This window comes from Lactuca saligna, chromosome 3 (genome assembly GCF_052625555.1).
Source record: "Lactuca saligna cultivar CGN05327 chromosome 3, ASM5262555v1, whole genome shotgun sequence".
NCBI classification, from domain to species: domain Eukaryota; kingdom Viridiplantae; phylum Streptophyta; class Magnoliopsida; order Asterales; family Asteraceae; genus Lactuca; species Lactuca saligna.
Genome location: NC_136419.1, coordinates 106,563,039 through 106,614,359, shown reverse-complemented (window position 1 = coordinate 106,614,359; position 51,321 = coordinate 106,563,039). Strand labels below are relative to the sequence as shown.

Here is a 51,321-nt window from a genome sequence, read left to right as displayed (position 1 = left end):
ATTGGGAGCCTGCCTCTACTGACAAGAGTTGACTCAATATGCTTTAAGAGCAAGTTTGACTCGCAAGGTTAATAGGCCAGAATAGTCAAACTTTCGGGTTTGGCCTTTATTAGCAGATTTAGATCAAAACCACTAGTATATATAGTCTTTGAATTTCTATAATCTAATTGTATTATACTTAAGCATTTACAACATAATTGATAAAATCTCTCTCTCTCTCTCTCTCTCTCTCTCTCTCTCTCTCCCTCTCTCTCGTATTCTTAATGGATGTAGTTGATCATCCTAATCGTGTGAACCATGTAAATTGATTATGTATTTGTTGTCGTTTTCATTATTACTCTATGTGAAATTGTTTATCAAGTTGTTGAAGTACTTAAACCCTAACATACATCTACAATACATGACAAATAACTATACATCCCGATATATGAACAGTAAGAATACATCCCCAATATGATGTTGGATTAGGTGTCTAAGCATATAACTATAATTGATATAAACTTGAATTGATAGTAACACATTCCTTTTGTGCTACCCTCAAGACTAGCAACTAGGCAATATGATTTTGGAGAAAGAGGTTGATTTACTATTTGATTAATAAATTGAAATAAATGATTTGTTAATATATTATGAAAATAATATATTAATTAGAAATACTAATATTTAATTAGAAAATAATTAGAATTAATTTGAGGATAAAATGAATTAATTAAAAGTGCAAGGACTGAAGCGCAATTGTTTAATAGTTGAGCAAGAGGCAATATAGAACCCTCCATAAGGTATGGATGGTTTTCATATGCCTTAGGGTTTCTAAAATAGTCTTTGGTGGATAAACAGGAAAGTGGATAATTACTTGGTTTAAGATTATCTTGGATTAGGATTTATCTAGGGTTTCCTAACTGCACTTTATAAACAACCTAAACCCTACAATTTCTGGTCACGCATTCCTTTGAAGAGCAAGCCAAAAATTTGACCATCTCTCCTCCTTCTCAATCATATTCCATTGCTAGTGTTGGTGTGAACCACTAGATGCGTGACATTTGTGACGCTTGCTCTCAAGGCTTCAACAACACAATGATTTGTATTGCTATTACTATATAGCAATCAAGGTATGATTCTTCTAACCCTAATTATGTATTTCGAAAATATGATAGCATGTTAGGGTTTTCTGTTTTGTTTTTCAAGTTGTATATACAATTAGAGAAAACATAGATCCCCAATTAGGGTTGCATGCACACAATGGAATTATATGTTTTGCAAAATACCCATCAGTGGTATCAGAGTGTAGGTTTAGTTTTCTATTGAATTGATATAATGGTTGAACTTGAAAAAGAAGAAGTAAGCATAATAGTCATTATGTTCCGCCCACATGATGTTGTGTGGTTCCACCATGGTGTGTTGACTTGCAAAATCGTCCAAACACAACGTGGTGATTGTTCACCACGATGCTTTGGACAGTTAGATCCACAAAATTATGTTTTAAAGATATCTCATGAATTGATTAGGATAATTACCTTTAATAAAGTTTTAATTATATAAAACTGAAATTTTTTAAAAAGTAATTTGATATCCTTATGTTAAATTCATGATTGATTTATTTTTTAATCTAATTAATTTAATATAAATTAAAAATTTTAAAATATAACCTTAGTATTTTTGAAAAGTTTTTAAAAAAATACACCCTTATACTATATGTAACATTAAAAGTATAATATTACTATAAATATAAGAATAAGTCAGTTGAACCGCTAATATGCCTCATTCACGAAGCTGATCTATAAGGAGTTAAAGGAAGCAACCTATAAAATGACTGCCATTAGGTATCAACTCTTACCCATCGCTCCCTTGATTGGTGGAGGGTCACTAGCCGCGATAGGACAACATAATCCTCATTAATAAGTATAATGAATTATAAAGTAACTAAACATATTTTTATAAAAATTCTCAATCTTAGTTACTTTATGAAAAATGTGAAATTGTATGTTAACCCATGAAATTACACATTGCACTTTATGAGTCGTTAGTGGAGCGCGTATGGTTAACCAATACACTAATAAGGACGAATAAAGAGTGGCAATGGGTGTCTCGAAAATTATCATTGATTAATGGAGCCCGTGTGGCTAACCGACACATTAAAAATGAGATGATAAATGACATCGAGAGTACCAAGTTAATTTGCATGGTTATTCACATCTTGTTTGTGATCCTCGATATCCCAGTCACAAATGGAAGAGCATAATCAAGATTAAACATACCATTGAAAAGTTCAACGATTCTAAAAAATATCTAGGAATTTCATTTAAAAACCAAATTCGTTAAACTTTTGTTTTTCGATGGTGAAATTGGTAAATCATCATTTGCCTACCTTTATGTAATATACAATTACATTATGGCATCCCTTTCTAAGTTTTAAATTGTTTTGTTGGATCCTAGCCTTGATATTTCATTTTAGGTGTTATATTAAGGAATATTCTTATCTAACTAAAACTATCATTTCTACTCTTGCAGATGTCTACTCCAACTGATGCTTCTGGGTCCTCCTCCCCCTCCAACAACACCAACTTTTCTCTATTGAACATCTGCTCGAAGGTGCAATTGGATGGCACCAACTACAATGATTAGATGCACAACATCAAAATGACCCTTTGCTTCACAGACAAGGAATATGTCCTTGAAAAACCTTTGGATGAGATCGACAAAATGAAGGCCACTCCTGAAGAAATGGTAGCATACAGAAAACACTATAATGATGCCACAAAAGTTGCATGCATCATGGTGGTGACAATGACTCTAGAATTGCAAAGGCATTATAAGGATTACTGGCCGTACGAGATGAACAAGGACCTTATGGAGAAATACCATAAGCGAGCTCGTCAAAAAAAGTACGAGGTGGAAAAGTCCCTCGTTGCAAACAAGATGAATGATGGAGAGTCTATGAGGAACCACGTTTCGAGAATGCAACGATACGTGGATAGGCTAATCAAACTTAATGTGAATTTTGATGAAGAGTTGGAAATCGACATAGTATTGATGCCAAGTTGTTATGATCAGTTCATATTGACCTATCATTTGAAAAACACCAATGAAACTACTTTGTCACAATTACACATCTTGACCCATGAGACTAGCAGCAGCGTCTCTACGCATCTTTCTTACAAAAACATGATGACCTTCTTTCACATATCTCCTTATCTATTTACATTTTTCTTTAACAAATAAAAATATCTCCAATGGTCATACTCTACAACAACTAGCAATCGGGAATGCATTGGGCAACCCACGCTATTTGTTATTTGCATTATATACATTTGTTGATTTGGATTAGAAGCAGTCATTGAAGTTAAAGTATTAGAGCTGAAGTGGTATATAGAAGAAATTTTATCTTGAACACAAAAATGATTGAGATACCAACGTAATCTCAAATAAACTATAATATGTTCTTATGGATTCAAAGGACATCCACTTAGACTCTAATATCAATTTAGAGTGCAAGAATATGTACACAGACAAGGTTCAAAAACTCAAACCTTGAATTAACTTAATATCAATGTCTGCTGTTAATATTAAAAGTCTAGTCAAGTCTGGTAAACCAATCTTCTCTTGAAGAATAAGTTCAACAAAGATTCAAGTACGTAAAAAGGAGTATGAACAATGTAAATAGATTTTAAGAACAATGAGAATGATAAGAGAGAATGATTTGACTTGAAAGATACTTAGTATTGACGTGAAAGAGAATTTTCCCCTTTTTGTTCTCATTACATTGCATGGAGATTACGTCTCCTTAAATAGATAAGGAGTGATAAAATGACAAGCCAGAAAGACTGCATGGATTATGTAAAGCTGCAAAGTCAAAAAATTGACAAACATGATATTCTCGATCTTGTCATATGAACTTTACAATAAAACAAGGACAAAAAAGACAAGAAACATTAAATACAAATACAAAATCAAAATATCACTGAATACAAGGAGTTTCTTGGACAAGTCTTCATTTCAGAATTGGCTTCATTTCGGAACTCACCATACTTCGAAATATACTAAACTTTGGATTGGATTGACTTTGGATTGCTAAAGGTTCAAATTTCATGTATCAATAATCGCCCCTAAGTGACCTTGGCAATCACACAACTCTCCAACAACTAGCAATGAGGGACGCGCTGGACAACCCATGATATTTCTGTTGGACTAGTGTCTAAGTCCATAACTATAATTAGTATATACTTGACCTGACCCGGCATGGTCCATTTGGATTGCATGGCATCATGCATTTGGATAGACGGAAATGAGAGAAATAACACTTAAGGTTTATTAATATATTATAAGCTCTAATATATTAATAAGATTATTTAATTAGTATCGATCAAGAATTAATCTAGAATTAATTAAGTGATCAAAAGAAGACTAATTAAATATATGGGTTGATTGTGTGAATCATCCATACTTATATAGTGGGCTAATGCTCCACGGATTATCAAGTTGGGCTAAAACCCATAGGATGCTCCATGGTGTATTTGAACCCATGGATCCAAGGAAATTGAAAGCCATGACAATTAGGGTTTACCCTAATTGTGACTAACTATATAATGATCTTATGATTGAAAAAATCGGACACTAAGAGAAACAAGTGAGGGCAAAGCGATTTTAGAAGTGTTCTACTTTTCTCTCAGGTTATTCCAAGTGTTCATGATGAGGTGTTACACTTGGGGCACTAGGCTCTTGAGCTTCATGGAATCAAGCACCAAACAAGAGGTATGTAATTCTACTAGAATATATATCATGCTAGTTAGAACAATACCTTGGAAAATTGATATTTGTATGTATAATAGAGAAAACATAGATCCAAGGTATTTAGGGTTTCATGTACACCATAGGAGTGTTAGAATGCTCAAAACCCAATAGTAGTATCAAAGCCTAGGCTTGTTTTCACTTATACTTGATGTAAATTGGCTGAAAATCGAATTTTGGTCCTGTTTGCACAGCAGACTAGCCAAGTCCATGAAGGGACTCGACGATTCGAAGTGTAAACTCATCCAACTCGTCGAGTTGGTTCGTGCACTCGACGAGTTGGAACCCCAAACAACATATCTTTGAGTTTTGGTGCTGGAATTGGTCTAGAATCATTACCTTTGACCATTTTTACTCATAAAACCTATTTTTTTAAGTGGTAATGATTATGCTAAACCAATTTCAATGTTATAATTAAAGTTTTAAGTTTTATATGTGTTTATGTAATTCTTGAAAATTGTTGATTATGAATGTTCATGCTTATGAGTTTTGGTAGATCATAGGAATTATGTGCAAATTGTTTGTTAGTATAATTCTTGATCTCAATGAAATTGTATGGAGTCCATAACTTGTCCTCAAATTATGGATTACCACGAGTTTTATGTTTCCTTGATTTATGAGTTAGTATAGATTAATGGAAAAAAATTGTGTTTTAGTTGTTTTCAATCCAAATTAATCTAGAGTTAGTTCTTAAAATATGTTTTTGTAACTTGTCTTCAAGTGATATGAAAAGTCATATTTATGAATCTTAAAACTCATAAAAGTGTCATAGGTTACATAAAAATGAGGAGTCTTTTTCATTAAATAGTATTATGACTACATAACTTGTCCTCAAGTTATGGATGTTAAAGAGTCACTTCTTTAAAAGATATCATTAAAGAATAAAGAGTTACATAAAATTGAAGAGTTTTCATTTTAATGTATATTAAACTCATACGTTATGAATATGAAAGGTTTGAATAGTTTGGACTTCATTAAATTAATTAAAGTGTTTAATTAAAAGAGTTAATAATTCTATAAAGACATTGTTTAATTTTAATTAAATTAATAGTATAGTTTAATTAATAGATTAAACCACCAAGTGTTTTAAGTCTTTAAAATACACCGTTATACTATTATTATAATTTTAATTATATAGTATGTAAAAGATAAAGTCAATATTACCATTAGTAGGCCTTATTCACAAAGCTGGTCTATAAGGGGGGTATAAGGTTACTGCCTATAAAATGGCAGTTTAATGGGTGTCCATTCTCACTCATCCCTTCCTTGACTGGTAGATGGTCGTTAGCCGAACGGGTAGGAAATGACTATAATTCGCCCTTCATTAAAAGTATAATGATAAATACTAAGTAACTAAACACTTATAAATTCCCAATCTTAGTTACTTAGGAAAATGTGAAATAGGTGCTAACCCATGAAATTACACTTTGTACCTTACCAAGTCGTTAGTAGAGCATGTGTGGCTAACCGACATGCTAAAAAGGACTAGTAAGAGTGGCAAAGGGTAACTTGGATTTATTATAGATCGGTGGAGCGTGTATGGTTAACCGACACATCGATTAGGTGATAAAGTTGAGGGTACCAGGTCAATTTGCATGGTTATTCACACCTTATTTGTGATCTTTGGCATCCCAGTCACAAACTTGAGAGGGCACAATCGAGAGTCAAACATGCCATTGAAAGTTCAATGTATCTCAAAAGATGTAGGAGTTTCAAATCCAATTAAAACTTAATTATATTTCGTTTTCATGGTGGAAATTGATAAATCGTCATTTACCTACCTTCAACTATTTTATAACTTGGATTATGGCATCCCTCTTCCAGTTATAAATAGGTTGTTGGGTCCTAACCTTAATATTTCATATTGGGTGTTATATTAAGGATTTTAAATCAACTAACTTGAATTTCTCCCTTATAGATGTCTAGTTTAGATAACTATGGTCTTCCCAAATCTTTGAAAACAAGCTTCCTAATGAAGATGATATCCCAAAAGGCAATCAAGGTGAAAGACTAATCCCTTTATTGAGCACTAATGGGACTAGAAATCATACTTCATTTCCTTTACCGCCTTTGATAAATCTCCCTATCCCACAAGTTTCAAGACTTGAATAGTTCTAAGTCACTCAATCCCTATTGGAAATAAAAGTTTATACGTGCTTACATCTTGGAGAATAAGTCACATACTGGCAAGCCGGGAGAGTCGGGTGTCGAAGTCTCGAGGTAGCTGGCTATTGACTTGGTTCTTCAGTCACTCCCGGATGACAGATCACGACATGACCCTTAATGATCTTACCTATTTGCTTGATAATGCTAAATCAACAATGATTTGGAGCATTGGTAAAGAAAATTAGATTGGAAGATCTACTTCACAAACCTATTTGGACATTGACATTTGTGACATTGGAAGTCCAAATTTTTTTTCTCTTCCCAATGGAAAGGGATTAGCCATAGTCAACTCGATTGACCAAATGGTAAAGAGAAAGGCTAAGTCTGTGATAGTCCCGTGTACCATTTCCAAAGAGTCCATATGTTTCCTTTTTCCAATTGGAGTGGCATTGGTTGCGGAGCTGCCAAATTTACCTAAAGTCTCATAAGGATGGTAAAGTCAAAAGTTTGACTCTGCTTAAGGTAAAGTCCGTTATCTAACTCTATTAAGTCTCTTTTGGAGATTCTTAATACATGATGTAATGTAATTACATCTTGATGTTTTTGAAGAATCAAAGGAAGCTTAAAGAAAAGGTGTGTTGATTCTGGTCGCATGGTTCGATGGCCAAAATTTTGAGCCACTGCATAAGAGTTATGAGATATTGCTTAGGAATAGATAACAACAAAGTTTTCATATGAATTTGCATTGTAAGGATAAGTTTTTCTGCAAGTTTTAAAATAAAAGAAAAGGTTTTGATTTTATTTCTTTGAAGTATCCTTACAAAGGCATTGGTGAAAAATTGTTGTTTATATATTTCCATTATTAATCAATATTGGAAAATGAATTTGATTCTTTCATTTGTGGTAGTGTCATAATTTATCAAATAAGAAAAGATTCTCATCACCCAAGTTTCAGTTGGATAGAAACTTGGAATCATGCGACTTGTATTGTATGACGAATGAGAAATTTTCATCTTTGGGAAATTAAGACTAATTCCTTGTTCACATGTATATGTGAGTCAAGTGAAGGACAAAGGGATCGGATACACTTGGGTGTGCGCTGATCAAGTCCACCACAAAGGCTATTCATTATGATTTACTAAAGTTTAGTAAATATGGTTATGCTTACAAGTTTAAGTGTAATTTTGAAACATTGGAAAGGTTTCAGTGTATGACAGAACGGATAAGAAGAATCAAATAAGGAAGGAAGATAAAAAGTTTCTCCAATGTGAAGAGATGGGAAAGTACTTGAGTATCTTGTTTTATGATTATCTTAGTGATTATGAAACCATATCACAATTTATCCTCTAAGGCACCTTAGTTCAGTTGTTTAGCTAAGGAGAGGAATCATGAGTTGTTGAAATGGCTAAATCAAAAGATAAATCATACTTCATTCCAAAATCAAATCTTAAAGTCATACTCCAAGATTGGGCCTTGAGTGATATAATCTTTAGAAAGTTTATAACACTTGTCAAATGTAGAGTAAGATGTTTCTTATTCTTGTAAATTTGAGATTTGTAAGTTGTGATGTTTTGGATAAAACAAAGATCAATTAAGACCAATTGTGAGAAGTGTTTGACTTGATAAGAATCTACACTAACTCTTGAATATTTGTTTTGTCAAGGAATGGTTCTTGACAAAGAGAGTCTTATATGTCAAGAGGACAGTGGGAGTCTAAAAGATCTTAAAATAGTTTCAAGAACTAATCAAGAGTATTGTTAATCACTAGCCCACGACCTTCAGTTCGTATGTGTTTGGATTTGCCACTGACCTTATCATGTGATTATGGTTATGACAAATTCACATGGATAGGAACACTTACACCACGTAAAATCTAAGAGTCATAAGGTTTATCTCCCATTCATGAAAATGATGGTGAGGAAATGATTTCACTAAGTAGATTTTAATTAGATAGCAATTGTGAGAAATGGAAAAGGTCTAAACAATTGAGACTATGATTACGACATCCCTTTTCATGGTTCTGAAACTATTTAGACACACATGTGTGCTATTAAGGGAGAGAATTTTATACTTCATTCCAAATTTACAAGCTTAGATTGAGATTTTAATCAACTTTAGTCAAGGATATATATATGAATGTTATGTTGGAATGGTTCGACATAAGGAAATTCTATATACGTTGCATTCTCAAAATTCGATTATGATTACGACATACCTCTTCATAGTTTGAATTATGAGAACATGACAAATAAAAATTTATAGCATGAATCGTGTCCTATATGCTTCGGGTATAGGTTCGATTACATGTGCTATAATCCGTTCTAAATTTTCCAAATGCCTAGGGCATTAAGATGGAAAAAGGAATAGAATTGGAAATGACTAAAATGATTAAGCAAATTATCGAGGACAATCTGAGGTTTACCAAAGATTGGTTGCTCATGGACAATTAGAAGTATAGAGTAAGGACCGTATTGACATATTTTGAAAAGAGGCAACTCTTGTTCAAAAGGTGATGGTCAAAATGGGAATATGGAATTGTTTCCATAGGTAGAAGATTAAAAGAACTTAATGCAATGTTTTGAAACTTCATTTCCATGGAATTGCTATCCATTGGAAATACTTTTTAATGTTTGGTGCCAAGTCTTTGTGATTTTGTGCATAGTCATTACAAGGGGATATTTGCATATAAGTTTAGAATCTAACAGATTATAGTAAATGGCAAGAGTTTGGTGTTCTTACATTTACGATAAGGATTGGAATTGTGAAATAAGCATCATTGAAATGTTGTCAATCGATCTGTTTCACAAAGAGAGGACCATATGTAAACATAGTGTGCATACTTGGAGTATGGCATAGCTATTGTTTGGAAAAACATAGTGTGCATGATTGGAGCATGGCATGACTATTGTTTTATTTCAAGTATTAAGTTGATTAATCGAAACATGAATAATGAGTAATCAATATGGTGCTTAGATCAAAGGGTTTTTATTTACACTCAAGAGTTTGGGGCTATGTAGGATTAAGTATTTTTCTTATGTTTCACTTTGCATGTTTTGACTTCCAGAATAACTAGGTCGTTCTTCCTGAATGACTAAGTTATTCAAACTGTCCACAATCAGTCATATGTTGGAAGTAGATATGAATCAAGACTGTCATGAATTTGGATTGTATGATTTGTCTAATGTGCATTAGACATAGCAATGGTTGTTGCAACATTCATGAGTACTCATAAGGCCTGAGTATTGGATTCAACCCACACTCATTTGGATTCACTTCACGGATTTTATCACGAGTGAATCATGAGACGATAATATCTTATATTATTCAAACCTAGAGATATGAGTTGTTAACTATGAGTTGGTTATACATTGATTGCACGAAAATGCATCGGTAACTCGATGCCATAAAACGTGCCTTTGTGTATAATTCAACAAGTAGTTAGTACAAGCATATGACTCGAAGTTTATCCATTCCTTTTACCCTTAAAGGGATAAAAGTGATATATGTGGGCCCCTCGATGATTTAGTGATGACTAAATGTAAGTGCTCGGTCGGGCCTAGACTGATTTGATTTGTTCAATTAGTCAGTCGTCATAAATTGAAAATAGGGAAACAACAAATGGACAGAGAGAATGATTATAATCCATGTATCAGTCCATATGATATCTAGAATGGAGGAATATATGATCACTTATCTAATGGACGCGTCATTGATTTGTTCAGAGTTCGGAAGCAGCTTTTGAGAGCTACGATTGCTAGTCGGGTTATGAAGTTGTACTTGCAATAATAGTTTTAGACTTATCCAACTGGGAGACTGCTATATTAGTGTCTAAGTCCATAACTATAATTGGTATATACTTGATCCGACCCGGCATGGTCCATTTGGGTTGCATGGCATCATGCATTTGGATAGACTAAAATGAGAAAAATAACACTTAAGGTTTATTAATATATTATAAGTTCTATATATTAATAAGATTACTTAATTAGTATTGATCAAGAATTAATTAAGTGATCAAAAGAAGACTAATTAAATATATGGGTTGATTGTGTAAATCATCCATACTTATATAGTTGGCTAATGCTCCATGGATTATCAAGTTGGGCTAAAACCCATAGGATACTCCATGGTGTATTTAAACCCATGGATCCAAGGAAATGGAAAGCCATGACAATTAGGGTTTACCCTAATTGTAACTAACTATATAATGATATTATGATGGAAGAAATTAGCCACTAAGAGAAACAAGTGAGGGCAAACCGATTTTAGAAGTGTTCTACTTTTCTCTCAAGTTATTCCAAGTGTTCATGATGTTGTGTGAACCATTTGAGGTGTCACACTTGGGGCTCTAGGCTCTTGAGCTTCATGGAATCAAGCACCAAACAAGAGCTATGTAATTCTACTAGAATTTATATTATCTGTACTTTATATTATGCTAGTTATACAAATACCTTGGAAAATTGATATTTGCATGTATAATAGAGAAAACATAGATCCAAGGTATTTAGGGTTGCATGTACACCATAGGAGTGTTAGAATGCTCAAAACTCAACAATTTCTATTTGCATTGAGTATATTTTTTGATTTGTATTAGAAGCAGCCATTGAAGTTAAAGTATTAGAGCTAAAATGGTATATAGAAGAACTTTTATTCTAAAAACAGAAATGATTAAGATACCAAGGTAATCTCAAATAAATTATAATTTGTTCTTATGGATTCAAAGGACAACCGTTTAGGCTCTGATACCAATTGAGAGTGCAAGAATATGTGCGCAAACAAGGTCTGAAAACTCAAACCTTGAATTAACTCAAAATTAATGTCTATTGCTAATATTAAGAGTCTAGTCAAGTCTGGTAAACCAGTCTTGTCTTGAATAAAAAGTTCAACAAAGTATTCAAGTATGTAAAAATGAGTATGAACAATGTAAAGAGATTTTAAGAACAATGAGAATGATAAGAGAGAATGATTTGACTTGAAAGATTCTAGGTACCGGTGTGAAAAACAATATTACCCTTGTTGTTCTCGTTACATTGCATGAAAATTACATCTCCTTAAATAGATAAGTAGTGATAAAAGGATAAACTAGAAAGACTGTGTAGACTATGTAAAGCTGAAAAGTAAAAAAGACAACACACATTATTTTATCGATCTTTTCCTATGAACTTTACAATAAAATAAGGAATAAAAGACAAGAAACATTCAATGCAAATACAGACTCAGGATATTACTTAATACAAGGAGTTTCTTGGACAAATCTCAATTTCGGAATTGGCTTCATTTCGAAACTCATCACACTTTAGAATGCACTTCACTTTGGATTGGCTTGACTTCATATTGATAAAGCTTCACTTTTCATGTATAAACAAAACTCTTGGAATTAGACCCTATATGCATTTCTTCTTTAGTTGTGTTCTTAAGCATTTCCGCATCAGCAACATTCAACATATAGGTCAGATAAATTAGGATCACATCGAGATTCCTCATATGAAAGTTCTTAACGAACTGACCATGTTGATTGAGAAAGACAAAGAAGAACCAAATCATTTTCTTGCTTCATACGAATACGAAACCAATTCTTTTCAACTTGTCAATGTATGACTTTATTTTTAGAATGTGCGCAGACACATAATTTCCATCTTCAGGCTTACATGCCAAAAGTGCTTGAGTTGTTTCATATCTTTCAACTCGTGATGCTGGGTGAGTGACGGGAGGAAGAGGAGGTGGAAGATTTCAAGACGGAAGATGTTCGAGTCCACCAGCCAAAGAAGGCAAGACATTTCACCTTGATTAATATGTGGAAAGAGCATGTCAAGATGATTGAGGAAAAATATTTCTGAAAGAATGAGGAAGACCATCATTGTCTTGATTTGACATCTAATATTCGGAGAAGAGAGGACTCAAGTTAGTTGATTTTAATCCTAATTATTAACCTGAAATTTAAATTAAGGCTAGGATCCATATTTTCGATTTGAACTATGAAAATGGATGCCATAATAAAATTCTAGTCTATTTTAGGTAATAAGGCTTTTACCAATTTTAATCTTATGAAACTCCTAGATATTTTGAGATTCATTGAATCTTATCAATGGCAAGTTTAATCTTGGATTATGCTCTCAACTTTTGTGACTGGGATGCCAAAGATCACAAATGAGATGTGAACAACTGTGCAAACCCGCTTGAGAACCTCGAGGTCATTTATCATGTCAAATTGATGTGCTGGTAAATCACACATGCTCCATCAACAATGATAAGTTTCGATTTGTCCATCACTCAACTTTATAGTCCCAAATTAGTGTGTCGGTTAACCACATACGCTCCACTAACGACATATAAAGAGTGATGTGCATTTTCATGGTTTAGCATACATTTCACTTTTTTTTCTAAAGTATCTAGAGTGGGATTTTAAAGTGGGTTATAGTACTTTAAGGTATCATACTTTAAATGAGGTTATGTCCTATCAAATTCGTTCGACTAATGGCCCTCCAGCATACAAGGGAGTGGTGGGTAAGAGTGGACACACAATGACAATCATTTTATAGGTCGTATCCTTATAACCCCCCCCCCCCCCTAGAGTATATCTTCGTGAATGAGGTCTGCTATTGATTTGACTGACTTGTCTTAGACATATAATATATTAAACTTTTAATCATATATAGTATAACATGTATTTTAAAACTTTTTAAAATACTAGGGTTTAAAATTAATTTTCAAATTAAACTTTTAATAATTAATTAATTTTAAACAGTTAATGGTTTACCAATTATGCTTTTATTCAAATCATTGAGGATTTAAATAATTATGTTCAGTTAAACAATTAATAAAATAATTCAAATTTAAATCAATAGGAATTAATTAATTATCTTCAATTAAATAATTAATTAATAAATTCAAATTTAATTCTAATCCAATAACCCTTTTATTTTTCGAAAATAAAGGGATTAGGGTTACTAGGTTATTTAAATTTTGAAGGCATTTAAAGTTATAATTAAGGAAAATAGAAATCCTAAGGGAAACCCTAGCATTTTCGAAAGTAAGGGCGGATGCAATTACCAAATAAATTATAAAACTAAGGATCTGATACCACTGATGGATTTTTTAGGTTATAAAAAAATCACATGGTAGAAAAACACTTAAACCCTTAAGTTCAAATGCAACCTAGAAATGATCTATGTTTTTTTTATTGATAGTAATAACCTATCAACATCAAGAAAACCTAGAGAGGGGCTATGAAATCAAAATCAACATAAAGATTAGGGTTACATACCCTTCGGTTATTATAGCAAATAATCAAACCAAAATCCTCTTGGAGTTCCTTGGAAAGCAATCACCAACAGCTTGGATGCCTCTAATGGCTCAAACGGTGTGACCCTAAAACTAAAAGACTTGAGGAGAGTGTAAATTTTTTGTTCAAAACCCTCTTGGAAGAGAGAACCAAGGGGTCATATTTATAGTTTAGGTAACTTCAAGACCAAGTAAGATTTTAATAGATTTTAATTCCAATCCAAATCCTTTCATTATATGCATCTAGGAGGCTCTTAAAAACCCCATGGAGACTCCTAAAAACGTCCATCCCTTGGATGGTTCTAGAATTGCTTCTTTTGTTCAACTATTAAGCAATTATAATTCACCACTTACACCTTTAATTAATTTCAGTTAATCCCAAATTAATTCATATTAATTCTGATTAATAAATTATTAATTATAATTGATTTATTATTAATTTATTAACCATATGAATTAACAAATCAATTATTTAACAATTGATCTCATATTAATTTATTAATCACATAATAAATCAACAAATCAGTTGTCTATTTCCAATTAATATATTAATCACATAATATATTAAAAAAATTAGTTTCCCATATTTTCAATTAGTTTCTTAATCATATAATAATCTAATAAATCATCATATCTCTATAAATCTCATTCTTATCAGGTTATAATTATGAGGACAACCCAAAAAGGACTTTGTTTCTAATTATAAGAATATACCGATTTAATTACTGACTTAGACACCTTAATCCAACAGTAGGTGCTCTGCAATATCTGACGTTCATGAGACTAGACATCACCTATGTCGTGCAACAAGTCTGCTTGTTCATGCATGACCCGAGAGAGCCTCATTTATTAGCTCTAAAAATTGTATTTTGAGATATTCCATTGGTACTATTGATTATGGTCTACGGTTGTATGCATCCCCTTTATGGGGTCTCGCTGCTTATCAGATGCAAATTGGGGGCTTTCCCTCTACCAGATGTTCGACATCCGGCTATTGTGTCTTTCTTGGTCCGAATATTTTGTCATGGTCTTCTAAACGACATGTCATTATTTCTTGTTCCAGTGTCGAAGCAGAGTATCGTGGAGCTGCAAATGTTGTTGTGGAAACGAGTTGGTTACGAAACCTTCTTCGGGAATTGTTGTCCCCTCCTCTCACTGCTACTCTTCTATATTGTGACAACGTCAATGCGGTTTACATGTCTTCTAATTCAATGCAACATTAATGTACCGAACAAATCGAGATTAACATCCATTTTGTGCGTGACAAGGTTGCCTTGGGTCATGTTCGAGTTCTTGATGTCCCTTCCTCATTCCAATATGTTGACATTTTCACCAAGGGACTACAGCCTCCATTATTTCTTGATTTCATATCTATTTTGAACGTTCGTAAAGCTCTCATGTTCCGACTACAAGGGGCTATTAGCGTGTGTGTGTATATATATATATATATATATATATATATATATATATATATATATATATATATATATATATATATATATATATATATATATATATATATCATTGTATTTATTGAGAACGCATTGTATTTGTTATCCTTTATGTATTGTAGTCAACCCATTTATATATATAATACTAGATGAGGAATCCCGGTTTGCTGGGTATGGATTGTTAACAGTATACAAAATAAGAGATTATTAATCGATTGTTTTGGTTGGTATGCTTTGACATATTGGTTCGTTATGGGTTTTGTAAGATGTGTCATATTTTTTTTGTCAGTGTGGTTGATTTGAATAAGAATCGTAAGGGAATGATCGAAAATTTTGGACTTAACATGTGTGGTTCTATGTGGTGATGGGTCGGGAGATTTGTGAACAACTCACAAATTAATTTAAATTTTATTTTGTAGTTACCACTAAAAACACATACATTAAAAGTATAGACAACAAATGGCACATTTTGGCACATGGCTTAATAGAGAAATACAGGAAAGGGCAAGAAGATATCATTGGTGTAGGCGAGATTAAAAAAAACACACATCTTCAGCCCCAAATCTATGAACCAACTTATTCGGTTCAAGAGTATTCCTAAGTGAATTTCTCATTTTCATATTAGCCAAAAAATAATACAAAAACAAAAAACAAACCACAACTGCATAAAATAAGGGTATGGACATTAGCATAAGTGTCTTGTGTTCACAACATATCTTAAAATTAATTAAAATCTCTTAAGCACTTTCATATTAGGAACTATGTAATGAGTTTCCAATAGATTTAGACTTTGGTAGATAAAAACCTTTTTATCAAAGCATAATAAAGACCTCAATAACAACTCTTGTAACAATTAAAAAAGCCAGTCATTAAATGTTTGATAATTAAAATATTTTGTTGAGTAAACATGCCCCTATAACAATTTAATAAAAAAAACTTTCACCATTTTACCCTGTTAGCCAAAGTAAGTCATCTCAACATTTTTTTTACAGATGGGGTTAACTTAACACTGATAAGGCGTTGTTTTTACATTATGAGCATACATGGAATGAGGAAAACCTTCATTTTGCATACAAACTTGAGGCATAAGAGGATGGTTTTCACATTCAGAGTCCACAAAAGGTGTCCAATCATCATGAGGCCCATGCATTGCACATGTCAGATTTAACTGCAATAAAGAAATGGCAAAAAAAAAAGGTAGAAGAATCCATAAAAACGGGTATACCTTAATTGGAACTTATTAGGTGACAGTAAGATTCATAGGAAGAAAAAAAATAACAAATACATCGATAATATAACAATTCAGTACCAAACCATTTAAACAAACATTTTTTTTTTTATTTTTTTTATTTTATCTTCGAAAAAAGTTAAAAATGTCCATAAGTTGTTGATGTAAAAAAATGAAAAGAAATAAAAGTGTAGTATTGCAGAATCAATTCTAAACATACATTCCAAAATAATGAAGCGGGATTTGTTTCATAAATTAACATAAATACTCGATTAAAATAACAAAAAATTGCATTAAGCTCATTATAGGGTTGCAACTACCATACACTTCAAAAACAATAGGGAAGAATCGGTAGGTAATATCTTCTTCGAACTCAAAAAAAAAAAAAAAATTCAGAAAAGATAACAACTTTACTGAAAAATCATTCAAAATTATTCGAGTATTTATACATTGATGTTACATCGAAATTTGTTGCGATTTTTAAGTCAAAAGGGACACGAAAACTGGGAGAAGACGTCGAAAAAAAAAAGAACATCGATTTTAACAATGTTTCCCTTGTCGAAAACTAATTTTAGAATTAAATAGTTACCACACATAACTGTACACTTAAGGATTCAAAATGGAACATTTATTATATTAAAAATATGGGAGGTATTGAATTCTAGATTGTGCTAATGATGTTATACCAATTCCATGAAGAATGTCCGCTAGCTGAAATGATAGCATAGGAGATAGCACGATTTGTAAAGGAATATTCAAACTAATTATTTTTCTCTCAAGAATCATAATTACAAGATCCTAATTTTAACACATGGCAAGGATTTAGAATGTACCTAGAATAATGTTTTTGTGGGACCAAAATCAACTTATTTGATCCTACAAGATGTTTTTTCAAAAATTATGGGAAATTTTGGTAGTACAGGAGAACAATCATCGGATTTCCTAAATATTCCAAACCTGGAGCTGAAGTGGAATTCCATTCTTTGTGTTTTTTTTTTTCTTACTTATATCTTAGCATCGATCGACAAATTCGTCAACATCTTGTACATTTGATTCGAGTAGTCAATGCATTAAAAATGTAATTTTTTTCAATAAAAAAAATGTCAGAATGCATACCTGTCAGTCAGCCTCATCAATGGCAGCCCAACCCACATAAACAAAATTAAAAGATGAACCCTTTTCTTGTGCCTCGATCACATGCACTTTCTCTCAAAGTTGATTACTAATCCTTCTCTCTTCTAAATCGAAATCGCAGATTGGATTTGAAGATGATGATGATTGGTGACTGGTTCAGCTCGAGATGAAGGTGGATGATGTTGACAAAGAAGATGGCAGACGACCATCCCAGTTGCTGTGTTGACCTCGGAAAGATTACATACCATTTGTAAGATTTAGGTCTTTTTGGAAGCCTATCAATTGGGTGAACTGCCTTGGGAGAAGAAACCATGCCATATGCGATTTAAAGCTGATACTCCCAAATTACAGAGCGAAATGAAGCGGTGGTTCCCTTCTCTTCCTTAAATGGGTTTGGTAGTTACTTTGGGCAAGATGAAGGTGATATCTGACGTCGCAGAGATGGGGAAGGAGCAAAGGGCGACAGACATGAGGAAGAAAGTATTTACAGAAAAGAAAACTCAAAGGTTGAAGGTAGATGAACGCGGAGAGTGAGAACTGAAGATCGGGTGCATCATTCGATGAATTTTAGGGCTTATTGACCGATGACGACGGACGAAAGTTGAAGCGGACGGTCGATAAGCGGCGGTGAGCGACGGAGCTGGAGGGTGATGGTGATTTTTGATCGAAAGCGAAGCGGCTGAGCTAAAGTGAGGAAGAAACTGGAAGTGTTATCTGCTGTCGATGAAACCAATGACGCGTGTGTATATAGAAATTGGTGATTAGGCAAAGAAATGGTCAAGCAAAATGAAAATAACACGTGTCCACAAAAAAAAATACACATAATGGTAAAAAATGCCCCCTATAAAAACCAAAAACGATTGTAAACACATCCATAAAGAATGGACCAAAACTGCCAAAAACCAAAAAGGTTTACGTTTTCGTAAATATATACTAGGTGTAAATATATACTAGGTGTGAGACTCGTGTACTAAACGAGTTTATATATATATACGAAGACATAAATATTAAATATTTAAAAAAAATATATTAAATATCATGATGTAAACATTAAGTATTTTAAAGTAAAATTTTAAAATAAATACAATGATGAATAAATAAATAATTCAATTTATACTAATGAAACAAACTACGAAAAAATAATTATATTTTTGCCATATTTGTTGTTTAACCACACTTTTTTTTTTTTTTAGTTTTATCGATGAAATACAACAAAATATGATTATTTTTCCTATGTAAACTATTTTAGTCTAAAATGATAATCAACTTTTGAAGAAAATGCTAATTTTGAATTATGTTGATTGAACCAAACATATTAAAATTTAAAAATATAAAGAAATAAATTAATAACACAATAATTATTTTCTATAACCTAAAAGTTAGAATAGTTATCTTTTGTAGCTTTAATGTAAAAAACAAAAAAAAAAAAAATGTTTATAAAAGCTCTTTGTATAAATTGGACTAAATGGTAGATCATACTGATTCGATTCGATTATTTTGACGTGATTTGTTTTATTAAGGATATTATACTCTCAAGTTGTTTTTATATATATTATAACCTTTGTTAATGTTTATATAATATACGTTTTAACTTCCTTCAAACATTTTATAATAATAATAATAACAATAATAATAATTAATAATAATAATAATAATAATAATAATAATAATCCAAGTATTCGTTGACACATCGTGAAATATATTTTTTGCTTCCGTCCTGAATACAAGATTATCCAATATGTTACCCAAATATATAACTAATCACCTTCTCTTATTATGATATGATTGAGAATTAAACGTAGTACACAAGATGTAGAACAAAACAGGACTAAAGCCCATTTATTTTTGGAAATAGAGAAGAAACGTAACTAGTCCAAAACATGCTAAATATAAAACGCTTCGATCGATACATCAAGATCAGAACACCTTTCATTCAAGATACATCAGTAAGCATTAGGATTGGCATTGATATGGGCCTCCACCGCCTTAAAAGTTTTGTTAAAAGATTCTTTTGTAAGCTTGACCTGATCATTTGTGAACTTATTATCGCCTATGCATTTATTCACAATTGTATGTTTATACGTGCATCCCCCATCAGCCGAAGGTATAAACTTTATATGATGAGTGGCAGAGTCTGAAACACCCATCAAAACATCACCTTCGAAGATCGTGTAGCTTAGACTAAGGTTTTCATCGTCAATAGTATCAACCTTAGATTTTCCATTCGTAAATGGAAGACCTGCATTCGTAACGACAAAACTTTACTTACATATATGTTCAATCCTACAATGAAAAAAAAGGGTATCTTGATAGAATTTTGGTCTCCAAAAACTTCTTTTACTGATGACAATTGACAATGAATAAGGGAAAATAAAGAAACTACTAACCATCGGCAAAAGTGATATTGTTGACTGTTCCAGGGCCTCCATCACCTTTGATGATATCAACTGATTTATATGTTTCAGGATCGACCTTCGGTGCGATCTTGTTGAAGTCAAGGTAAGCCTTGAAAAGCTTAGGAGCAGCAACCGTGGATGGGATTTCAAGATCGATATTAAAGAGAGTCATTGTTGGCGCTTCAAAGTAAAATGTTTGACAACTTTTCTTTTGTGTTCAAGAAAATTGATGAGTTTGTACTGATGAAATGTTTATTTTCTTGCGATACGTATTTATAGGCTCTGAATCGAGTTTGGAAGCATGGAATTTGTGGGCTTTCACACTTAATTTGTATATTACGCCCACCGATATTGAATCGTCCAACATTTATCAACTTAGATCCACTCCGTAAGAGCAACACGTGTCAAGTGCATGCATTTTGTAGACTTTTACATTGAACTTTTATATATATATATATATATATATATATATATATATATATATATATATATATATATATATATATATATATATATATATATATATATGGTTAGGTTCATGTGAGACGACCTAATTTTGTGAGACCGTGAGACGTATTATTTTATTTTTTTTTAGTTAATTCAAGTTTCGAAAACAATATTTAAAAAAAGAATTTTTGGATTTTTCCATTTTCTTTGCATTTTAAAATTATTTTTTAAAATATGTACAGTGTAATATTCTATTAGAATATTTCACGTATTTTTAAAACGAGATTTTTTTTATTTATTTATTTTTATTTTTTTTAGTTAACTCAAGTTCCGAAAATAATATTTAAAAAAAGAATTTTTAGATTTTTCCATTTATTTTGCATTTCAAAATTATTTTTTAGAATATGTCAGTGTAATATTTTATTAGAATATTTCATGTATTTTTCAAAAAAAACAGGATTTATTTATTTATTTATTTTAATCAATTTAAGTTCCGAAAATAATATTTAAAAAAAGAATTTTTGGATTTTTCCATTTATTTTGCATTTTAAAATTATTTTTAGATTGTGTCTCACGGTGTCATGAAATTAAAATGTATATATATATATATATATATATATATATATATATATATATATATATATATATATATATATATATATATATATATAAATAAATGAAGGTTTTTTTTGCCACATGTCATCTTCTCCTTCATTTGGATACTTGACATTTTCTAAAATTTTTAAATTTTCTATTTTCCACTTGTCATTTTATTGTATTTTTCATTTTAGTAAATTAAGATTCCACATTTAATGTGTAATGTAGTATATATGTAAAGTATTTATTAGAAAATGTTTATATATGTAAGGTATTTCTTGGGGGCTGATGGATGCTATCCCAATCAATTCCACAAGTTATTGCTTTGTAGTGTTCATGTTACACAACAAGAATTTGAGTATTAGGGACGTCGCTTTTTGTGACGACATGGGTAATAATAGTGACACCAGAGTAGACGCGTTTGGTGTCGCCGCTAAAACATAGTTGTCGTCGCTAATAGCTTTGTCGCTAAAGATCAGCACTGGCTATCCGTCGGAGACACGCTACCTTCAATCCTCACCTTTGGTTCAGCTAATAATCCAACGGGTAGGGTTTGTTCCCGTGATAAGGCATTAGAGACGACTCTTTTAGCGGCGACATGTCGCTGCTAAAGGTGTCGATCCGTTGACTAACCTTAGACCAAATACTGGCCCTACGATGCTTTCCCAATCCAACGGTTGGGAATCGCCAGAAAGAGCGCGTATGATTTCCCTCCAGCTTATCGCTGCTAATGACCCCTTTTAGTTCCAGTTCGTCTTCCCCATACTCCATTTGCTCCCATTTGTTTGATTGCACTCCCACGGCGATCGTAAGTATCTCCAGCGATGACCATTGATTCCACCGCTGATTGGGCTCCAAACTCGACTCGCACCCCGATTTGCCTCCAAAGCTGAGTCCCACCACCTCCTCAACCGACTGCCGCCAAATTTCCGACTGGAACTTTGATTCCCTGTTCATATCTCCGGCGAGGTTTGTTTTCAAGACCAATTTCTCTTTCAATTCTTCTGTTAACACACATAAAAACCACTGATTCATATTTTAAGTGTTTTTTTCTCGTTCCAGTCGGAGACACCAATGACTGCAGCTTCACCACTGCATTTACCTTTGTTTTTTCGAGAGAGAAGAGGTTAGTTACATCTGTTTTAGTTCTTAATATTGATTGTATGTGGATATTCATAATTCATGAAACTGTGAAATTGATTTTGACTTTGAAATTTGGAAAGTGTGAAATTCATAATTCATGGAAATTGTATGAAATGAAACTATTAAATTGAATGTATATGTAAAATTGATTCAATGTATGTGATTGAAACTTGTTAACTTTGTTAATTCATGGAAACTGTATGTAAAATTGATGGAAACTATATTACATGAAACTGTTAAATTGAATGTATATGATTTTGATTTTGACTTTGGTTATTTTGATTTGTTTCACTTGTTTGAATGTATGTTGTATGTTTAACTTGTTTGAATGTATATATAAAATTGATTGAAACTGTTAACTTTGTTTGAATGTATATGTAAAATTGATATGTTTGAATGTATGGAAACTACAGTATGCAGGAACATGGTAGTTTGACGTAAGATAGTATTTGACGTAAATACTAACATGCCGATTGGGGAGGTGTACGAATGTTTCATTCGGGAGGTTGGGAGCTATATGTGGCGGGACATCAGTTTTGATAAAGACACATGGACAAAGGTTTCTGAAGCCGAAAGGGTTGGAATGTTACAGTATCTTTCGGTAAATTATTTATAAAGTTATATATTTAATATTTTTTTTAATTTTGATTTATTTTTAATTTATCTATATTTTTATAGAGATGGTTTGATTTTGACGCAATTACAAATCATCCCATGGCTTCAACTTATTGGGCATCACTGAACAATTTGATATGTGCGCGGTATAAAGGCCGCAAAAATATTGCAAAAAACTATTTTGATGATTTTGCAGGGAATGTGGAGGCAGCAAGGGCTCAAGCCCCTAGGGGTATGGATCGGTAGCGTTGGAATGCTGCTATTGACCGTTTCTTAACAGAAAAACATCAAAAACGATCCGCTGGAAACAAAGAATGCCGAAAGAAGCAAGTAGTGAAGAATTGTGGAGGGACGTGTAGCTACGGTAGTGGTTGTTTCAAGAAAGTAAGTTACAATAATGTTTATTCAGTTATAACATATTTTTTTTAATGTTTATTCAAATATAACATATTTTGTAATGTTAAAAAGAATTTGAATAGGCTTGAAGTATTTCATCGTGCGCATGTAAATAAAAGAGGGGAATTTGTTGATCCTTTGGTTGAAGAGCAATATATAAGTTATTATTACTTAAAAATGAAGTAGATTGTTGAATTTTTTTTTGTTAGTTTTAACGTATATTAACAATCTTTGTGAAATACATAATGCCTTAGTTGCTGAGGTTGCTTTACCGACTCATCACATAGCCGACTCTAGTGGTTATCCACACACCATTGATTGGATCGCAATATTTGAGAAGGTGTTGGGTACTCGAAGGGGCATGTGAGAGGCATTCAGCCTAAAGCTTCTTTAGCTGTGGGTACAAGTGCTCCATCCCAATGGCAATCACAGTTACAAGCATCGCAACCAACACAGGTACTTGTTAAATTCTTAAAGAATTTGGTTGCTTTGTTATATTGTTAAGAACTTAATGTATTTGTAGTAATTTTTGGTAGCTCGGTAGTTTGTTAATTTGTTAAATACTTAATTGATTTGGTGCTTTGATGGTTTGATAGTTTGTTGAATTGTTCATGACTTAATTTGTTTGTGACTTAATTGTAAGATGTTGATGTGAATGCTTTTCTTCAAAACCCGACATTTGTGACGGCCATTGGAGACATTATTCGCTCGTTTAAAAACCAAGTTAACGAGGAAAACAATGACGGGGAGGACGGTGAGGAAGACGAAGACAACTAGTATTTCTTTCTTAAAGCCCGTAGTTTAGGGCTAGTCAATATAGAGACGATAAGCATCAAAAATGACTTTTTGTTGGAATATTATTTAGATTGATTAATCTTAACTAAGTTATAATATATGTTACAAGGATTCCGTACATATAAAGAACGCCGAAATCCGAGTTATAACGAAGAAGTTATGACCTGTCGAAATTTCGCGATAGAATCGGCCCGACACAGCGTGACGTAAATAGTGAATTTACATTAGAGCGATATTTGGACTTAGCGATCTAAATGAAAGTCGTAGAATACATTAAAACGAGAGTGTGCATAAAAAGAACGCCCAAATCTGACTTCGTATGAGGAAGTTATGATTTTTCCGAAGTTTCGACTTAGCAGTATGCAGCTTAAATACTCGATTTGAGATCGAGCGGTTTTTAGCCAAAACAATCTAAATGGGAATCGAATATCTCGTTAATGGTAGTGCAATAGTAAAAAGACAGAAGAAAACGGACGTCTGATGAAGAAGTTATGAATTTATAACGGAGTTTTCCTGTCCCGACCTACTAAAAATAATATATTTATAATATATTAAAAATAAATTAAAAATTAGCCAACAGAGTCTAAATGAGAGTTGTAGAGCATAATATCACCTACGCGTGGATATAAAGAACATCAGAAACGGAGCTTGTATGCAAAAGTTATGAATTTATGAAGTTTGGGGCGTGAACCCCAAGGCTGTGTTAGAGCTCACCAGGTGAACATATGTAGTTCACGAGGCAAGCCTAGTTCACGAGGTGAGCATTAGTGGCTCACAAGGTGAACATATGGTGGACGTCTTATAGGGCAAGTGGCCATGATGAACGCAATGACGTATCGAGCTCACGAGGTGAGCATATGTAGCTCACGAGGTGAGCCTAGCTCATGAGGTGAATATTAGAAACTCACGAGGTGAACCCAGAAAATTCACGCTATAAATATTAATCGAGGGTCAGTCGATTTTGGTTGCTCCTTCTCATCTCTCCTACTCCCGATACTCTCTCTAAGCCCTATTTTAACACCACGAAGCCCTGGTATCATCCCGAGACTCGAAGCAAGTCCCGAAGCCCGAAGATCCTTAGAAGAAAAGAGTTTCCGAGCCGAACTCTGCCCGCGAGAAGCCCGGTGTGTGAAGATCTTCTAGATCTACCAAAGAATACTACTTTTACAAGCCGTAGTGCTGTCCGATCATCTTCTGATCAAGTGAGTGTATAGTTTTTTTCATAAACACGATTTTAATACAAGTATTGTTTAAATGTATCAAGTATATGTTTGGTGTGAGTATGTAGTTACTTTCTTCTAACACATAGATATTAAGTATCTGCTATGAAATACATGTTATGTGTTTATATAGTATTTGTTTATTTGAGATGGATGTTGGATGAATGTTTTATACAGGTTTGTATATGGTTTAAACTATATATATAATTTATATCTAAAAATATGTTGGGTAGAACATGGATAGATGAAATAGTTGGTGTGTGATGAAATAATGTGATAAGAGATAGGTGAGGATATAATGGTGATGATAATTAGGTGATGATAGATAGGTAATGAATTACGAGTCCAGGCGATGTTGTGGCTATGTATTCATGCGATGATAGTCTAACCCTTATTATGAATTACGAGTCTAGGCGATGTTGTGGCTACGTATTCATGCGATGATAGTCTAACCCTTATTATGAATTACGAGTCCAGACGATGTCGTGGCTACGTATTCATGTAATGATAGTCTAACCCTTATTATGAATTACGAGTCCAGACGATGTTGTGGCTGCGTATTCGTGCGATGATAGTCTAACTCTTATTATGATTTATGAATCCAGGCGATGTTGTGGCTGCGTAATCATGCGATGATACCCTAATCCTTGCTAGACACATATTGAGGGAGTGATCCCCGAATTAGTATTGTCTATGCGATGTAGGCGATGATTCTTAGCAAAAGTTCTTAGAACCAAATATATAAGGAAATAAGATGTAAGGAGATGAGAGGTAAATATGATATAGGAGATGACCCTTAGGATAATATCTTTAGGGAAGATTAAACGAAGATAATCGGGATGGGTAATTGAGTTGATTGTTTGATGATTAAATATAATAATTATATTATTGTGGGTTGAAAACCCTATATGCTCACTAGGCTCCCAAGCCTGACCCACTCAGTTTTGTTTGCATTACAGGTAATGGCACGTAGGTATAAGTTGGTGGACTTGACGAGAGATTTTGGATTATAGATCAGTAGTTATAAATAACTGTTGTAAGGTCAATTTTATATTGTTTATGCTTTTGGTCTGTATCGGAACATGACATCCCGAGATTTTGTTATATTACGAAAATACATTTCTTTAAGTAAATGCTTTGATAAATTCTTATCATATTTTGTTTTGGGAACAAATTCCGCAATTGTTTTCTGTAAACGATTTCTCTGATTTTAAAACAAGCATAAACAAATCGGTCTTTTCTGGCCATGAAAATGGGAATGCCACAGTTGGTATCAGAGCATTAGTTTAAGCGAACTAGGAATTTGTAGGATTTCTAGACTTAAACTTAGAATGCTAAGTGATGATTGTGAGATAAGTGTCTACCATATTTTAGACACGAGCACTAGTATATTTTCGGAAAGATTCCTAAAATGCTTTTATGTGCTAAATGCTATATGTTTGCCATATATGAAATTGTTTGTTTGGATCTATGGTCTGTTGTCGACCGGATTTGGAAACCTTATGTGTTTAGGAATCTAAGCGTATGACTACAATATTAGAACTAGCATGTAAACGTTTCGGAGTGATAAAGAGATTTATACGTCTATCGTAAATAAAGCTTGCTTATCTTAAATTCTCGGTCGGTACACCGAACGTCTGCATGGATGTACAAGACGTTATGGTGAAGACTCGTAGAGAATTCAGTAAATAGAGGAAATGAAAGGCTTATGATAGTTAATGACACCTATTGGAAGATATCGTAAGAGTGGTATCTTGCCTGTAGAGTATGTCTAATAAAATAACGGAACGTTTAGAGGAGTACGGTACGTCTGAAGTACACCTTCGATTGGTAGGATGATTGTGGCTATGTTGTGGCTATGTATTCATGCGATGATAGTCTAACCCTTATTATGAATTACGAGTGCAGTCGATGTTGTGGCTACATATTCATGCGATGATAGTCTAACCCTTATTATGAATTACGAGTCCAGACGATGTTGTGGCTCGTATTCATGCAATGATAGTCTAACCCTTATTATGAATTACGAGTCGAGGCGATGTTGTGTCTGCGTATTCATGCAATGATAGTCTAACCCTTATTATGATTTACAAGTCCAGGCAATGTTGTGGTTGCGTAATCATGCGATGATACCCTAACCCTTACTAGAGACATATTGAGGGAGTGATCCCCGAATTAGTATTGTCTATGCGATGTAGGTGATGATCCTTAGGAAAAGTTCTTAGGAAAAAATATATAACGAAATAAGATGTAAGGAGATGAGAGGTAAATATGATATAGGAGATGAACCCTAGGATAATATCTTTAGGGAAGATTAAACAAAGATAATAGGGATGGGTAATTGGGTTGATTGTTTGATGATTGAATATAATAATTATATTATTGTGGGTTGAAAATCCTATATGCTCACCAGGCTCCCAAGTGTGACCCACTCAGTTTTCTTTGCATTACAGGTAACGACACAAAGGTATAAGCTGGTGGACTTGACGAGAGATTTTGGATTATAGATCAGTAGTTATAAATAACTGTTGTAATGTCTATTTTATATTGTTTATGCTTTTGGTTTGTATCGAAACATCACATCCCGAGATTTTGTTATATAATGAAATTACATTTTTTTAAAGAAATGCTCCGATAAATTCTTATCATATTTTATTTTGGGAACAAATTCTGCAATTGTTTTCTGTAAACGATTACTCTGATTTTAAAACAAGCATAAACAAATTGGTCTTTTCTGGCCATGAAAATGTGGATATCACATTCTTGTTTTATGATATGGAGGATGTTATTTTGGATTTGGAAAATAGTTTATGTATGATATATATTAGATGTTTGTTTTAGATTTATTATATATGATATGTTTGATGTTTGTTTGGAAAATAGTTTATGGAATATGGTATGTTTGCTGTTTTTATATAATGTGGTATGTATTTATTTATGTATTTTTATCAAACTGCATTTTATAATATATATAAATTAATATTATACAAAAAGTTTTTTCTCAAAAAAAAAACAAAAAAAAAAACATTAGCAACGACACCTTTAGAGACGACTACTATCAATTGCGACGGCCGAGGACCTCTATGCCAACCCGAAATTTTCATTCGGACAAACTCTAAAGTCAATCACTTCAATTAAAATTCAATTACATTTCAAATAATTGTTAGCCAATTTAAAAGTCCGTTTGAGCACGTTTAGTGTTTATTCTTTAAACGAACGAAAGAAAGGAAGTACCGTCTCGGGTCGTGAAGTAGCAAAACCACCCATTCCAACCTAACCAACAGTTCACGGCCAAACATTTGGAGTTTGGGCCGTAAACTCTCCCTATACCATAAACTGATGCCTTAAGCATGAGTTTACTCCCCAAACTCTTCATTTCCATCATCCATTCTCAAGAAGACCCTCCATTCTCTCTCAACTATCATCCCGTCTTTCACCCGATCTCCAGAAAATGTAAGTGTTTCTTGACTTGATTTGTTGTTATAACATAAAACCTAGTGTTTATACATCATTTCATCCATCCAATTTCGTGTTTTATTAGATCTTCAAAATACTAAGAACACCAAGAACACACACTAGTGTTCTTGTGCCTTTAGCACCTTTTCAAGCTTCTAACTAGCAAGTACTTCTATCCTAGAGTCTTATAGAACTTGTTACACTTCCATACATCAAGAAAACGTCCAAGAATCACCAAGAACAAGGTGTTTACGGTCCAAGATGTTCTTGGACCGAAAACCCTAAATAAGGGTGCCAAAGTGTGCCTTAGTCCCCCATAAGCCTTGGAAACTTGCTTAGATCCCTTCCTTGATGAGTTAAGGACTTGAAAACATCAATAGACCATAAACCATAAGGGTTTACGGTAGTAAACCCAAAATAAAATGGTCTAAGGACCGTAAACTCCATTTAGGAGTGAATTAGTACCCTAATCTCTTCTATAGACTTATACTTCAAGTGGAAATGCTTCTAAAGGACTTCTAAGGCTCCAAATCAACAAATGGTCAAATAAGCATGAGTTTATGACCTTAAACTTATGAGTTTACGACCGTAAACTCATTGGGTGATGGTCACCAAACCGTAAACTCCAATAAGGGGCTTTCCTTGAACCCCAAACCCAATAGCAATGCCCTACAACACTTAGATGCAACCCTTGTGACTTGTAGCACTTATAAAAGGTGTTTTACATGTCGTAGGATGTCTTAACTTTGTTAATTAGTTGTTACTTGACTAATTAGATACATATATGTTTATTATATGTTAACTAGGATCACTGTGTGTGTTCAAGTCCTTAATTAACACCTAGCACCTTGTCCAACACTTCCGACACTCCCGAACAAACTACTCATTTCAGGTGAGCTTAAACCCCTTAAACAAGCTTTTAAATGCTCTTACATGCTTTTAAATACTTTTATTGCGGGGGGGGGGGGGGGGGGGGATACATGTTGATTATCATAGTTATTATATCAATCACATGTGATTAATAACTACAAAACATATGGATTTACTATACTTTCAAACCGTTTTATCAAACAAACTGCTTTTGAATAGCTTTACAAACTGACATAAAGTCATGATTATTTTCTCGTTTCAAGCCCTTTAAATGAATTAAAAAACCTCTTTTTCACTTATATATTCATAGAAACCATATCCATACACTTACGTAGTAAGTATATATATATATATAACTGAATAGGATGGCTGTGTTTTCAGCTCCAACACCTTGTATAGCAAAGGTGTATAAACTTACATGGACACTTCAAACTACATTAATAGCAAACTAAAATAGGTATAGCTTGGGGAAATACTACCTACTATTCCTAGTACCAATGGAACATAGAAGAGTCAATTCATTCTTGAGTCTATACAATTGTATTACATACTATATGAAGAGAAACTATTACTTACTATAGGAAGAGATACGATTACATACTATATGATGAGTTACTATTACATATTATATGAGTAGCTACTGTTATATAAGTATGGGACTAACCATTCTACACCCAACTATTAGCTACAGAGGCAAAATGCACATCGACGGATGTCTACGGTTATTACTTTTCGACAAGTTACTCGGCCGTGTTTATCCTAGTACCAAAGGATAATACTTACTTGTTTATATAATGTTTCCCATTTACTTTTACTTTGTAACACATTCACATCAATGATGAAGTAGGCTATATTTTGATAATAATAGTTACACATGGGAAAATCACATACTTTTACAAGAAACAAACATGCAAAACAGTCGGGTCTTGGTAGAAGACTACTTTTTATACCAGTAGGAAATATGAGATTTTCTAGGGTTTTCACACTTATACGAATTGTATCATCAATCATTTACAAGTATTTTCTTAGGGTTTTACAAATCAAAGACATTAAAATACTTATGAATTCACCAGCTTAAATGCTGATCTATGCTTTCATAATAACTTGTATTCTCAGGTCATCAGTAGACAGGTACCGATGACAGGTTTTTGAGAAGACGGAGCATATACAAGACTCGTCTTTTATCATTTATTTTTTTTGGTGTCTATTACTTTACACATAATACACATGCATTAAAATTATATATTTAATGCAATGGATGATGTTTGTCTGCTTATTTACTATTACTGTGTTGTGATACTATACATGACGTCCTCCGCCCCAGAATGTTTCCATCGTTCTCGGTTTTGTGGTGTGACAGATTGGTATCAGAGCATTGTTTATAGTGAATTGAGTATATCAACCCGTAAAAGATATACTAACTATAAACACAATGGGATTAAAACACTCTGACAAAGAGTTTATACTTTTAAATAATAAAATACTTAACTAAGTATACATACCTGCATTCATACTAAAATCAGTGTCATAATGACAAATACAAAAGTATTACGATTGTTAAATTTCACAAGTAAGCTTGAAGATGTATGGTTAGTACTGGGAGTGTCATAGCCTGATCAACTATGCTGGTCCGAGGAGTAATTAGCATATGCCCAAGAATAGTTGTGATGTGGCAACAAATCTAAAAACTTACCAACACTACTACAATGGGAACCTTAGAACAAGTCATAACTTAAAATATTATAGGAGTGTTTCGTGTTACTATAAATATCTTAGCTAGTTCACCTCTTAAACTAATTCTCTTACCCTTACTTCTCGCGTAGATAACATGGCTGGATTCCATCATCATGGCAACTCGTACCTTCCACCTCATGGTAATGTTGGATGGATTGAAGAAGAGCCCGGAGATGAGCATCCAATCCCCTTGGATGACGACCTCGCAGAAGGCTTCTCGGATGGATCTGACTCCGAGTCCGAAGTCAACAACCTACCTCAAGTAGGTCAAGCCCTGAATAACAACCCTAACCCGCGTTTCAAGGTCCCACACCCTTGTGGGCAACAAAATTGAATCGCTGGAGTGATGAACAAGGTCAACCCTTACCCTACAATGGGGACCGAAACTTTTACAACATAAGCGAGGGTGGCTCGGCTGACCGAGCCCTACCAATAATGGTTCACATGATTGCTCAGAATTTTGAACAAGGTCGAACAGCCATCGGCCGGGTAGCGGAGATTGATGCCAACTCTGGTGTCAACACGGTCCACATTGGCCATTTCGAAGAAGCAATGGAAAGAACTAGGAGGACCAATGAGACTCTGCAGCAACAACTAGCTGCCTCCCGAGCTGAAGTCCTAGAACTTCGAGTTTGCCAGAGGGCTCATGAACAACACCTCCAAGAAATAGTTCATCAGATGGAAGACCTTAGGGTTCGCCCGAGGAATTCCCATCGCCGTTAGAAGATGTCTAACACATCTTTTCTTTTGATTAAGGAATAGCCTTTCTTATCCGTGCTCTATGAAGCATTTGTCTGTAAAATATTCCTGTCTTTCAAGTACTTTATTAGACTACTAAACTGCCAATATTTTCCCCTATGGTATGATGTAAGACCTTTAGTTAGGTCATTTTCCCGAACTTATTTACATCATTAATAGCAATAATTTTGTCATGTTATCTAGTTTATTCAGAAACCTCATACTATCACCTGTTGTTGAACTATGGCGATTTAGTTCATGAGACACATTCATTTTCTATACTATTGAATTCTTAACATTGTTTTTATATTTTCAACTTATAGTTGAAACATGCCGCCTCGTAGAAATCCCAAGCGTAACAATGGTGAGGAAGCACCAATACCACCACCACTGCCTCCACCTTCTCAGTTTGACGCCGCTATGTTCCAAGCGGCTGTCACTGCGGTAGTAGCGGCTGCCATGGCACAAATCAATACTCCTGTCCCTAGTGGATCAGGAATTGGAACACCCCTTTCTAACCATGGCGAGAGTCATGGGCACCCCAGAGAATGCAACTACAAGGTTTTTCAAATGCCAAACCCCGAAATTTCAATGGAATAGGCGGGGTGATGGTTTTGAGGCAGTGGATAGAAAACACCGAAGTAGTCTTTGAAATCTGCACCTGCCCGGAGAACAATAAAGTCAAGTTTGCTACTTGCACCTTTTTTGACAGGGCCTTAACTAGTGTATCAGCCTATGCTAATAGATTCTATGATCTGGAAATTCTTTGCCCATATATGGTCGCTCTTGAGAGTAAGAAGATAGAGCGATTTATTTGGGGTCTGTTGCCTCAGATACAAGCAAGTGTGATAGCTTCAAGGCCCATGACTTTTGACAGTGCCAAAGAACTGGCACAATCTATCATCGACCACGGGAACTACCAGAACACAATAACTGCTTCACCTGATCAACAAAAAGGAAGCAACACCAATAGGGGGAAAGGCTGGATCAAAAGGAAAGGGGGGGGGGGGGGTCTTCACAAGAATCCTTAAAGAAACAACAACTAGTTACATTGAATGTTGCTGTTGTACCTACTGCTGTTCCTACTAACCCCTACCCAACAAAACATTATGTGGGTAACCTTACGAAGTGCAACAAATGCAACTTCCACCACACCAGACCTTTCCGGTAAATGCATTGCTCCAACTGCAACAGAAAGAGGCATACTACCCGTTTCTACAAAGCTCCCGCAAAACCAAGCACTCAAGCTCCAAATGCTGGGGCGGGCCAAACTTGCTACGGTTGTGGCGAAGTGGGTCACTTCAAAAGGAACTGCCCGAAGGCAACAAATACCGGCGGAGTGGGATGAGTTTTGGCTATGGGTCATGAGGAAGCCGTAGTTGATCCTACGATAGTTACCAGTACGTTTCTCCTCGATAATTCATATGCTTGCATACTATTCGATAGCGGAGCGGAGAGAAGCTTCGTAAGCCAGAAATTTGTTCACTTGCTTAAAGAAAAACCATGTACACTAGAAGAACCGTTCACTGTAGAATTGGAAAACAGGAAAACAGAAAGTACAAACTGCATATACGTAGGTTGTACTCTAACTTTAGATGGTCATTCTTTCCAAATAGACCTCATGCCGGTCTCAATTAAAAGTTTCGACGTCATAATCGGTATGGATTGGTTAAGTCAGCTTCGCCCCGACATCATGTGCTTTGAGAAAGCAGTTCTTCTTAACCTCCCTAACAACAAAACCTTAGTTATCTACGACAACAAATCTAGTACGAACCTTTGCATCATTTCGAGTATTCAAGCTCGAAAGTGCTTACGAAAGGAAAATCATGCGTTCCTTGCACACGTCATAGATACGAGTCAAGAAGTAAAGGAAATTCACAACATTCCATAAGTACGCGACTTTCCCGACATCTTTCCAGAAGAACTACCGGGATTACCACTACAACGCCAAGTCGAGTTCAGAATCGACTTAGTGCCAGGGGCTACACCAGTAGCCAAAATCTCCTTATCGTCTAGCACCAGCGAAGATGCAGGAACTTTCCTGTCAGCTTAACAAACTTCTCAAGAAGGGATTCATTAGGCCAAGCTTCTCACCATGGGGAGCACCGATTTCGTTCGTCAAGAAGAAAGATGGATCGTTTCGTATGCGCATCGACTACAGGGAACTCAAAAAACTTACCGTTAAAAATCGTTATCCTCTACCCTGAATTGACGACTTATTTGATCAACTTCTCAAAGATAGATCTACGATTCGGGTATCACCAATTGCAAGTACTAGACGAGGATGTCCCCAAAACAGCCTTCCGAACTCGCTATGGATACTACGAGTTTGTAGTGATGCTATTTGGATTAACCAACGCACCGGCTGTATTCATGGACCTGATGAATAGGGTGTGTCATCATTCCTTGGATCAGTTCGTTATCGTCTTCATCGATGACATACTTATCTACTCCCGAAGTAAGGAGGAGCATAGTTAACACCTAAGGAAAGTTTTAGAAACATTAAGATTTAAAAAGCTCTACGCAAAGTTCTCTAAGTGAGAGTTTTGGATTCGAAGAGTCGAATTCTTGGGCCACGTCGTTAGCGAAAAGGGAATACACATGGATCCTTCCAAAATTAAAGCTATTGAGAACTGGTCAGCACCAAAGACACCTACAGAAATTCGTCAATTTCTAGGTCTCGATGGCTACTACCGCAGGTTCATACAAAACTTCTCTAGTATCGAAAAACCACTTACCACACTGACCCAGAAAGGCGTGGCCTTTGAATGGGAAGAGAAACAAGAGAAGGCATTCCAAACGCTTAAACGAGCCTTATGCACCACACCAATACTATCCATCCCAGAAGGAATAGAAGACTTCATAGTCTATTGCGATGCATCCAACTAAGGGCTCGGATGTGTTCTGATGCAACGAGGAAAGGTCATTGCCTATGCGTCGAGACAGCTGAAAACGCACAAGTCCAATTACACCACACACGATCTTGAGTTAGGAGCAGTTGTGTTTGCTCTGAAGATTTGGAGACATTATCTGTACGGTACGAAAAGTACTATCTTCACAAACCACAAAAGCCTCCAACACATGTTCGACCAGAAGGAGCTCAACATGAGACAACGGCGGTGGGTCGAACTACTCAATGACTACGAATGTGAAATTCGTTATCATCCCGGAAAAGCCAACGTAGTAGCTGACGGCCTTAGTCGGAAGGAATAATCTGGTCCTAGAGTCAAATGCTTGACTATGACTATCCATTCACACTTGTCCACACAAATTAAAGAGGCTCAACTCGCCGCCTTGAAACCCAAAAATGTGGCAAGTGAATCCCTGAGAGGAATGGATAAGAACCTAGAAAGCAAGGGTGGCGGAGCATTATATTTCATGGACCGAATCTGGACACCGAAACGTGGTGGATTCAGAAATGTGGTCATGACCGAGGTGCACAACACTCGATATTCCATTCACTCAGGTTCCGATAAGATGTATCTGGATCTTAAAAAGTTATACTGGTGGCGTAACATGAAAGCAGAGATTGCTACCTTCGTAAGTAAATGCCTTACTTGCGCAAAGGTTAAGGTCGAGTACCAGAAACCCTATGGTTTGCTGCAACAACCAGAGATACCAGAATAGAAGTGGGAGCGGATCACTAAGGATTTCATAAACAAGTTGCCCAAGACAACGAGTGGACTTGATACCATATGGGTCATCGTCGATACATTGATCAAGTCTGCACACTTCCTACCTATCAAAGAAACTGATAAGATGGAGAAGCTTACGAGAACATACATTAGGGAAATCATACGAATGCACGGTGTTCCTATATCCATTATCTCCGATAGAGATAGTAGGTTCACTTCGAGGTTCTGGCAGTCACTACAAACTTCCCTAGGGACGAGGACATGAGTATAGCCTACCATCCTCAGACCAACGGACAAAGTGAGAGAACCATCCAAACACTGGAAGATATGTTGAGAGCCTGTGTGATCAAATTTGGGAAGGCATGGGATACTCTCTTACCCCTTGTTGAATTTTCCTACAATAACAATTATCACACGAGTATCAAGGCTGCTCCATCCGAAGTCCTCTATGGCCGGAAGTGCAGATCAACTCTGTGCTGGGATGAGGTGGGTGACACCCAGTTAGCTAAAGGACGAGTTCCTGACAGCACTCTCACGTGTCCATAAATCATTCGGGAAACAACGGAGAAGATCGTTCAGATTCATGAACGATTGAAATCCTCTAGAGACCGATAGAAGAGCTATGCCGACAAACGTAGAAAACCTTTGGAATTCCAGGTGGGAGACCGCGTTCTTTCGAAAGTCTCACCCTGGAAGGGCTTGATACGCTTCGGAAAGCATGGGAAGCTCAATCCAAGATACATAGGGCCTTTCGAGATTCTCGTTAGAATCGGATATGTAGCTTACAAACTAAATCTACCCAACGAACTTCGTAACGTACATTCTACATTCCACGTCTAAAACTTGAAAAAGTGTCTGTCCAACGAGACTCTTGTAATCCCACTCGACGAGATCGAGATCAACAAGAGCCTCAACTTTGTGGAAGAACCTATAGAGATCATGGACCGTGAGGTCAAGCAGGCAAAGCAAAGCCGTATCCCGATTGTGAAGGTTTGCTGGAATGCCAAGCGAGGACCGGAATTCACATGGGAGCACGAGGATCAAATGAAATTGAAATATCCTCATCTATTCACTTAGTTATTTGTAACTATTTTATCTGATATAACTTTAATTTTGGGACGAATTTCCCTTTAATGGGGGGATGATGTGACAACCCGAAAATTTCATTCGGACAAACTCTAAAGTCAATCACTTCAATTAAAAGTCAATTACATTTCAAATAATTGTTAGACAATTTAAAAGTCTGTTTGAGCGTTTTTAGTGTTTATTCTTTAAACGAATGAAAGAAAGGAAGTACCATCTCGGGTCGTGAAGTAGCAAAACCACCCATTCCACCCTAACCAAGAGTTTGTTGGGTTTTGACCAATCTAACACTCCTAAGTGTACATGCAACCCTAAATACCTTGGATCTATGTTTTCTCTATTATACATGCAAATATCAACTTTCCAAGGTATTGTACTATTCTAGCATACAAAACTTTGAATAACACAAGTTAGAATAACATACCTTTTGTTGGTGCTTGTCTTCATGAAGCTTGAGTGCCTAGTGCCCCAAGTGTGACACCTCAAATGGTTCACACAACACCATAAGCACTTGGAATAACTTAGAGATAAATTAGAACACTTCATGAAATCGTTTTGCCCTTACCCTCACACTTAGTGTCCGATTTCTTGAGCCATGGGTTTCTTTTATATGGTGGCTATTAGGGTTACATCATGTAACTCATGAATTTACCCATTCCTTATGCTCCATGGATTTTAACCTCCATGGAGTATCCATGGGTCACCCCATGGACTTAGTCCAACATAAGGAATCTTGGATCACAAGCCCACATATATAAGAATGAATGATTTACACAATCAACCCATATATTTAATTAGTCTCCTTTTGATCACTTAATTAATTCCAAATTAATTCTTGATCAATACTAATTAAATAACCTTATTAATATATTAGAACTTATAATATATTAATAAACCTTAAGTGTCATTTCTCTCATTTTAGTCTATCCAAGTGCATGATGCCATGCAACCCAAATGGACCATGCCGGGTCGGGTCAAGTCTTACCAATTATAGTTATGGACTTAGACATTAATCCAACAGTCTCCTACTTGGATAAGTCTAAAACTATTATTGCAAGTATGACTTCAAAACCCGACTAGCAATCATAGCTCTCAAAAGCTTCTGTCGAACTCTGACCTCGTAGATGAACTCTGGCCTTTGTCAATGACTTGTCCATTAGATAAGGGATCATATATTCCTCCATTCTAGATATCATATGGACTGAGACATGGATTATAATCATTCTCTCTGTCCATTTGTTGTTTCCCGATTTCCGATTTATGACAACTGACTAATTGAACAAATCAAATCAGTCCAGGCCCGACCGAGCACTTACTTTTGTCATCACTCAATCATCGAGGGGCCCACAAATATCGCTTTTATCCCAAAGGTAAAAGGAATGGATAAACTTCGACATGGATTATAATCATTCTCTCTGTCCATTTGTTGTTTCCCGATTTCCGATTTATGACAACTGACTAATTGAACAAATCAAATCAGTCCAGGCCCGACCGAGCACTTACTTTTGTCATCACTCAATCATCGAGGGGCCCACAAATATCGCTTTTATCCCGAAGGTAAAAGGAATGGATAAACTTCGACTCATATGCTTGTACTAACTATTTGTTGAATCATACACAAAGGCACGTTTTATAACATTGAGTTACCAATGCGTTTACGTGCAATCAATGTATAACCAACTCATAGTCAACAACTCATATCTCTAGGTTTGAAGAATATAATATATTATCGTCTCATGATTCACTCGTGATAAAACCCATGAAGTGAATCCAAATGAGCGTGGGTTGAATCCAATACTTAGCCCTTATGAGTACTCATGAACGTTGTAGCAACTATTGCATTATCTAAAGCACTTTAGACAAAACATACAAGCCAAATTCACGATAGTCTTGATTCATATCTACTTCCAACATATGACCGACTGTGGATGGTTTGAATAACCTGTTCATTCGGGAGAATGACCTAGTTATTCTGGAAGTCAAAACATGCAAAGTGAAACACAAAATAATACTAGTCCTATATGGCCTCAACACTTTGAGTGTAAATAAAACACCTTTTATTTAAGCACCATATTGATCACTCATTATTCATGTTTCGATTAATCAACTTAATACTTGAATTGAAACAGTAGTGATGCCATGCTCCAAGCATGCATATTATATTTCTCCAAACAATAGCTATGCCATACTCCAAGTATGCACACTATGTTTACATATGGTCATCTCTTTGTGAGATGTATATCAATTAAACATGACTTCTATGATTCTCATTTCACAATCCCAATCCTTATTGTAAATGTAAGAATACCAAGTTCTTGTCATTTACCGTAATCTATGCAATGAGCCTCTTGTAATGATATTCACACAAGTCACAAAGACTTGGCAACAAACATTACAAAGTATTCCAATGGAAAGCAATTCCATGGAGATGAAGTCTCAAATTCAAAGTACATTCCTTTGAACATCCTTCTTTGCATAGATTCAAAGAATAACTTCCACCTATGGAAACAATTCCACATTCCCATCTTGACCATCACTTTTGAACAAGAGTTGCCTCTTTCCAAAATATGTCAATAAGATCCTTACTCTATACTTCCAATTGTCCATGAGTAACCAAACTTTGGAAAACCCCAAATTGTTCTCGACACTTGCTTAATCATCTTAGTCATATCCAGTTCTAATCCATTTTCCCTTCTTAACGCCTTAAGCATTAGGAAAATTTAGAATGGATAAATATTATAACACATGCAACCGATCCTATACCCGAAGCATATGGGATACGATTCATGCTATAATATTTTTATTTGCCATGTTCTCATAATTGGAACTATGAAGAGGGATGCCGTAATCATAATCGAATTTTGAGAAAGCAACATATATAGAAATTCCTTATGTTGAACCATTTCAATATAACATTCATATATATTCTTGACTAAAGTTGATTAAAATCTCAATCTAAGCTTGTCGAATTGAAATGAAGTATAAATTTCTCTCCCTTAATTATAGTAAAACAACTTTTTCAAAGCGAGTTGAAACTTTTTGTTTTCTATAATTAACATTGCTAACTTTCAACATAATCATCATGCTCCCACTAGAATAATGATTATTATCTAACTAGCATAACACTTTATGCTCCCACTAGCTTTGACATGTACCTAGAAATCAGTCAGATTTCATATACTAGATTGCCTTGATAAGACTTTATCAAATCATACACCTCGAGTCTAACCCTTTCCTTAGATAGCTCACATGTGAGTCAAAAACTTTGCCATTCTCATTAGTTAGTGTGCCGGTTAACCACACACGCTCCATAACGACATGAGAATGCAAACTTCACACTTGCTATCCACTTAAATCTACTTAGTGAAAGAGTTTCCTCACTATCATTTTCATGAATCAGAGAGAAACCTTATGACACTTAGATTTTGATGGTGTATGTGTTCTTATCCATGTGAATTGTCAAAACCATAGTCACAAGACAAGGATAATGACAAATCCAAACTCATATGGACTGAACTCAATCTAATTTCTTGCCACCTGGCAGCTCAAGGGCCTGCCATTGCTTCCAAGTTGTTATGCAACCAGTTGAGAACTCTTAGAACTCCAATGCAAAACCAACTTTAACTGGAATGCGCACAAAATATGTCAACACGATAGGTTACAAACCTCAAGTCGTGGTCTAGTGATTAACAAAACTCGTGATTAGTTCTTGAATCTATCTTAAGATCCTTTTAAGGCTCCCACTGACCTCTTGATATATAAGATTCTCTTTGTCAAGAACCATTCCTTGACAAAAACGAATATTCAAGAGTTAGTGCAGATTCTTATCAAGTTAAACACTTCTCACAATTGGTCTTAGTTGGTCTTTGTTTTATCCAAAACATCACAACTTACCAATTTCAAATGTACAAGAATAAGAACACATTTTACTCTACATTTAACAAGTGTTATAAACCTTTCTTAAAATTATGTCACTCAAGGCTTAATCTTGGAGTATGACTCTAAGATTTAATTTTGGAATGAAGTATAATTTATCTTTTGATCTAACCATTTCAACAATTCACGATTCGTCTCCTTAGTCAAACAAAATGAACTAAAGTGTCCTTAGAGGATCAATTGTGACATGGTTTCATAATCACTAAGATAATTATAAAACAAGATACTCAAGTACTCTCCCATCTATTCAGATTAGAGAAACTTTTATCTTTCTGCCTTATTTGATTCTTCTTACTCATTATGTTTATCATTGAAACTTTTCCAATGATCCAGAACTATACTTAAACTTGTAAGTATAACCATATTTACTAAACTTTAGTAAATCATAATGAATATTCTTATCAACCTTTGTGGTGGACCTGACCAGCACACAACCATGTGTACCCAATCCTTTAGTCCTTCACTTGAATCACATGTGAATTTGAACAAGGAATTAGTCTTAATTTACCAAAGATGAAAATTCTCATTCATCACACAATACAACTCGCATGATTCCAAGTTTCTATCCAACTGAAACTTGGGTGATGAGAATCTTTCCTTATTTGGTGAATTATGACACTTCCACTAATGAAAGAATCAAATCCATTTACCCATATTGCTTATCAATGGAAACATATAACCAACAATTTTCACAAATGCCATTGTAAGGATACTTAAAATAAATAAAATCAAAACCATTTTCTTTTATTTTAAAACTTTGCGGAAACATTTATCCTTACAATCCATATGGAAAACTTGTTGTTATCTATTCCTAAGCAATATATCGTAACTCTTAAGTAATAACTCAAAATTCTGATCACCAAACCATGCGATCGAAATCCATCTTCGCAATCAGAATCAACATACACTTCCTTTAAGTTTCTTCACCTTTTCTTTGATTCTTAAAACATCAACATGTGACCTCGTCACATTATGCAATAAGAATCTCAGAATAGAAACTTAATAGAGTTAGACAATGGACTCTAAACCTATTGACTTTACCATCCTTAAGATGTTTCAGGTAAATTTAGCAGCTTCGTAACCAAAATCTTTCCTTTGGCAACAGAATCATATGGACTCTTTGGAAACGTACATGGAACTATCACAGACTTAACCTTTCTCTTTACCATTTGGTCAACCGAGTTGACTATGGCCGATCCCTTTCCATTGAGAAGAGAAAGTTTTTCCTGGACCTCCAATGTCACCATTTTCAATGTCCAAATAGGTTTGGAAAGTAGATCTTCCAATCCAATTTGCTTTACTAATGCTCCAAATCATTGCTGATTTAGCATCATCGAGCAAATAGGTAAGATCATTAAGGGTCTTGTCGCGACCTGTCATCAGGGAGTGACTGAAGAACCAATTCAGCAGCCAGCTACCTCGAGACTTCGACACCCGACTCTCCCGACTTGTCAATATGTGGCTTAATCCCCAAGATCTAAGCATATATAAACTTTGCTTGCCAATAGGGATTGAGTGACTTAGAACTTATCAAGTCTTAAAACTTGTGGGATAGGGAGATTTATTGGAGGAGGTGGATTAAGTGAAGTATGATTTCTGGTCCCACAAATGCCCAACAAAGGGATTGATCTTTCACCTTCATTGCCATTTGGGATATCATCTTCATTAGGAAGCTTGTTCCTAAACATTTGGGAAGACCATAGCTGTCTAAACTAGACATCTATGATGAGAGAAATTCAAGTTAGTTAATTTAAAGTCCTTAATACAACACCCAATATGAAGTATTAAGGCTAGGACCCAATAACCTATTTATAACTGGAAGAGGGATGCCGTAATCCAAGTTATAAAATAGTTAAAGGTAGGCAAATGATGATTTACCAATTTCCACCATGAAAATGAAATATTTTATTATTAGGTTTTATTGGTTTTGAAACTCCTAGATCTTTTGAGATACATTGAACTTTTCAATGGCATGTTTGAATCTCGATTGTGCCCTTTCAAATTTGTGACTGGGATGCCAAGGATCACAAACAAGGTGTGAATAACCATACAAATTAACTTGGTACCCTTAACAATATTACCTAATCGATGTGCCGGTTAACCACATGCGCTCCACCGATCTATAATAAAGTCAAGTTACCCTTTGCCAATCTTACTAGTCCATGTTAGTGTGCCGGTTAACCACACACACTCCACTAACGACTTGGTAAGGTACAAAGTGTAATTTTATGGGCTAGCACCTTTTCACATTTTCCTAAGTAACTAAGATTGGGAATTCATAAGTGTTTAGTTACTTAGTATTTTTCATTATACTTTTAATGAATATTTAAAGTCGTATCCTACCCGTTCGGCTAACGACCCTCCACCAGTCAAGGAAGCGGTGGGTGAGAGTGGACACCCACTAAACTGCCATTTTATAGGTAGTAACCTTATAGACTGGCTTCGTGAATGAGGCCTACTAACGGTAAGATTGACTTCTTCTTATACATATCTATATAATTAAAATTATAATAATAGTATAAGGGTTGTATTTTAAACCTTTTTAAAAATTCAATGTTCAATTTTGGAATTAAAGTATACATGAGGAGTAACTTTTCAAATTCCAAAACTTGAGGGCAAGTTTTGAAACTATTTCAAGACTCTTTAAATCATAACTTATGAGTTTAATGGTTAATTAAAATGAAGACTATTCATTTTAATGTAACCCCTTATTCTTTAAAAACACTTTAAAGAAGTGTCTCTTCAACATCCATAACTTGAGGATAAGTTATGGAGTTATTAAACTATTTAACGGAAAAAACTCTTACATTTTATGTAACCTACAAAACTTTTATGAGTTTTTAAGATTCATAAATATGACTTTTCACATAACTTGAAGACAAGTTACAAAAACATATTTTATGAACTTCTTTTAGACTAATATGGATTGAAAACAACTAAAACATAATTTTTTCATTATCAATCTAAACTAACTCATAAATCAAGGAAACATAAAATTCTTGAAAATTAATAACTTGAGGACAAGTTATGAACTCCATACAATTTTTCAACAAGATCATGAATTATATCAACAAACAATTTGCACACAATTCCTATGATCTAGCAAAACTCAAAAGCATGATTATTCATAATCAACAATTTTCAAGAATAACATGAACACATGTAAACTTGAAACTTCTATTATGGCATTGAAATTGGTTTAACATAATCATTACCACATTCAAAACAAGTTTTATAAGCCCAAAACAGTCAAAGGTAATGATTCTAGACCAATTCCAGCACCAAAACTCGAAAATATGTTGTCTGGGGGTCCAACTTGTCGAGTGCATGAACAAAACTCGGCGAGTTGGATGCATTTTGCCTTGGACTCGTCGAGTCCCTTCATGGACTCGGCGAGTCTGCTCGGCAGACAGCACCAAAAGTCGATTTTTAAGCAGTTTAAGCAAGAACAACAAGAAAACAAGCCTTGGCTTTGATACCACTGTTGGGTTTTGAGCAATCTAACACTCCTAAGTGTACATGCAACCCTAAATACCTTGGATCTATGTTTTATCTATTATACATGCAAATATCAACTTTCCAAGGTATTGTACTATTCTAGCATACAAAACTTTGAATAACACAAGTTAGAATAACATACCTTTTGTTGGTGCTTTTCTTCATGAAGATTGAGTGCCTAGTGCCCCAAGTGTGACACCTCAAATGGTTCACACAACACCATAAGCACTTGGAATAACTTAGAGAGAAATTAGAACACTTCATGAAATCGTTTTGCCCTTACCCTCACACTTAGTGTCCGATTTCTTGAGCCATGGGTTTCTTTTATATGGTGGCTATCAGGGTTACATCATGTAACTCATGACTTTACCCATTCCTTATGCTCCATGGATTTTAACCTCCATGGAGTATCCATGGGTCACCCCATGGACTTAGTCCAACATAAGGAATCTTGGATCACAAGCCCACATATATAAGAATGAATGATTTACACAATCAACTCATATATTTAATTAGTCTCCTTTTGTTCACTTAATTAAATCCAAATTAATTCTTGATCAATACTAATTAAATAACCTTATTAATATATTAGAACTTATAATATCTTAATAAACCTTAAGTGTTATTTCTCTCATTTTAGTCTATCCAAGTGCATGATGCCATGCAACCCAAATGGACCATGCTGGGTTGGGTCAAGTCTTACCAATTATAGTTATGGACTTAGACATTAATCCAACAGAGTTCATGGCCAAAAATTTGGAGTTTGGGCCGTAAACTCTCCCTAGAGCGTAAACTCATGCCATAAGCATGAGTTTACTCACCAAACCCTTCATTTCCAACTTCCATTCTCAAGAAGACCCTCCATTCACTCTCAACTATCATCCCGTCTTTCACCCGATCTCCCGAAAATGTAAGTGTTTCTTGACTTGATTTGTTGTTATAACATAACACCTAGTGTTTATACATCATTTTATCCATCCAATTTCCTGTTTTGATTAGATCTTCAAAACACCAAGAGCACCAAGAACACACACTAGTGTTCTTGTGCCCTTAGCACCTTTTCAAGCTTCTAACTAGCAAGTACTTCTATCCTAGAGTCTTATAGAACTTGTTACACTTCCATACATCAAGAAAACGTCCAAGAATCACCAAGAACAAGGTGTTTATGGTCCAAGATGTTCTTGGACCGAAAACCCTAAATAAGGGTGCAAAAGTGTGCCTTAGTCCCCCATAAGCCTTGGAAACTTGCTTAGATCCGTTCCTTGATGAGTTAAGGACTTGAAAACATCAACAGAGCATAAACCATATGGGTTTATGGTAGTAAACCCAAAATAAAATGGTCTAAGGACCGTAAAATCCATTTAGGAGTGAATTAGTTCCCTAATCTCTTCTATAGACTTATACTTCAAGTGGAAATGCTTCTAAAGGACTTCTAAGGCTCCAAATCAACAAATGGTCAAAGAAGCATGAGTTTATGACCTTAAACTTATGATTTTACGACCGTAAACTCATTGGGTGATGGTCAGAAAACCGTAAACTCCAATATGAGGCTTTCCTTGAACCCCAAACCCAATAACAATGCCCTATAACACTCAGATGCAACCCTTGTGACTTGTAGCACTTATAAAAGGTGTTTTACATGTCCTAGGATGTCTTAACTTTTTTAATTAGTTGTTATTTGACTAATTAGATACATATATATTTATTATATGTTAACTAGGATCACTGTGTGTGTTCAAGTCCTTACTTGACACCTAGCACCTTGTCCAACACTTCCGACACTCCCGAACAAACTACTCATTTCAGGTGAGTTCATACCCCTTAAACAATCTTTTAAATGATCTTTCATGCTTTTAAATACTTTTATGAGAGGGGGGGGGGGGGGGATACATGTTGATTATCATAGTTATTATATCAATCAGATGTGATTAATAACTACAAAACATATGGATTTACTATACTTTCAAACCGTTTTATCAAACAAATTGCTTTTGAATAGCTTTACAAACTGACACCAAGTCATGATTATTTTCTCATTTCAAACCCTTTAAATGAATTACAAAACCTCTTTTGCACTTATATATTCATAGAAACCATATCCATACACACACACACACACACACACACACACATATATATATATATATATATATATATATATATATATATATATATATATATATATGAAATTGAATAGGATGGCTGTGTTTTCAGCTCCAGCACCTTGTATAGCAAAGGTGTATAAACTTACATCGACACTCCAAACCACATTACTAGCAAACTATAATAGGTATAGCTTGGGGAAATACCACCTACTATTCCTAGTACAAATGGAACATACAAGAGTCAGTTCATTCATGAGTCTATACAATTGTATTACATGCTATATGAAGAGAAACTATTACTTACTATAGGAAGAGCTATGATTACATATTATATGATGAGTTACTATTACATATTATATGAGTAGATACTGTTATATAAGTCCGGGACTAACCATTCTACACCAAGCTGTTAGCTACAGAGGGAAAATGCACATCGATGGATGTCTACGGTTACTACTATTCGGCAAGTTACTCGACCGTGTTTATCCTAGTACTAAAGGATAATACTTACATGTTTATATAATGTTTCCCATTTACTTTTACTTTGTGACACACTCACATCAATGATGAAGTAGACTATATTTTGATAATAATAGTTACACATGGGAAAATTACATACTTTTACAAGAAACAAACATGCAAAACAGTGAGGTCTTGGTAGAAGACTATTTTTTATACTAGTAGGAAATATGAGATTTTCTAGGGTTTTCACACATATACGAATTGTATCGTCAATCATATACAAGTCTTTTCTTAGGGTTTTACAAATCAAAGACATTAAAATACTTATGAATTCACCAGCTTAAATGTTGATCTATGCTTTCAAAATAACTTGTATTATCAGGTCATCAGTAGATAGGTACCGGTGACAGGTTTTTGAGAAGACGGAGCACATACAAGACTCGTCTTTTATCATTCATTTTTTGGTGTCTATTACTTTACACAGAACACACATGTATTAAAATTATATATTTCATGCAATGGATGATGTTTGTCTGCTTATTTACTATTACCGTGTTGTGATACTATACATGACGTCATCCGCCCCAGAGCGTTTCCGCTGTTCTCGGTTTTGGGGTGTGACAACCTCTAACAAGTATTGCCGGAAAAACTCCTACCGGTGGCCGGAATATTAATAGAGATGACACTATTAGAGACGACAATGGTGTATTAGGGACGATTGTATTAGAGACGACAATATTAGAGACGGCAACATTAGAGACGGCAAATGGCTATTAGCTACGAGCCAATTGCGGCGTCGCTTTAGTGACGACAAGTCGTCGCTAATAGTATTAGCAACGACAGACATTATCAATTGCGACGATTTTTGTCGCCGCTAAAGGTTAGTTTTTTTGTAGTGTTAAGAGTACTGAAAAATCAGTTTCAACAACAATTTACTACAAAATCAATTTGACATTATGATGCTAATAACAAGAAGAACAAAAATGTTAACTAAAAAATCAACTACAAGCCTCCGATAAATATGTTTCTTCTTTCTTATGTTGATATAAAAGCTCTACAAGTCATTTGATATACTCTCTCCTATGAAAACAGCATGAGAAGTATATATATATATATATATATATATATATATATATATATATATATATATATATATATATATATATATATATAGTCAAGATCAAATAAGAAGAATTTTTTTTGTAGGAAGGTAACAAGTTTTTTTCTACATATTTTTTTTGCGAACAAACAAAATGAATCATTAGATGATTCATTTGTAAGATATTTACAAGAAAAAATTCTCAAAAAAAACATCTCGATGATTCATTTATACAATGATTTTGTTGTTATTCACTAAAATTATCATAAAAATGAATTTTTTTCTTAATTTACTTCAAAATGAATCATAAAGATGTTTTTTTTGGAATTTTTTCTTGTGAATCATCTTACAAATGAATCATCTAGTGATTCATTTATTTTGTTCGTCAAAAAAATATGTAGAAAAAAACACTTCTTATCTTCCTACCAAAAAAAATTTCTTACCGGATATATATATATATATATATATATATATATATATATATATATATATATATATATATATTATCAAGCGCATACATCCTCGAAACATATATAAAAAATAGTTATATTATAACTATGTGAATGAACATCGAGGCGAATATATGCTTCATCTAAAGTTATCTATCCTTTTAAGTGCAAGAGGAACAACTTGCATTCTCAACTTGGGATTAAATCTACTGTCTTTCACATGTCATATGAATCACATTCATTTTCAGATCGACAGCTTCTTTCTCTTTCAAAACATATCTCATAATAAGCTGCAAAAGAATGGATCACATCCATCTCAAAGTCCTTCCATGAATGTATCATTATGGCAAGGTAAAAAAATTGGTATGCTGACTATTTATTATAATACCATTTTTCTCAAATAAGTAAAAAAAGTGATTTGTCGGAAGACCCCAGGCATTTGTCATAATTAGGCAAGAAGTAGTTGTGATATCATAGAAATTAAAAACAAACCTAAATAGATTTGGAATGAAAGGGTTTACTCGTTCTTCTCTCTTTTTTTAATTTTCAATCATGTAATAATTTTTTTGGTTTAATTATTTCATCAACATTATAAAATATCTTATTTATATGATCACAGTACACATAAACTTTCTTACCATAATAGGAAGGCTCTTTGAGGATAATTAAAATTTCTTAGCAGCATGTCAAGAGTCAACAAATGTGGTCTGACATTAAGAAAATCAGATCAATTGTTCATAATCTGAAGTACTGAACCCATAACATGTATTTTTCATTTAAAGTAACATTTCTTTAAATTTTGTGTGTATGATTATGATACATGAGCATTTTCATCTTTTTGATCCTTGTAGTATTCCTGGAGCTATTGGAGTACTTAAAGAATGTTGAATAACTTTTAATTAATTCAAGATAATGAAATGTTATAATTACCCGTTAATGTTTCCTTAATGCTCTCGTCCATTAACCTGAAGAAGACCTAGTACGTGCAAACAGGAGAAGAACAACAAATACATTAGGTTAAAATAATAACATAATATGTATCTATAAAATAAAACAAAAAGAATTTAGAGTGACGACAAAACTTAACACAATGAAGTAGAATAAAAATTCTCTTCTATTCTTTTGATGATATAGAGCCAAAAATACAACCATATTGGTGTAAATTCATCGGGTAAAAAGAAATCAAAATAGTGGAGGCGATACAAAGAGGATGCCCCAATTTATAATCAAAATTTAAACCAAGAAGCACAACCCATAGGATGAGGAACTATTTTATTTCAGCTTTTGCTAGTCAAACATGTAAAAAAACACTTATAGTGTCTGACATGTCATCTAACAACACCTTGAGTGCACCTTTCCATCTCCATAACTTCCAATCCCATAAAAAACCCTAATTTGTAAGAAGAAATGGATCCACGTATGACATACCCGATTGAGGCCGAATGTGCAAACCCTAAAAGTTCAACACGTAGTTGAGCATTCATCGGTTCCTTTGGAGCCTTATCCATGTTGTTAGATGCCTGTCATTTAACTCAAAGCAGGAGGTAAAGCAATCAATTATTTTGTCATCTCTCTCGCTTGAAAGTGGTTTCGTTGGAAGAAACGGAGAGACACATTATTTTCTGTAAATATTTAGGAATATGAAATGTGAGCAGAGGACATGTGAGATACCAAGAGAAAGAAAACATTGTAGCTGTATGTTCTGGAAAACCTGTTAGAAATATGGTTTAGTGTCACTTGGAAATCTGAGAATCGTGATAATCACTTTCAAATCGAAGTATTTGGGTGGTACTCCCAAATCTTCAATTGGATAAGACTCAGAGAAAATCAAAGAGAAAGAAAAAGAGAATGATGGTGTAATTTCGTGAGTACCAGAAAATGACTAAAATTGGTTATAAACCTTCATTGTCTGAAAAACTATCAAAACTGTCATATCATAGTTTTTCTCAACAGTCAAAACTGTTATAAATCCGGGTTTCGTATATGGATTAATGCAAAGTCAAAACCGGATCAAATATTCAAAATTTCGACCCCAGTTAGGGGCTCTGCCCCTTAGATCTCGCCAACAAAGTAATCTCATTACACTTAAATAACATTGATGATAACAAATCACCAACAAAACCAAGGAGCAGTGGTAGGATAGGCAGCACCTAATTTATCGTCAAAAAACAAACAATCAACAAAGCAAACACCCAAAATCTATCATCAAAATTCAGAGCGGTGGAGAACAGTTATCAAAAACGACGAGATGGGAGGCGGTAATAAGTCGATATCCTTGGTCATCATAGTTAATTTCCTCCTAATTTGAAGAAAGATAGTCGTAGCAAGTGAAAGCAAAAGGTAGGAGGGAGAGCGGTCGGACCAAAGATCGTGATTTTTCTTATGGAAGAAGATAAAGGAGGGGGACAATGCACAGATGTTCTTGGAAATATATGAAAGCAAAGAGGAGGTGGGGAGTGGAGATGGAGGTGTCCATCGGCACATAAACATAATGGAAACATGTCCACCTATCCCTCTTTCGTCTCTTCTCAGAATAGATTAATAGATGTGGGAAATGGACTACCCAAAGTCCAGAAACACCCGACCCAATGAAGCATCCCATTCAAATATGACCTAATAGCCGATCAATAAACTTGAACCATCAAGGAAAAAATATTCATCT

General features: G+C 34.5%; 1 protein-coding gene and 1 long non-coding RNA gene across 2 annotated transcripts; both read right to left on the bottom strand.

Moving 5' to 3' along the window:
* Window positions 1-16,476: 16,476 nt before the first annotated feature.
* Window positions 16,477-18,726, bottom strand: LOC145037102 (uncharacterized). The gene is made up of 2 exons (XR_013678634.1): window positions 17,968-18,726; window positions 16,477-16,791 (listed from the first exon to the last, which is right to left on the bottom strand). It is a non-coding gene; the product is annotated as an uncharacterized LOC145037102 (long non-coding RNA).
* A 1,011-nt stretch (window positions 18,727-19,737) lies between these two features.
* LOC145033884 (root allergen protein-like) lies at window positions 19,738-20,635 on the bottom strand. Its single transcript, XM_078982376.1, has 2 exons — window positions 20,373-20,635; window positions 19,738-20,224 (listed from the first exon to the last, which is right to left on the bottom strand). Exons 1-2 carry the CDS (start codon window positions 20,551-20,553, stop codon window positions 19,929-19,931), a joined length of 477 nt encoding a protein of 158 aa, XP_078838502.1. The 5' UTR covers window positions 20,554-20,635; the 3' UTR covers window positions 19,738-19,928.
* Between the last annotated feature and the right edge of the window lie 30,686 nt (window positions 20,636-51,321).

Excerpts from the sequence above, each read along its gene's own strand:
- LOC145033884 (XM_078982376.1), bottom strand. The coding sequence starts at position 20,553 with ATGACTCTCTTTAATATCGATCTTGAAATCCCATCCACGGTTGCTGCT. Across the intron at positions 20,225-20,372 it reads CAATATCACTTTTGCCGATG|GTCTTCCATTTACGAATGGA; the intron begins GTTAGTAGTTTC and ends TTACGAATGCAG.